General features: G+C 40.0%; 1 protein-coding gene across 6 annotated transcripts; it reads left to right on the forward strand.

The window, feature by feature from the left end:
• Window positions 1–3393: 3393 nt before the first annotated feature.
• On the forward strand, window positions 3394–48399 carry ablim3 (actin binding LIM protein family, member 3). 6 transcript variants are annotated; one of them, XM_044127983.1, is made up of 23 exons: window positions 3395–3751; window positions 13587–13721; window positions 22911–23094; window positions 28492–28607; window positions 31730–31856; window positions 31999–32092; window positions 36641–36728; window positions 36826–36884; window positions 36979–37050; window positions 38231–38392; window positions 39344–39373; window positions 39512–39638; window positions 40303–40398; window positions 40687–40737; window positions 43181–43315; window positions 43459–43529; window positions 43723–43891; window positions 45932–45961; window positions 46274–46329; window positions 46466–46532; window positions 46630–46640; window positions 46743–46823; window positions 47735–48399. In XM_044127983.1, the coding sequence occupies exons 1-23, from the start codon at window positions 3739–3741 to the stop codon at window positions 47846–47848; spliced, it is 2088 nt and encodes a 695-aa protein (XP_043983918.1). In that variant the 5' UTR covers window positions 3395–3738; the 3' UTR covers window positions 47849–48399. The 6 variants fall into 6 exon arrangements, with proteins under 6 accessions (XP_043983922.1, XP_043983923.1, XP_043983918.1 ...); XM_044127984.1 differs by having other exon boundaries at window positions 43199–43315; XM_044127987.1 differs by lacking the exon at window positions 38231–38392 and having other exon boundaries at window positions 3394–3751.
• The last annotated feature ends 2150 nt before the right edge of the window (window positions 48400–50549 follow it).

Here is a 50549-nt window from a genome sequence, read left to right on the forward strand (position 1 = left end):
ATGAACAAAGCTTAGGGATTGTGAGACTTGATGAAGAATGTTGCTGATCAGGCCCACTGATAGTGGACACATGGCCTCGGTGTGACTCAAAAACAAAAAGAACATTACCTCCAAAAGAAAAACAGCGGGCGAGTGACTGGGTTAAAACAATGGAGCAATAGAATAGGAAGAGTGCCACAGAAACATGATCGTAGCTCTGTCATGTGATCGGTAGCGCCGTTTCTGCTGATTGCGCCTATTTTATATCACTTGGCAAACTCGTGGACTAGCAGTAAGACAGCATCCCAAAATGTTTTTTTTTTTTTTTGTCAGCTATGGACAACTGGTGCCTTTGCAGACAGTGACAACGTTGTGTTGACAAGATGGCCTCTTGCCCTTCTGCCTCCCGTGAACAGGAAGGCTAGCTTCCTGTTTTGCTGCCGCATCAGTTTGGTGGACAAAAGCACAATGAGGGACTGACACAGGAGCACAATTACAAACTAACTATTTAAGGGACTGCCAAACAATGAATATCACTCATGCACACATTCAGCTAAACCTCATTTGGGTTATTCATTTCCAATAACAAGCATTACAAGCCCTGACCAATGCCAAACCAGCAAACAATCAAGGTTACCTTTAAAAACAAGTATGAGAGCAAGGATGTGCAACATTACACTCGAGAAACTAGTCAACAACTTTGCATTAGAATTTTTTTTAAAAAAGGACTTATGAAACTTCTGAGTCCAGATCCTGAAAAAGTAAGACTGCAGCTGAGGGAGAACGCTGCGCCTCTCATGTCCCGCCATTGTCCATCTTCCGAAAAGCCTCGGAACGAGGGCTTCTTCAGGACATGGAGAGAGAGCAACTTGGCTGTTTCATAAAAAACAACACTGGCTTAATTTAGATTAGGTAAAACGGAAAAAAAAATCTGGAATAAGTTTGTCATTTAGCACGTGTTCATCTTTTTACATGTGCCAGACGGATATAAAGGTGAATTACAGCTGAGGGTATAATAATGCAGTCAACATCAACGCTACTACAAGGGAAGATGTTAAACACTTCGTTGACTAATATCAATGAGTTGATTTGATGCAGACCACTAAGGATGTCCAATGAAGTTCAATGAACAGAGGGGTGACGTTTGCTCTTTTAGGCATATTGAAAAACAAAGGCAGTGCCTCATTCTTAACAATCTGCAAAGGTTTCATAGCACAGGCTGGGATATCAGGTAAGATGGCATTGTGACAATCGATTTGCCAAAATAGTTATGTCACAAACTGTCAGTTGCAATTGTTTTTAATCTTTGACCTGGTCTCTCACAAAAAAGGAAAACACTTGGTTATTAACCATTAAATTGTAACTGAGGTTCACGATTGACATCCTTCTGGAAGGTGAACTTCTGATTTTGCTTCCTCTAACTGGTTCTCTTCAAACATTGCCCTGTAATTCCAGTCATCCTTCAACAAACTCTGACTATTTATCGCTGCTGAACCAACATATTACACGGCATGATGCTACCACTTCCATACGTCAGTAGGAACGATGTGTTCAGGTTGATGTTTAGCGTTAGTTGCATGCAGGCCACAAATTTATAATTTTTGTTGCATAATATGACATTATTCCAATTGTTTCCTACGTGCCCTAAATGGTCTGATATAAACTTTTCTTTGTGACTTTCCAAGTGCAATTTTTATAAGATTTGTTAAATGTCTGATTAATGGTTTATTTATTGACAGATTTCCACATGGTAACTTTGAAACTACATAATATCTTTCTTCTCTTCTATTATTCACTACTTAGTGCTTGTCTGTCACATTTAATCCTGATTAAAACAGTGTATTATTACCAACATGTTTGTGGTAGTAAAGAGACTAGATCTGAAGACTTTTAAATATAATAAATACTTCTGACAGGCACTGTTCTTTACATATATTAAAAAAAGAAGAATTAGCTGTTAACTTCATGTTTAGTCGTCTGCATTTCCCTTCGTCAATCGACCTCAGGGCTGTTTAATTTCTCAGAGTTGATGATGCATTAAACTGGTTTCCAGTTTGAAGGCTGAGGTACCAACAGCGGATGGGTGTTGCACTGTTAGATGAAGATCTTTACGCATCAATACCCATGAACCCATTTAAGTAAATGGCAGGCAACTCTACAAGTGCATAACATTTCTGCTCTTAGTCATCAAATGATATAGATTAAAAAAAGGAATAGGACACTTCAAGAGCAGATTCTCTCCAGAGTTTTGCTTTAGCTTTCAAATGCCAGTAAAATGCTAATTATTATCTTTCAAAAAGGTCTTTTCAAAAATTTAATATATATATAACAGGTTTAAGTCAGACTTACTGTATATTGTTGTGATGTGTGCCGTAACTTCAGAGAACGGTTTCAGCCATCTAACCTTTCTTCAGCAGGACTTCATCTGTAAACAATCCAATTAACCAATTTGCTTACGTCTGTTTTCCAGAAGAGGGCGGTGTCACAACAGTTTTTAACAGGAAACTCTTCCGAACACAATGGGAACATGAAGGCGTTTATAGAAAAAAAATATATCACTTCCTTTATCCGTTTGTTATTTTCCTCACAAATCAATGTCTTAATTTTGATCTTTGAAAAGTGATCTGTATTACACTGAATAACTGAATAGGCCTGACATGATGATAACTCTGCCATCATCAGTCCAAGTAAGACGAGTGATAATCTAACACTTCCTATCGTGACTTTTTGGACAATATTTTCGTTTCCCTTTTTAAAAGCAAAAAGTGGCGTCGCTATGAGCGAGGGTGAAAGTGGGAATAGCAAATCCAACGTCAGAGCCGGAGTAAAAACCGCGAAGAGTGTGGTTCTTTTCACAATAAAATCACTGTTTACTTTATTTTAATTTTTTGTTACTGAATTGTGAACGAATAAGAAAAGCTTCACCACTTAGGTAAGTAGATAGATAGATAGATAGATAGATAGATAGATAGATAGATAGATAGATAGATAGATAGATAGATAGATAGATAGATAGATAGATAGATAGATAGATAGATAGATAGATAGATAGATAGATAGATAGATAGATAGATATTTCATCTGTCTAGCTGTAGTTGACGCTCTCTTTCACCCCTCCCGTCTATCTCTTTCTCTCTGACTCTCTTTCTATTTCTCTCTCTCTCTGTGTCTTTTTCTGCCTGTCTGTCAATCACACCCAATCTTAAGCGAATGCTCCCTTATTTTGAAAGGTCAGTGCGCACCCAGTATCCGGACCCGGTATTGACGGCGCTTGAGAGGCGCACGCACGAGGACACGCCGGAGGAGCGCCGCGGAGCTGGAGGAGGAGGAGGGAGGGGGCTGTATCGGGCGAGAGTAAAAATGTGAAGGTGGAATCCAAGTGAGCAGTGTCGTTTTTTGGTCTGTACAATTTGTCTGACTGGAGGGAAAATAATAATAATTATATTAAAAAAAACAACAACACACACACACAGGAGACCTTGGCACAGCAGGAGCGGGAGCTTTATTTGGATCCTACAGCTGATTACGGGAATAATCCTCGCTAAGAATTCTTTGTTTATATTTGTGTGTCCCTCTTTCTGCCAGTGTCTACACCTCCACATGTAATTGACTGGAAGGAGCGGTGCCGAGAGTGAGGATCACAACCCGCGATTGGAGGATATTGTTTTATTAACTACACGATGTGAATATCTCCTCGTGCTTTATGGGATTATTTTTGGCCGAAGCAGCTTTGTTTTGGATAAGGACGCATCGGGCATCATGAGTTCCAGTGGTAAGTCCATTCTTGCGCGCCTTATCTCTCTGCTTGGAGTGCAAGGACAATGTAAACAATGATAAAACAAAATATCCTATAGGAACCACATTATTGTGTCGTTAGTGGGTGATATAGATAATTCGCATGTTTGTTTTATTTTTTTGTATTCACCACAAAATTTAGCATTTCTATTATTTACAGACTATATAAAATAGTTTCTTTTACAAAAATTTACACAGAAAAAAAAGAAAGGTTTGACTATGCATCTTTAAAGCAAACTCATAAAAGGTTAAAGATGGGACTTTAAATACAGGGGTCAGAGTTCACCCAGAAGCATTTCTCCCATTCTTCATTCACATAACAGAAGCTTGGACACGCTCAGTGTCTGCCACCTCTCTTTCACCTCCTTCTGGGAGGCTTTCAGCTCTTTCACACTGTCCCTGCAGGAGCAGCACACCTTGTAACTTGTGAGGGGGTCCGCTGACCCGACCTCCCTGTATGTCTATGTGTACGACAGCATGTGACAAATAACCCTTACAACCTCGGGGGCCACTGACATCCTTACCCTAGAATGGCCCCAGGGACAGCTCTGATGCTGAGCTGACCTTGGATTAGCTGACTCTGACCCTGATCCTCTGTCCGCTGAATCAGGGCTTTCCCTGTATAGCGTGTGGTGAGCGCGTGCACACGTTTTCTGCATGCTTCCATTTTTGGTCCGTACACAATTCACTGTCAGTCGATGCACAGGTCAGGTGGGCGAGTGTTTCATTGTGCGGGCTGGGAGAGGTGAACGTGCCCCAGGTGCTCAGAGATTTGATGGTGTCAGGAGCTTCCTGTCCAGCCCCTGGTCTCACTGCAGCATTCATAATCTACCTTGTCATTCTGTGGCACTACATTATTTATCTGGCGCTCTAAACTCAGCTGAGCCTTGCCTGACTTGCAGGGAATGTTGCCTTGATTCCCAGGAAGGGTGTTGCTTCTTCTCACTCTCTTGAGAAAATGAGAATAAATCTTTTAAGAGCTCTGAGTGTTTTGTTTTTTTCTTTCTCTTCCTCACGTGACACATGGAGGGGGAGCAGCACCTCCAGGCAACATGTGGGGAGCTGTCACACGAGTCCTTGTGTTTTGCACACAAGATTGCCCAGCATGCATTGTCACAGCTGGCAGAGAGTTGGTGGAACATGTGTCTGTTCCCTGGCTTAGAGCTTCTGACCTGTAGAAAGAATTTTGTATTTTTTTATTTCACTGTTCCCCTCTTGGTTTTTAGTCAAACATATGTCCCTGTCTGCCTCCAGTTCTTTTAAGGTTTGGACATGACAGGGCCTGTTGGGATGCGCTGGGTGCACTGTTTTCTGTTCCACTGGGTGTGATCAGCCAATGGCCATCAATGCACTCGGAGCAATTCCACATCACCACAACCTAGTTTGCTGAATTTGGGTGTATTTACGTCACTCTGCAGGATCTACACATGGTTAGGTGTGGAAAGTAAAGTATTAATCTGTGCAACAGATTAAGACCTTTCTTTTGGCACACTCAGTTTCTACACTAGGGAGTGATAAAGCACAAGTAGATCAATATACAGATCATTGAGTTCAGGGAGCCAGGGGCTTTTTGCGGCACCATTCATCACAGGCAGCACTGACACGTCTCTCCCTCCCTCAGTTTGACGTTCAGGGCAAAATTTTTCAATGTAAGACAAAACATATTTAGAAGCAATTGAGATTTTTAGTGTATTATGTTGAGACTTCTGCACATTACCACGCTCTGTCACCGCAAAATGACACATCATGCCACTTTGCCGTCACAAACGATTGCCGTAATACATAAAAAAAAGATGCATAAGAAAAAAATCATCCCTTGATCTTTTGTAACCATGGAGAGGATGTCAAACACACCAAATGCACCAGCTTACAGGATGGTGTCTTACAAAACTCAGCTTTTATGGGTTTTGTAAAAGGTAAATGTTTTGGTGAACTTCGTTTTGATGTCTAGATAGTCTCCTCATTCCTTATGTTTTGTTCTTAATATACGTCTACTCAAAATTCTGCCTATGTTGCCAAAAAAAAAAAAAAAGTAATCCATCAAAACAATAAATGAATTCTCAGCCCTTAGAAGAAGAAACTGATATTCACCTGGATTGATGCGTCTCTAGTTTGACACCTGTGGCAGTAAAATAAATCAAAAATTCACAAGAATCTTGAAAACAAAATGGAAAAAGCAAAACCTCAAATGACAAACGGAAATTTGTATTAGATCATATAAAATTTAATGTTTTAATATAACTGTATAATTATAGGGCAAAATATAACAATACAGAAGCCAAGAAGCTGAGAAGGCTATCATGGCAAAGTAATTGTAACTGTAACAATACATGCAAGTTATTTCAAGATGACTGGAACATTTTGGTTTTATACCATGCACATCTGCTGCAGTTAGACAGAGGACTCAGAAGTTATAAAAACTTACATGTGTTGTGTTGATGTCCAGCTGTTGTTGGACATCAGGTTCTCTGTAATTAGGTATATTTGAATCAAGTGCAGTACAACAAAATACAATAAGAGTTTAGAAGGTGTTGCATGCTGGCAGTGTTTATAATATGTGAAATAGCCACAAGGAAGAGTAGACCAGGCTGATGTGCTAGCATAATTAACTAATCATACTGAATTACATGCTGTTACATGTCACTTTTGTTTTCTATGCAGGTGCAATATTTAAGCAAGGCAGTAATGGACCAATCACTTTTCTTGTAGCCTGTATGAGTGTTAAATTTAGTTGCATTTCTTTTGGTCTGCAATATCAGGCCACAGGGAAGTTACAGCATATGTTAGGGCGGGTGTGGAGAAGCATCCAGTGGCTGCCAAAGCCTGACAATAGAACAGTAGCTGCACAACCAGAACAGCCAAAGGAAACATTTCATCATGTTCTTTTCTGGTTTGGGGAGGTGAGTTGCTTCAGTTGCAGCTTGCATTAGTCATGGCAGAAATGCTTTACAGGCATTTGCTTTTTGCTGTAGAGGGATTTTTTGCATAATAACTAAATCTAACCAACTAACCATTTGAAGGATCATTCATGTTTGATTTTGAGGAAATTTGTTCATTGGTAAATACCATGTCTACTTACTCACCACCAGTTTAAAAAAAAAAAAACATTAGATATTGTAATGCTGGGTGCTTTGTGTGGTGCTCAGTATGACTTAATCATCTAATCATCCACAAACTAGACCTTCCAATATTAATAGTCCTCAAAACTAACTTTTTAAAGGGCGCGACAGTTTTGTACATCTGGAAAATTCTCATGTGACTCAAGTAGAACTTATCTGAATGTTTCACATTTCTCTCATGCCAAATGACAAATGAATCTTCTCCAAGTTGCAGGAGAGGGGCAAGACGGTACTGTTACTTATAACACTAATGGGTCTTCACAATGTGATGCCGAGTCGAGAACAACAAATAACTTCAAGATTATGTTTTAGGCATTATAATTTCAAAAACACTTTTGTGTTTTCATGCGTTCATATCAATAAAACCAATGAGTCAGCGCTACAAAACAAAAGTAATTCCAAAAGCATTTAGGACAGGCAACTCTGCATGCACAGACTAAGGGCAACTTACAGAGACAAATGAAACCAACACATATGTTTCTGAACCCAGTACCCAGAGAGAACTCACCCATGCACAAGGAGAACGTTCCAACCTCCGGCCGATGCTACTGTGTATACATTACTGTAAGTGTAGTGCATACGATGTGGGCCAAGCACATCTGAGTAGCATATTTGTCGATCAAGGACGTACATAAATAGCACACTGACAGACGGAGTGTACAAATGTAAACCTACATAAGACCTGCAATATTAAATGATGGATTGTTTCTGAGCGGTGGGGAATCATCTGGAAACTGGGGTAGATGGAAACGAGAGCTATACCATTTATGATTGCTGAGCTGCTTCCTCATCTGGTGCACAGTCCAAACCAGAGCCAAATACCATTCATCACTGCACGATTCCAGGTGCCTTAGTTCAATAACACAGAGAACAAAGGCGGGAGCTTCGACTGCACAGATGCAAACCGCAGATGCTGGGAGGCAACCGCTGAATATTCATTTACAGTTGCACACAACCGATGCAAAATCTGGCGGATGGTGTTGTGGATTATGAACAGCTACTGTCAAACGGGTTTGACTTTTGTGCACAAATAAAAGTCACCAAGAAAAGGAAAAATGTCAGAAATAGACAAAAGGGTTCAGCGTAATCAATTCGTTCTTAAGGTTCTAGAGGTTCTAGAGGTTGAAGTAATAGAACAGATTTGATGGCGCACTAAATTCAGTTCAATGTTCAACCACAGCTGTGTCCTGCTTCCTCTGACCTTGGCTTCTTTTAGGACCAAGAAATCATTAAGACTGTGGGTAGCAGTCCGACCTTTATTCCTTTGCTCTGTGGAGTATTGGCATGTTTGTGTTACCCCTGGTCACCAGCGTTGCTTTGATGGCTGCCTCAACACAAGGTCCTGATGAAGACAGATAAGGAGAGGGAAGGGCTGCAGAGGGAGACAGAGCGGCCCTGATCAATGACTACATTAAATTACTGACAGGGAAGATGGATGGGCGTACTGCTCGGATGTATTATGAAGAGTGGCAGCGATTCCTGAGGAAATCATTGCTCCATTGACAGAAAAATAAGTATTCTGTTTGTCAGACATCGATCGTTGTTATTTTTAACTAGTATTTTATGGATTTTTTTTTAGTAAATTTATGTGACAAAACGAGAGCTTTTTAAGTCTTTTATATACAAATCTAAAACACATAAAAGCAGTGAAGTTTTTTAGTGCTTTAAAACACTAAAGCCTTTTGCTGTTCTGCTTTTGATAAAGTAAAAAAAAAAAAAAAAAGCACATATCACTTTGAGAATTAGTTGGGCTTTTTGCTTAAAAGACCAGCCTGCCATCATGCTACTCACAGCTGGCTGGCTTTCATTTCAATACAGTGTTAAGAGCAATAGTAGGACAGCCTTCCAATTCCTCACAGTAACAACATGTTTTCAAGTAGAAATGCATCAATGGATTCTTTTTGTAACAGAAATAGAATAAAATAAACCTACTTTTAGCCAGCAGTGCAGTGGGTACAGGGATTATAGATTGAGAGAGTTGATATATAAATCGGAACAAAGATGCCAATTACTCATTTATTTTATTTTATTTTGGCTGAAGTGGCTCTCCATAATAGGGTGTTTTATGCTAGCCACACTACAATCCCAATTTTCTCAAACTTGTAGAGGAATTATATATTTTTTACAGAACAGTTTTAAAGTTATTTCTTTGGCCTTGAGTTGAACAACTCTGACTAATTATATATGTGGACACTGAGCTGTCATTTCCCCATTTCTTTCTATGCACTTTTTAGTAGCATTTTTTAGGCATTGACATCCATCCCAAGCATCTGAAGCCGTTCTGGACTTAAATCAAAGTGGCAATGCGCCTACACTTCATTAGACCAAACCATAATGCTACAAGTCAAACCAAGCAACAAAAATCTAAACAGGGAAACAGGAATAAGATTGTTAATCTAATTTACAAACTCATCTGCATAACTTAATGGGTTTCAAAATAAATCATGTACTACAGGGCAAAACAAAAGCCTACTATAGAGATAAACAAACAATACAATGAAAAAAAAGAAAACCCTCCACTTAGTAGAACTCAGTGATGCAATCAATGACATCATCATTTAAGCAGGAAATGCGGGGCTCGGTCCCTCCCGTACACCTGCTCAGGCTGTTGAATCTAAAAGGAACAAGAAATGGTGAGTAAAAAAAAAGAAAAAAAATCAAATAATTTACCACAAATATACCTTGAAAGGAAAGAAACATATTCCTCAAATGGTCCAGAAGTGTTAGCTTTGAATAAAACATATATATATATATATATATATATATATATATATATATATATATATATATTAAATTAAAGCATTATGACCAGCGCTAGAAAGATTAAATGACTCAGAAATAAGAATAGGGGACAAGTGGCAAACAGCAAACACAAACTGAACCACAGACCTCTATTACTTTTACTGGAGTTAAACGGTCTTAAAAGTGCAAGTTATAAATGACATATCTATACAGTGGCTGACTGCTTACAAAATGTAATGTTTGATCCTTGTTTTATTGGGTTACCACGAATAGCATTTTGAACTCTCGTTAATGAAAAATAAGCTTGAAAGATAAGCTATGATAGCTCAACCAATCAAGATAAGTTAATGCTCTGAGTAAATTTAGCATTTGTGTAATGTATAATTTTAGCCAACACCTACGTATTTAAATTAAAAAAGAAAACATCAAGAACAGTCGCTTTATTAGGTACACCTTGTTAATATGTTCAAAAATAATTAAGTAGGCTTTGACATTTAAACAATACTCGTGTTTTAAGAGGGCTGAAATTGTGCCCAGAAGACTAGTCAGAAACATTCGAACAAAGCCAGATGGAGGCATGTTTTAATATGGATCAGGCCAAATTGTAACCTTACCATCTGAATATCACATCTGAAATCAAGAATCAACACATGTAACCAGGCAACTTTTTCAATTACTTATTGTCCAGTTTTGGTGAAGGTCCTGTTTTTAGGGAGTTGACAGAAGCAGAACATTTTGATGTTAGTTGCCTTTTCATCATCTCAAACCAGTCCACACTTTCTCTTTTGAGCTCTGACATCAGTAAGGCATTTTTGTTCACACAAATGTCACTGTCCAGATATTTTCTCTTTTTTTGGACCATTCTTTGTCAACCTGTGAAGTGGTTGTGTGTGAAGTTCTATCTGAAGTTGGCTGGTATGGGAAGGATAGGATGATACTGTGTGCTAGGGGTTTGTTTTGGCCACGTTTCAGAGGGTCAGCAGGGTAATTAATTGCCATCGTGTTTTTCCAGGGGATGATATCAGGCCGGCTTGTACTTCCATTAGCCCACATTATCTCACATTCACACCTGATGAAATCACGGTTGCGCATTTGGTTTCACAAGACAACAGAAAACACTTCCTTGAAACTTTCCCTCGAACTGGCGGCTTGGCACTGATCAGGCCAGTTTGTTTTTCCCAGAGGTCCCGGCAGCATTGTGAGAGAAACAATGAACTTACAGAGAGTCAGCTGTGGGAGATGTGATATGGGCTGCAATTGTTGTTACTTATTTCTCGCAGTCACACTCTTCTCCTGGTAGGGAAAATAATCAACCATGGCTAATGTATCGATTTATACATTTATGCATAGTCTGTGAAAATATTTATTGCTTTTTGTTTTGTCAGTCTTACTGGTTCTATAAAACAACATAAATGCTTGTAAAAAAAAAATAAAAATCTGTTTTTATGTGTATTTTAATGTTTCAAGGCAAAGCCAGTTCTCTTTCTAATCGTCACCTGCTTGGTTTTGCTAAAAGCCTACACACCAAAATACCCATGGTGCTCACGTCCTTCCGCACACACAAAAAAAACGTGGAATTCAACAACTTTCGTGCCAAGTATGGAGTTGAGATTATTAAATGCAATATAAAGACACCAAATATGATAGCCTGCCTTTTTATGTGAGAAATTTGAAGCTGCACTTTTAGTCTTCTAAACAGTCAAGCTTACCCGGATATATCCAAAAGGAAGTCGAGGGACATTGTTACGTTTGCAACAATGCAAATCACCTGAAGGCCACCGTCAAAACAACACAAGCTTCCATTACACCTCAGCATTGCTGCACCGACACAGTAAATCATGCGAAAAAAGACCCAAAAAAGTACTGGGTGCTTACAAATCAACGTACATTTTGCATTCTGACATTAGTATTTAAAATATACTTTCACTTGACCTTATGTAATATTGAAAAAATGTTTGAGACATTGAATTATGTGTTTTTATTATCTGTAAACCATCATCAAAATTACAGGAAATTTAAATCCTTTACATAGCTCCAAAGTTACTATGAGAAGTTTATTTTTTATTGCTTTCTGGTGCCAAAGAAAAAAGTCAAACAAACTTTGCAAGTCTTTTATATATACTTACAAAGACTCAAATGTGGGAGATGTGGTATGTTTTGCAATTGATGTTGCTATAAACTGAGTTGAACAACACTGAGAAACAGCCTTTATCAAAACCACAGAATTTGGCAGTCAGGGTAGAAAACAAATTTAAGCACAGACACTTCTGTACAACTCAACCAATGCAAGTAGTGCATCAGCTTTGACCTTCTAAGTGGTGCAAACCCTTCGGGATTAAGTCTCGACAAGCAATCAGCTACTCTGTTGTGTCAGCCCACATCCTCGTCCCTCTCTAGTGGAAAAAGAAAAGTCCTTCGCCTAGATGACCATCCCAGCCTGTTACTCCGGCATCCCTCCTTTTCATTAATCTCAGTATAGAGGAACGATAAAGAAGAGGCAGGCGTTTTGACACGTTGTCAATATTGTAATCTTTTCTGATGCTGTGAATATGTTAATAGCTCAGATCCCCGGGACGACCTAATCTAATAACCAAGAAATGCCAAACATCATTATGAACATTTGTTGAGACTAATATAAAAGTGGTTCGATATTTGTACTATGAGGGAATTTTGCTTTGTGGAAATCTTTTTTTGTGTGTGTGGCTTAATATGAAGTAGCTATCAGGCTCAAAGGAGTCACACTGAAGCTGAAGCAGAACAAGGTGAGGAGATCGATGCGGTCAGTCAAGTGGTGGTGAAGCATGAGTGTGTGAAAAATAGAGGAAGGGAGAGAGAGCCTGGAAGTAGCCCAGTGTGTAGTTGTCAGACCTCACAGTTTTGGAACTAGTGTTGACAGGGCTGCAGACGAAGCTTATTGTGGAAGCGCCATAGACGGGACACAGCCAAGGAGGTCCCGATCCTAACATTTTCAAACTATTTGAACCTTTGTGTAGTTTGACCTATTGGAACTCCATATGTTAGGCCAACATAAAAAATAGCACCTGATTGAGATATGGAGGTGGAAGGATAACTGAGTTTGAAATGTTTTGAGAAAAACAAATCGCAGTATGTTAGAATACAATGTAGAACCGGATTCCCTTGCCATTCCAAACACACTAATGTGCTTTCATGTAAACTCTTGGAGTTCTGACATATGGTGCGTTCACACCAAACACGTTTTTGAGCATCAGGTACTTCTGGTTTACATTCAAAGTCTATTTGGAGGCATGTCGAGGACTGTTGCGGCACGTTTCGAGCATCTAGCGCGCGCGATTTGAAACGTTTGAAGCATTTTATGCGTCAGACGCACCATATAGACTTTGAATGTAAAACAAACGTGCCTGATGCTCAAAACACATTTGGTGTTAACGTAGCAAAATTGCACACCTTGAAGCGTCTCGCGTTTTTGACATGTGTAACGTGTTTGGTGTGAACGTCAAAGACGTTTATTTTCCATTAATTTTCCCAAAAACTGAGCAATTTCCATGTCCCAGCAGATGAAAATCATTCCCACACCATGAGTCTGTCACCACCATGTTTTAACTATAGGATGTTGTGTGCAGAGTTTGTTTACCTTTATTCATGAAGTTCTCATAAACTATAAGGTTTTCACAGAATAGCTGTTTACATATTAATTGTTTACTGTTGGATTCTATTCATTACATGATTTCTCAATGAATCTAATTTGCCGCACTATCTTGCACTCGACAGCTAGCGTAGGTTGCATGTAGTTGACCGATCACGCTTTTTCTAAGCTTGTGCTTTGCCACAAGATGACACTTCTTTGCAAGTTTAGGGTGCCATGAAATTGAATTGTGATTTAAAAAAATAAACAACTTTCAATGCAGTGTATCAAACAGCCTACATTTGATCTTTCAGATGGTACATTTAGGATGTTTTTATGTTCCGCAGCTCATCAGCAAGTCTCAACACGCAGCGAGCGGAGCTCTGAGCCGATCCGGTGTCAGCGGTGTCGAGAAGTATGCAAAGGGGAAGTGGTTCGCGTCCAAGACACTCACTTTCATGTCAAGTGTTTCACCTGCACCGGTAAGAAATTGGATTCCTTAAAGACAACAAAACCACACAGTGATTGCACAGTGAAAGCAGAAAAAAAATCTGTAGTGTTCATGGTAAGAAAATATGTCATAGCATACTCTTGTGTAGATGGTAATGGCCATAAGTATTGCCTTACCTTTTGTTAGAATGCCATTTTCTTTTTATGGTCAGAGATGACATGTTTTTCTTAGCCACATCAAATGCACTCATGATAAGCCCTCCATCTCCTGGTGCACATGCTGAGTGCTGCTATTAGCCCTCAGCAGGGACTGAAATGTATCAGAGGGATCTTGCAGCGCACATGGAATCCTGGTAAGGTAGCTTGTTATTGTCCTGGCAACAGAGCGAGGATTTACCTTTGCTTGTACAAAGGTAAATGCCAGTGGCTTAATGCCACTGATGTAATTGGCTTTTCAGTGCTGCTGTATAAGCAGGTGCAGGTGATCTAGTGTAGATACAGTAGTGACATAACCAAATATCCTGTTACAATAAGATGACTTCTGTCCACTGTAATATGAAACTTATTTAGTCGCCACTTCGCATCTGTATTTATAGTTTAGGAAAATCACTTGGGTGTAACTTTACTGTCTTCGGATATATTTGCTAGATAAGAATCCATATGAGATGCTAGTAGTATATTTAACGTTGAGAAAAATACCACAGTTTCATAGTTTTAAAAGGTTGAAAAAATTTAATGCTGTTTTCAAATCTTCGTGCATTATGCTGTCAGTGAGAATTTGAATTTGCTCAAATTATTATCAGGAGTGTTAAAGGCTTATGTGAACGGCTAAAACATTGTAACTATAAATGCTTTTGCAATTAATCAGCTGTGTAGCTGAAGAGAAATGCCTTTTATAGATTTTGTAACACATGAGTCAAAGTATGTATTGTATTTCAAAAAGGCTGTAATGTGAAACAAATCGGCAGCATATGACTAGATAGTCTTTCCTATGGTGAAATAAGCAAACTAAGCAATTTCACTGACATTTGTGGGTAGAAAAAATTAATTATCAATGCCTGGAGTTTCCCATTTTGTGTTTATCTCTTAGCATCTCTTAGTTTTTGTAAATAAATATTGATGAGGGACATTTCACAGTGGAGCATTTCCCCATCAGCCTTTTAAAGCATGAGAGTAAGAATGTTTATTTTGTCAGAGATACAGTAACAGCATTGTCTAGCCCTCACATGTTCTGAGGTTCATGAACTCACAAAGGGCTATTCACTCAAAGCTTGTCTGTTTCACAACTCTTACACACACACACACACGCACACGCACGCACACACACACACACACAAAGTTAAACTCCCAGTGCCATAAATGCTGGGATTGATGGCAGCATTGATGGCACTTACATACATTTGAACTCATGTATGTAAGTGTCCATGTTCATGTACATGTGGGCATTCTCTCTGTCGTTGTGAGAGGTTGCTGTGGTAACCATGTGAAGGGGCACCTGGCCCTGGTTGGTGGATATTCTCAGCATCTCTAAGGTGCTGTTAACCAATCGGGACAATTTGTGTCCCAGAAAAAAAGGGGGTACGGCAAAAGTGAACAGGAAAAAAGAGTTTTTGTTGTTTTTGTGGCTTAGACATTACGTTACCGGTGTACTACAATACTAAACTGAATCCGATATTTGGTTTTTAATTTTTATAGTAGTTGTACTGCCACTGAAAACTATGACTGGATATTTTGAGTCTACATATGGTCAGAGAGCTCCCTGCTCATGTTCCAGAGGCACAGATCGGGTGCTGCTGAGGAGCCAGAACGTCCCACATCCTGTTCCATAATTTGCCCTCTGGCATGGGCTTCTCCTCAGACTGCACATTTCTATAGCTTTCATTGTGAAGCGTGGGAAACCTGGTCACATGCAAACATGTTGCATGTTTCTTTGAACTTAGAAAACTCTGTCTCTTCCCTAACATGGCTTTGTTTACTTTTAATTGGTGCTTTCCAGGTTTTTAGGTGAATGAGTGGTGCTTTATTTTTTAATTTCTCTGTTGGTGTTTTTCAAAACTTTTTTTTTTTTTTTTTACTTTGCTGTTGCTAGAGATATGATTTTAAATGTATCATAATTATGTGGTAAATTATTGATCTGTGGTTTTGGCACAGCACTGACCTGCTGTTACCAATTATGTTCAGTTGTGATTTTCCTTTAAGAACTGCATAGAATATGAGATAGAAAAACAGTATTCACATTATTAATTTTCTAGGTATTCTGCCAGGGTGCTCATTAAATATTTCTGTTCAGAGGAGAGGGGATGTTACACTGTGTGTGTCTGAGAGAGAGCAGTCACTAAAAAAATAACAGGGTTTTACTATTATGTTAAAACAAAGACAAAATTGTTTTGTCCATCTTGAGCAAATCATTTAAAACATTTTAAACCAGATGTCATAAAATATAATGTCCCATTCTTTACACATTTCCGTTCTCATTTTTACCAGAATACAATTTCCACTGTGCCTTCCTGGAAAAAAAAAGAAAAGAAAAAAAAAAGAAGAAGCTTTTGCTATTATTAAACTGACAAATACTCTCTAAGGATGTTTTCAACCCACATTCTCAATATGTAAATGCACAAACAACCATGCCATTGATCACTTTATTCTGCCTCTATGAAGCTATTTTACTGTCTGTCCGCCACGTTATCATAATTCCTCTGTCATGCATTAGTCATTGCAGTAGCATCCCACCAATCATTTAACCTCTCATTCAAACTCATTATCCTGTAGCTTATTATAGTACAGGAAGGCGGTCAACAAGGCAATCAGCTCAGGAAAGTAAGTCTGGCAGGACAGAAGCCAATTCACAGACCGATGCATCAGCTCCAGACAAAGGGAAGGTGGTGGGGGTGTAGATGTGGATAATGTAGATCCCATAACTCTACTGAGTGTAGCAGCAGGCTCTGGAGTATGGATAGTGTGGTGTTGTATTACAAGTGTGTTGGCTGGCTCGTGCATAGTGCTCCAATGACATAGTGACCACATTTTACCCAGCCTTCAAAGCATAATTGGCACTTTTGGATTCCAGCAACCACAGCGGGTTTTGTTTTGGGCCATGAGCAGAAAGCTTAGTCACACATAAATCTCACTGCAAAGAGTAAAATAGGTGTGTATGTTTCCGCTGTGGTCTACTCGCTGAAAACACAAATGGAGAAAATAGAAGGAGGCAGAGATACGGAAGAAAACAAATTTGCACATAAACTAGGAAGCTGCTCCCTTTAGCTGTTTGTTGTTAAAGGCAAAATCAAAATAGATTTGTTTTATAAAACAGTAGTGCTGTAGAGAATTGTAAATTTACATACAGGTTGGATAATTCTCCATTTCTCGCAAGTATTCTCACAAGGGTGGGGATAAAACACATTTTTTAACTCTTTCTCTGCAGACTTTTGTTTAGTCAGTCATGTCTATTTGGATGCCTTGGCTTACACCTTTTGGTCTGTTTGTTTTGCTGACATTACCCTGCTATGATTGTGCTCTTGTGAAAAAAACAAAAAACACATAGGAATAACAAAACTACAAAACTAGAGTAGAAAAAAGCAAAAATGAAGGAGGAGAAACAGACATAGAGGCACAGGAGAGAAGAAAACATGGGGGGGTTACTGGGAAGGGGAGCTTCCTGTAGCTATGGCAACCGCTGGTACACTGGTCCAATCACCACACCAAAGTGTGGTTGCTAGGGAGAGATTCCGGCAGAGGGAAAAGGGAGCGCGACTGGAAGCAGCTCTTTTCCCTGGCGACTCCCATGGCTTCAGCTGAGATGACAGGGATTATTTCTCTGCTTGTGGCTCCCGAGCATCACCTTCCTTAAAGGCTTTTACATGCTGAAGTCCTACAAATTGCCTGGAAATGTGTCTGTGTGTACGCAGAGTTGAGCTGGAAGCCCTTAGGTGAGAACGATTCTGGCTCAGAGAGAGAGAGAGAGAGAGAGAAAGAATGATTTCTGAATAACAGAGGCAATTATAATGTGACAGTCCCCCGCTGTGTTAGACAAACAAATACAGTCCCTCTCGGAATCGCTTGTGTGCATCAAACCAAAACATTATCATTGCCTTTTTAAAAGAGCTGTAGCTCCACAGTGGTGATATCTCTGTACGGCTATGAACTCATTCTCACTTTTCCCCTCAGCTGACTCTCTTATCAGTCTTATGAAGGTTAGAAGCTGAAGGCCTCAACAGCAAGTGTGGTTTCCTCATATGAGGGGACTCTACTGGGCAACCATCTGTCTTTAGCATTCATAGCAGCCAAATACATGGGAGAACCTGTCTGTCATCCATATTTTTCGTTTGTGTTGCTAGCTACATTTCACTTCAAATCCCTGTATAGCAACCACGCTGTTTCTGTTATTGTGTAGTCATGGTAGCTGCTTGGGATGCCTGCCAGATTTATTTTCACTGTGTTCTTCTTTTAAAACATATATATATATATATATGTTTTAGATAACAAAGATAACAAATTGATTGAGATGCTTTACTTAATTCAAACCGCTTGAATATGTCCACATTTTGTAATGGTAAAACCACAAACTTTGATGTATTATGTTGAGAAAGAATTACGTAAAATATTGTGTTTAATATGCCAAGCCTCTATGTAAGCACAATCTTAAGGTTTAAGAGGATTGGTGTGGCTATAGTAATAGGAAAATTAAGAAAAGAGTGACGAAAATGTGTGCTATACAACATCACCACTGTAGCAACATATTCAGCAAAACATTCACAATTTAATGGGTTTTTTTTAATGTTGTGTAGCTCTATATTTTCCTTTGGATATTTATAAAATTCATAGAAGGTAAAATTGGCCAGGTTTAGTTTAACCTCATTAACATGCTAACCTCTTTAACCAAGTGGCGAACAAGTTCCAAAGATCGGAAAGTTTGCACAAATTTTGACCTCATTAAGCAACTTCAGTTGGGCTATAAACTTTTTTTCTCTCTCTCTTGTGACCACTTCTTCACCCTGCGACTTGGCAAAACTTGAGCAAACACACTATTTACTCTCAAATTGTTACCTCCCGTTACCAAGGCTAAGATCTGGGGCACAGAACGAGGCTGCGTGAGCACCCGGCCTTTGTAGCACAAATGAGAAGGTGAATAGGTGAGTGCTTTGCTCTGTGCAACTTGCCGATGCCCCCACTACATAGGCTACATAACCCTTTAATGAATTGTCTCAGGCTGTCTGTCATGCGCAGATAAAAAGCTTTGGAAATCAGCATGTTGCTGAGAGCTTTGCCTCAACGAGAACAGAGGGCAGGGTTCCTTTTATGAGCTGTACAAAGCATGTCCATTAAGTGTCGCACACACACAGAGTTGAGGATGTTTGAGGAAAGGAGGCTGCTTTGAGGTGCAGCCCTGCATTTGGTGCAAATGGGGAGATAAAGTAGAGACCTTGTACGGGGCCTCAAAGGTTTGGAAGCTGTCTTGAAACGGAAAAGACAGAAAGGGAAGAGGAGGAGTGACCGGAGGTGTCAGGACTATTTTAGGGTCCCGGCCTGAGCCGACGTGGAGAGGAGAATTTTAATTGCGTCTGTTGGCTGGAGATAAATACCCAATCAGGCAGACCCCCTGTGGATGCCTAATCAGAGCAGTCCTAATGACCACAGCAGTCTACGTGCTAACATCTAATCAGTAGATTTATGATCTCTAGATTATAACTTCCTGCACTGCCAAAAAAAGAGCAATTTAGATTAAATTAGCTCTTTGATGTAGTTCAATCCTGCAAAGCTGATTCTGCTACAAATCCGGAAGACACGATCTCACTCTCCTTAAGAATAAACATCTGTGGAGGACATCTACATTAGAAAGCTTTTGACAGCAGATATTCTTAAGTGGAGACATGGTAAATCATATTCATGGCACAATAAAACAGACCAGGCTGACTCTAATACGAGCTGCTATTTTTATGGGTAGTTGTCCACAGCGTGCGGTGCTGGTTGTGTGATTGTAGCGAACCTCTTTCTCTAAGGAGCAAAGCAAACTTGCAGCAGCAAAGAACATCCAACTTTGCCCCTGTTCCACCCACAGTGCTGGCAACCAACATGTGGCGGGATACATTTTAAAGCCTCTGCTTGATGGTCATGACTGAACTCGGAGTACTTCCAAAGAAAGCGCACTTCAAGGTGGGTGGCCCCCTCTAGAAGGTTTTTATGGAGGTTTGATACGTTTCAAAAGACGTAAAAGTTGCTTGTTCAACACGTGTGGCTCACACCAAATTTGCCTCGCGAACCTCAGCTAGAAGAAATTCTCTACTTTCACATATTTGTTTGTCTTTCAGCATGTAGTCTAGGTCTTATCTAAAAATAAAATTAATTAACTAAAAAAAAAAAAAAGATTAAACTTATTACCCATCTTTAGCTATTGTGTGAACTACTTTCCCCATCTGGGAGGCTAAGCTAAAATTTGTTCTCTTTAACTTTTAAAAATCAATTTCACAATAGTGTAGCTTACAATTACACCTCAGTTACTTCATAGCAAGAACGCAGAAAGTCAGAGTCCTCTGTGCTTTGAATCGCTCTTATTTAAGAGTCAAGCTTCCAGGTGCTCATGTAAAAACAGATGTGTTGTAGTTCTCCTAAAAAGAAACGATTGATACTTAAAAGATGGCATTGACTAGAGATAACTGTACTGAAAATTTAACAACATAAAACACTTGTGACTTCAGTGAAGATATAAAGGTAAGGTTGAACTCAAGACTTAATCTTGAATCAGTAATTACATGAAAATATGAACTAATACCTTTGAAAAATATTAGCCTAAGATCCAATGCTATAAAATATGATCAGGAATTTTTTTTTTGCTAAAGCAAGCTTGAGGTGTAAGATAATATTCCAATTTTTGAAGTTTATGAGATAAACTGTTTTTACAAGAACAAGCTTATGTAAGGTGAACAAATGAGCGCAAAATCATGTTATACTGAGTCAATAAATTAACATCGTTACTATGAAAATGACCTTTAGATTTTAAAAATATATTATACATATGTACATCCGCTTATTTTTGCATCTCCTTACAGCTGAAGACAAAACTTAGGCCTTCTATTCCACCCTAACCCCTTTAAATGTGCCTCCCACACTACCACCGCCACATCAGTCAGACTGGGACCCAGCTGTCTCTAGGGTAACCGTGGAAGGTTTACATCCTCCTGGCAACCGAGCAAAGGGGATGTCCCTTACAATACATCCAGCCAATCACCCAGTTAGAGGAAAACACGGTGATTAGACAACAGGTGAACCCTCTATGCAGCTCCTCCAATCCAGATTGAACAGATTGAGGCAGCCAGATGTGATTTGGCCTGGCGTCCATATGCTAATGTCGTCAATATATTATGCTAATTAACTGTATGCCACTCATTTCCAAGCCCGTTTGAGGAGAAACTGAATATCATATTGGTTTGAGAGGTGGAGGAGAGGGTAAGTAAAAAGAGAACAAGAAGGAAAAGAAAAAAAAAACAACAACACTGTTTGTGCAAACTGTTTTTCTAGGACACATCAGTTTTGTAAAGGGCTTTATAGATGTGGAAATATTTACCCACTCGTACCATTTCCAGGGAAGGGATTCAGAAGCCTGTGATTTTGGTTCTTGGTGAGGCCGTAAATGGGTCTGGCTGAAAATGCAGCACGAGCACTTTTTGAAGCTCTGTGCCATTGTTCGGCGGTTTCGGAAATGTGTTCTGTGCATGCACACGCTGATTTTTATGGAGTGATTCAGCTCTGTTCTTCCATTTGCCTCTCTCCAATCAAAGTTTTTAGCATTTCTGTATCTACTGTGCCTGAATCTATAGAAGAAGAAAAAAAAAGAAAATGAGCTGCTGTCGCTGCTCTGTAGCTTGTCCCTTTTCATCATCCCAACTCTGCATGTGAGCAGTGCCGTCTAATCACTGGGTGGATTTATGTGTTTCTGTTCTCTTGAGAGAGATGAGATTATTTTTGTTTTTAAGCAAGCCCCCCACTGATGTTTTATTACACCATTAAGTCAATATGATCCTCACGTGAACAGCTTAAGATTAAATGTAACATCTTTGGAGTATTTTATATGGAGGCGCGTGTGCGTGTGTGTGTGTGTGTGTGTGTATGAACTCCGCCTGCTCGCAACCACTAACAAACAGTCCACTCTTGCAGCCGATCCATCCTCTACAACATCTGGGTGCTATCAGTTAGGAGGAGAAATTTATGTTAGTCTATATGTACTTAAAGCTGAAGTATGTAACTTTTAGAAACAAAATGATTTTAATTTATTTTTAACTGTCACCAGTCTAACAGGAGTCGGATAATCTGACAAAATTGAGCGCCTGTTTGCATTTCTTTTTCTAACATTTTAATCCTGAATTGTACAAAACTGATGAGTTGTTGCACTATTTTGATTGGCATCTTTTTTGCCATTTCAAAACATCCCAAAATATCCAATTATTTGTTTCTTTTACTGAATGTATTTATTCCTCCATTAAGACAGAAGTAGTCTGTTGGCATGCAAGTTGAATGGTTGCCAGCAGAGCTCAAAGTTACATGATAATAGTAGCTGTGGGATAATTATAGATCTGCTGCAAGGTCAAACCTATAATTCCTAAGTACAAGGCAAAAATTCAAAAATCACTTACACAAAAATTATTATTTTTTTCTTATACAGATATATCCAACCGTATCCACATCAGTGCTGCTTATGGGTAGTAAACCACACGTGTGGTGAAAATGATACCAGCAATCACTAATCTGTGAATATGCCTCCAAGCTGTTCAGTGAGTCACACCCACTTGGAAGTCGCTCTCAGTTTCAAAGAAAAGGAATCGAACTCATATTGTTCCGCTCTGAATATACAGTGTAATTTACGTGTACAGGAGCTGAGCGTTCACCCTTTGTGTCCCCCGTGTTTTCTTTGTCTTTCTCAGCAGTATTTAGTGCAATTTTGGTCCATGTTTACTGTTTTGACTCCTTTCATTGTTATGAACCAAATTACTTTCCCACTGATTATATCATTATAATCCCATCAGAACAAATTGGCTCGCTGGTCTCTGGAATGGAATAACTTCCTTATCAGCCATGTGTAAAGACACGCAATATGCACAGGACAGAGGACAACAGACAACCAGTGAAATCCTAAAAATAGGATTGCTCAATTTACTTTTTTTTTTTTTTGTCCTTTATTTGCTTTGCAGATTTAAGTGTCTGACTGTCTGCCAATTCTTATCTTCCCTCAGTGTGTAACTGTGACCTGGCACGATCTGGCTTCTTCCAGAAGAAGGGCGAGTACATTTGCACGGCAGACTACCAGCGTCTATATGGCACACGCTGCGACCGCTGCGGCAACTTCATCACAGGAGAGGTGGTGTCCGCTCTGGGACGCGCGTACCACCCCAAGTGCTTCGTCTGCAGTATGTGCAGGTATGCAGTGACCGTTTCACTTCACAGCCATACCGGATGTGCTTCCCCATAAAGTACCAAATGTCTTGGCTCGTTAAGGGAAACTTTTTTTCTCAAATGCTGGAGCTATGCTTTGGAACTTGGCTGTGTTTTTGCTTAAATTTCCCCCTAAAGGTCTTTTTTTTTATGTATTGGGCTAACACTCAGTAAATTACTTAGGGTAGTAAAGACACATTCTCATATGCTGCTTTGCCTCTCAAATAAATGTTTACTCATCCATAACTGGGGCTTCTTTGACGAAACATTAGAACTTTTTTAAACCTTGCATAATTATTTCATTAATTTTAAGATTACTTGGGTTTAAAAAAAAAAAAGTGATGCCCAGAATTAACAAGCCAGAAACACCACATGTGCACCCAGTTCTAAATTATAATGATAACTTGGTCCCGGCAAATTTGAAACCATAAAAATATCTGAGACACAAAGTATGTTACTTACCATTTCAGAGACTTACTTTGGCACATTATTTAGCTCCATCCATCTTCCCATCAAACCTGTCCAGCTTCTCCGCTAAATAAAAATCAAACCCCCAGCATGATTCTGACACCACCTTGTTTCAAAATGGGGATGAGGTGTTTAGGGTCGAGTGTATGGAGATTTTCTACACTTCACAAAATATTTTGCATTAAGAAAAACAAATTTTAATTGTTTTTCTTCCATAAAGACCTGCTTTGCGAATTGCACAAATTTGTGAAAGTGCTCCAATTTTTGTTCAGAGATTTGGATTTTTTTTATTATTTGAACATGGAGGAAAAAATGCACCCCATAATTTTTTAGATTTATTAATTTATTTTTTTTGTAAAATACTGTCTTTCTTCTAAACAGTTGTCTTTGATGGTCTATCTATTAATTCTAGCTTGTGGGAATAGCTCTGTGCTCTTACTTTTAATTTTGGGGTTTTTTTGTAAACTTTTGCTATTTTTTAATTTTTTTTTTTTTCATATTGAGGCATTGCATGGTATTCCATTTGGCTCTGGATGCTGTGCAGCTGGAAGAAATTTTGCACTTACCTTTTTGCTTTCAGATACTTGGCAACAAGATGATGTTTTTACAACTTTTTACAACTTGGCATTTAAAACAGTTCAAATAATACCTGAACTCTGACTCCAAATCTCAAAGGAGGTTGGAAGGAGACCTCATGGATGAAGAGCAGGACACAAGAGCAGAGAGAGAAGATGGAAGTTCAAACCACCTTTTCATCAGTCATAACTGTCAAGGATTAGATCTATGTGAGAAAAACATTTGCCATGTTTTCATCATTTTCCTGCTTTAGTGTTCTGTGTCTGATCTGGAGGAATTCATCGGCTCCCTGAGACATAATAGAAGAACAGCGGATGTACTGTTGAGGCATTCAAAAGTAAATTTTCTTCTCTTTTGCCGTGGGTCAGGGGTTTGCATCTCATGACCAACCAGTCCTTCCTTTTGGAAATCAGGCAGTAGAAGGAGGGTGACTAATTTTAGAGGCTTTAATCATTAAAGCAAATTTCAAATACCAAATGACTTGAAAGCTTGAAATGTAGTTTGTTTTTTGTTTTTTTTTAGCTGTTACGTGATTCAGATTGAATCATTCGTGACGTGCAGTTAGATGAACCAAAAATAGGATGTTTCTTTCCTCTCCTAAACAAACAGTCGTCATCATGCTGGGGTTCTCGTGTCATACCACATAAAAGTATATTAAAACCTCAGCTTGCATTTCAGATTTGTAGCTCTCTGTCTTTCTCCCGACTCACATCAAACCACTCAAGTCTGTTTTGAGGCACGATAGGTTTCGTGTTAGGTGGTCTTCAGTTTCCTCCCTCCAGGCGACTGGTGTTTTCCTCTTGTCAGAGATCTGATAGACATTGCCCCTTGAGCCCGCCAGCTGTGGTCAAAGGAGCAACCACTGACAGTCAGTGGAGCAGCTCTGGTGGTGACAGGACGTGTTTGTGTCGCAAATGAGAACAGCGAACTGGAAGAGACAATGTCGAAGCCGCCGGGTCGACTTTTTTTTTTTCCCGCTGTTACTGTGCTCACCAACTCTACTCGCACCCTCCTCCGCTCCCTGTGATTATCCCCAGTATTCCTATCATTATGTTTTCACCTGCAACACTCCACTGCACCAAAAACTGCTTCTGTCCACCTTCACTATTGTGCTACTACTACTTTTCAGTGCTAACATTCTTCAGAAGCGCCAGTGATCAAAGCTACTTGGATCGTCTTAAAATACCAGAAATAACTTCCCTTTTTGTGGTCAAGGGAAAAACATGGGGGGAAAAAAAGTGCCCTCCATTAAATATGTAATAAGAGTAAATTTTTAAAGTGCTGAGAAAGGCTGACAAGGCAGGAGTGTCTTGAGGGAGCAAAAGTAACGCAGGTAAAGACAAGGTCATAGACGGACTTTTCTGCACCATCGCAGCAGAGTTAGTTCTTAAGCTTGAGTAGATACTGAGAAGTTTTCGGTGAAACGCTCAGACATGAGCCATGTCTGGACTGCGGTGATAGAGTAGATAAAAATAAAAGCCCAAGAAAGAGGCTGTAGGGATTAAAATCAGATGGTTGTAGTTTGACTTTAGCTTGTTGGTTTATGTCTGGAAGAATTGGACGTAGTTGTAATAACACAGACACGAATGTGGAACAAATTCATCCGGCTGGACTGATCTTAAACTAAATTTTAAAAAGATGAGCAAATATTATTTAAAGTTTTGTAACTGCTATAACCCTTGAGATACAAAGTTTGTGTACGGTCGTTTTGTTTGTTTTTTTGTTTTTTTTTCCTGTTTACCGAGGTCTTTGTTGAATAATTTGTGTTCTGGAATATCCCTGATGGTTCAGCTGCTCCCTTCGCTTGTTTGTTCCTTTCTGTTTAATGCATGAAAGTTTCCCATTTTAGAGTAGATGCAAAAAAGAACAGAAGGAGGAAGAAAAATGGAGGTGAATGCAAAGAAGTTCCAAAAAGAAAAACTCAACTATTGTGTACAATGGATGGTAGACTTTTGCCAGGCTTGCCTGTGAACATCTCCGCAAGCCCTGCAGGAGGCTTAAGCCTCCCTTTGGGGGCCTTGGCTTCGGCTCTTGGACTCGGCAGGGAAGTAAAACGATTACTGTCGTCTGTGTATTTTAAACAGCCTTCCTTAAGCCTTTTAGCTCCCCTTTCATTCTTTCATCCCATCCAGTCATAAAGAAATCAGAGAAACGTGTCTCCTTGTGCGGGAGAAGAAAGGGAGTTCAAACATGCAAGAGAAAAAGGATTTTATGGACCTTGTCTTGCTGTCATGTTGTTAGGCCCCGTACACATATACGTGTCTTTACGCTGATTTATTATGGCATAGCTTAGAGCAGACCTGGGCATTTTAAGGCCCGCGGGCCAGATATGGCCCGTTGGGCATGCCTGTCCGGCCCGCGTCCCCCCAGTCAAAACAAAACACCGTATTTTCGTGTGCATGCGACACAGCTGTCTTTTATTTTGAAAGGGCTTGACGCACCGTTTATGAATGCACGTACGTAAATGCTAACGCACAGCAACAGGTGATGCTAGCAGCCGAATACACGATCCCCACAAAATGTCATCTCACGGTAAAAAAAGAAAAGTTGATTCCGAATTCTGCATTTTTAACAAGGCATGGACAGCGAAATATTTCTTTATTGAAGTCAAAGGCAAGGCCGTGTGTTTAGTTTGTGGTGCGCAGGTGGCTGCGTTAAAGGAATATAATATCCACCGTCACTATGTGACCAAACAGAAGAGATACAAGAACTTTTCAGAGAAAGAGCACGTCACTGAGTCGTCTGTACTCGTAGCCAAGTTGCAAGCTCAACAAACACTTTTTACAAAACGCCTGGCATCTAGAGGAGCTGCAGTCAAGGCAAGTTTTGTCATATCCCACAAGATTGCTAGGAAGAGCAAACCTTTCTCTGACGGAGAGTATATTAAGCAGTGCTAATATTTCCTGAGAATAAAGACGCTTTTGAGAACATCTCCCTCTCCCGCCGCAAAGCGTAACGAGAAGGATTGAGGACATCGCGACGAACCTGGTGCTGCAACTGAAAGACAGCGTGAATGATTTTGAGTACCGGTATTTTCCCTGGCTTTGGATTAGAGCTGTGACATACGGGACACTGCCCAGCTGCTCATCTTCGCGCGGGATCAATGCAGAATTTAGCATCACGGAGGAGCTGGCAGGCATGCGGTCAATGAAAGGGACAACAACAGGGAGTGAGCTCTTAGTAGAGGTAAATGCGTGTCTGGAAAGCTTGGGTCTGAACTGGGACAAACTGGTGGGCGTGACAACAGATGGGTGTCCAAAACACACAGGAATAAAGTTGGTTTATTAAAGAGAATCCAGGACAAAGATACTTGAAGCTGTCTATTCCTTGTAGTATTTCAGTTTTGGTTCTTACAAGTTTTCAAGTCATTACAGTTTCATTTTGTAATTACATTTTGTAATAAGTTATTTTAATGTTACCTAAGTTTGTTCCTTTCTGTTTAATGCATGAAAGTTTCCCATTTTAGAGTAGATGCAAAAAGAACAGAAGGATGGAGGTGAATGCAAAGAAGTTCCAAAAAGAAAAACTCAACTATTGTGTGTACAATGGATGGTAGACTTTTGCCAGGCTTGTTGAATTTGCAGTTGATAATTATTAATTTGATAGTATTAATTCTCACTTCAGCCAAACCACAAATTAATTTTTATTAATATTTACTGAATATTCTTCTTAACAAAAGAATATGATTTAAATATTTTATTACAACAAGAGGTATGAGAAAATGAATAATGAGTCATCTGGTTGCCCTCCAACATATTTCAGATTTTTCATGCGGCCCCCTGAAGAAATTAATTGCCCACCCCTGGCTTAGAGCCATAAAGCAAACGGAGACGTAGTGGTAACAGATGTGTGGGGAGTGAGTAAAGCGGGGTAATCCAGACAGCTACTGTAGACTGTGCAAGGAACGGTTGTTTAGGATTAGCATGCGCTCCACGCAGTCCTCCCTAATAAGTTTTGTTCTCGGCGAGAGAACCAGCTTTCCTTTTTTTTTTTTTTTCCTGAAGCCCGTGGCAGCGTCACATTATCGCCTCTATAATCACAGAGAAGCCAGGTGCTCCCGTCACAATCAACCTCCTATTAACCCGTCGTCACAACTGTTTGCAAACGCATTTTCAGCTCCGCTAAAGACGCCAGGCTGTGTTCAGCATGGTGTCAGCTGCGTTATGGTCTTCCCGTCAGCGGCCGGCAATCATATGTGATCATGTCTGCTGTACTCAGTGATGTAAATGTTTAATACCTCTAAGCATATTATGCTTATTTAATCTATTTAATTTAATTATTTAATAAGCTGCTATTATATTTAACCTTAATCTTCACTTCTTCTCTCATTCCCCTCAGCAAACCCTTCCCGATCGGAGACAGGGTGACGTTCAGCGGAAAGGACTGCGTGTGCCAGCAGTGCTCCCACACACTTGTCAAGTCAAATGAGCCCATCAAGATCCACGGGCCGAGCCGTGAGTTGAGCGTCCGCCTTGCTCTGTCTGTTCCGTTTAGGCCCACCAGGCGCTGCAGTCTGCTCCATCCAAGCAACCCGGGTTTGAAAGATCCCCTTTTTTCTTTTTTTGTCTAATTTCGCTAATCGAGTTCCTGTCACATCACTCATCGGGCCTCTCCTGTTGATCTGGCAGCTTACAGTCATTCGACGAATGCAACATTTATTTAGTATTGCCGACGCTTGGCGAGCGGAGAAGCTTAGATCTTCGTTCCACACTCGTGCTCTGCAGCACTTGGACTGGCTCTTCCCTGTCCCTTCGAATTAGGAAAGGCTCGCAGTTTGCCTTGTTAGGCAAAAGGCAAGAAAGGGAATATTTAAGATCACACAATAGCGTGACAATCACTGATGATGAATTGTTTAAATGTGGCAGGCGGACGGCAGACTGCCTCTCACAGTTTGTGTAGTTTAAGCAGATGGTGAAGTAGGAATGGATACAGTGTCTTCCAGATTGCTCCACTTAGACAAACAAAAGGCAAACAGCTCCCCAGGTACAATGTTTATCACTCTGCGTTATGAGGGAACACTATGAGTGAGAAGTGCAAACAATAAAATGAACCACTTTGTTTTTTTTTTTTTAAATGGCTTGACTTTCATGAAAAAAGATAATATAACTTGCTTTGCACCAGGGTCGTTCAACTACACTTAAAAAATGCAAAGTGGTTGTTTTAGGAAGTGTTCCCTTTAAGAACTTCTTTTTTTTTTCCCCACCAGGGGGTCTTTTTGTGGGCTCTAGTGTCTCTTATATGACAGTAGGCTGACAGGAAAGGGGGAAGGAGAGGCGGGAAGACATGCAGCAAATGTCGTCGGGTCCGGGAATCGAACCCGCGATGGCTTAAGAGTTTCTGCCTGGATATGAGTTTTGATATACATGAAATTAGTCCTTGTTTCATCACAACATAAAACAAGATAGCAAAAATATGATTAAAAAAAAGTTTTTATGCAATTAGTATTGCAAATGTAGCTGATTTGGGAAACATATTCAATTAAAAAAAAGAGAGAATTTTTTTCAGAATAGCACCGTTTACAGTGAGGTTTAACAAACAAGTTTTTACCTGTAATACTGTATAAAGTCCCATATAGACCATTGTTTAATGACAAGTTGCGTAAAATTATCTATCGAAAGAATGAACAGAAGAAAACATTGCTCCATCAGGATGCGAAGTAGAAGTTTGTCCTGTAAATTGGATGTTAAATGTTTGTTCATTCATCACATCAAATAATTACACATGAACAGAATTAGCTTTATTAAGAGACAAAAAAGCGAACAGAAGACATTACAAACAGATTTCTCTTGTTGCTTTTCAGTCTTAATCTAGCATCGAGTTATTAACTTGATAGAAGTGAGAGTGGAGAGGCACACATCCTGTTTTTAAAAGTCATGTGGAAGTATATCTTCTATGAAAAGAAAAGAAAACATGGTAAGAACATAAAGAACTTAAAGTAATCACTTTAAGAACCTGGAGTCTCCCCTGCCAGATCAACAGGTGAGGCCCAATGAGTGATTTGACAGACACTCGATCAGTTAAATTAGGGAGAAAATTTTTTTTTAGCATCAATAGCTCAGTTAATTTCTTTTAGGATAGAGAATTACCAAGCCAGATGTACTTACTTTTCATTATTTTTCATTCCTAAGAACAGGTACATGAAGGTTCCTGTAGTTAGACCGAATCAAATCATGATATATATATATATACTTTATTTGTATAAAAGTTAAAAATACAGTTTATTTTTACTGCATGATGGTTTATGATACCCACATATTTAAAGTCCTTCATTGTCCCTGGCCTGTTGGGGAACTTTGTTTAATATCCTCCTCATTGTACACTCTGTATATTCTTTCCTGACCGTGCTATAAATTTAGCTTATTTTTATTTTTTTATTTATTTTTTTTATGGAGGTTTGCCTCCGAGTTAATTTAGCAACTGCAGTAAATCAGCAATAAATGCCAGGGCAGCCCTGTGCAGCATATGGGTATCCGTCCCAGCGTGATAATAGAAGAGTCGCCATGATTGACAGATGAGGTGTTGCTGTACTTATTTATGGAATGCTTCAGCTGTTGGCCAGAAAATGATTTGTTGCTGTTTTTACCTGTGCAGTTTGTAAGTCGTATAGTGAAACTGCTTTGTTTTCTGCATTGTGCTTCAATCAGAAAGAAAGTGTGCATGTGCAAAAATGTCTGTAGAAATGAACACTTTGAACCGTACAACTCTGTTTGTTGTTTCATTGAGTGTTTTTCCTCTAAATTTATATCTTTTAGAGCAGAAAATGTTGCTGTCAACACGGTCACTGGTCAGGGCCAATCAGGCTGAAAATCATCAGAATTCCTTGATTCAGCCATCCATAATTGTTGCAGGATTTAATTTACTTGGTAATGCAGAAGGTGTATAGTTGCTAAATGTAAAATGTTGTGTCCGCACTTCCAGAAAGACATCGAATTAACTCTGTACACTTTACAGCATGTGCTGTACACCGCAACAATTTTTGCCAATATAAAAGCCCGAGTGAGTAAAATTCAAAGTTTGGCTGATTGTTTGTAGGCTAAAAAGGCAGAGTCATGCAGTTCTTGGCGATGCGAGGACTTCTCTTCGAGGCAGTAGGCTGGGTCAGAAAAGGTTAAGCCGAGCAAAGTGTCTTCCAAATGGAAACAAATGGGAAGCACTGACCTCATTTCATTTTTGTAGCTGCGCAGCCATGCATCATTTGCAAGCTCTGAGCTGTCCCGTCTGTTTTCCTTACCCAGTCTGCAGTGGTCACACCTGCTGGGACAAACGCCTCGGGGCAATTAAATGACCAATATGCTTTAATGTGGGAGAATGTTGAAATGAAAAACAGGACACAAGAAGTGTTGAAAGAAAGTTGTTTTCACAGCTAAAGCTCGCTCACCTCCTCGTTGGGTTTGCGTACTTCTTCCTGATTGTAGATTCTATGTTGCATTGTGTTTTTGTGTCTGATATGATGTAAAACACTTTGAAATGCCTTGCTGCTGAAATGTGCTGTGCAAATAAAATTCGATTGATTGATTGATTCCTCAATGTTTTTGTCCCTGTTCATCTGTTTTGTCTCGTCTTCCTCTTTTTCCAGACTGTGCTGGGTGTGGAGCAGAAATCAAACAGGGTCAGTCTCTCCTGGCACTGGAGAAACAGTGGCACGTCAGCTGCTTCAGATGTCGGACGTGCAACATGGTTCTCACGGGGGAATACATCAGCAAGTGAGTGCGTAGAGACGGGGTGACGCGGCATTTTCAGCCGCTTCCTTCATATCCAGTTTCCCCTCTTAGGGCCAGAGCAGGACGGATTGTGCATTTCGGCCCAGAAAATGAAGAAGAGCCTTTTATGTTTTCTGTGTTGCAGGGATGGAGCGCCGTACTGTGAAGCGGATTACCACGCCCAGTACGGGGTGAAATGTGAAACGTGTTACAGATACATCAGCGGACGGGTTCTGGAGGTGAGATTGGAGCATAAAACTGATGCAAAAAAAGAAAGAAAGAATTGAAATCCAAACAGAGAGACTAAAGGTATTAACTTGGTGCAATCAGCACAGAGTTAAACAGCAGCATTTCATTCTCAGCTAGGACCAAGTTCCGCTGAGCTTTAGCGAGCGGGCGGTTAAAGATCAAGGGATGATAAATAGCTTAAAATAAATCAAATTCATTTCATCTGTCAGTATTTCTACACCCACCATTTTTGGAGGAGATAACAGGTCTACCTGCATAAACAGGAGGGACTAAAATGTTGCACTGAATTCTGCAAGAAGTGAAGAGGAAAATTGGAAGCTATAAAAAGATTTGAGGGGGAAAAAGGGAGGGGAAAACATGGCTGAAGGAGAGACAGACGTTGAGAGCAATTTCTGCTGTGATAAAAATCCCCATTTGTGCTTTTATGCCAAAGTAGGCAGCATTTGAAAGGAGGGCTGCAGTGGGAAATGAGCTCAGGGTGAATGGTAACAAATGGGCTTTGGAAAAAAATAACGAAAATAAGGTAAGAGAGAAACTATTACAATAGTGGAGGCAAAAATGATTAAAGTCATTATGTACGGGTGCTAATTAAATGTTTTGGAGGATTATTTTTTAACTTTCATGAAAACGTGTGGTTAGAACGAATTGTCAGACAAAAGGAAAACATACAAACACAAACACCTCGTCGTCCCTGTGGTCCCTTTCTTGTCAGAACTGCTGGTGTGAAGTGCTTTGTTCCTGACTGCCAGCCTCTCTGGGCTATTTATAGACATGAGGACATGTCTGCTTTTATCCGCAAGTCTCTCTCTTTTTTTTTTTCCCCTCCAATGCTCTGCAAAAGTACAGACACCTCTCGACCTTTTCATCATATTATTTTGGTCACTTTACACAAAATCTGTAATTGTGATTTTTGTGTGATAAACAGACACAATGTTGGTTGTCTGAGGTAGATGAGATACAACTTTCTAGCAAAACATTTTTGCAAATAAAATCTGGCAAGGCTGGTGTTTCACTTTTTTTTATTGTGATACCCATTTTAAAAAAAAGTATATGCAATCCTGTTTTGTTTCACCACTACAAATCTGTAAAGTTTGGCGTTCCCTCTTATTGATGAACTTAAATAAAAGAACTCAGCGAATTTGAATTAAATTTAGCATAAATGCTGCTGTCCTCTGTATCTCAGGGGCTTGTTAGCATTCAGATACAAACACGGTAACTGTGGAGGAGCTGCAGGGAGAATGTGTCAAAAAGACGGCTGGTCATAATTCGCTCCACAAAAGTGCTCTTTAAATAGGTGGAAGGAAGTCTCTTTTTGGCAGCTTGACACAATTCATCTGGGGCATGGGGAGGAAAGTGTTCAGGGTCAGAGTAGAACAGAATTGAACTTTTGGGCTACATTCAAAATATTGCTTTTGAAGGAAAACTAGCACCGCTGTTCACCCTGAACACTGCATGCATATGGTGAAAAGTTGTGGCAGCTGCATCGTGCTGTTTTTTTTTTTTTTTTTAGAATTGATGTAGAAGCTGTCAGAGTTGATGGGACGTGTTAGAAACCGTAAAGCACTTCGGACTAGAAATGTAATCTTTCCCTTTCACTTCATTGTGACTTTATCATTTAAAATCCCAATAAAATCAAGTAATGTAACAAAAAGGGGAGAAAACAGTGTTAAAGGTTATGAGAGCTTCTGCAAAGCATTGCAGGTTTTTGCCCCCTTTCCTTTGAAGCTGCATGTTAAACCTGGAGAACCTGGAGGAATTGCTCCTGGTCGATTGTATTTTTGCAGTAATAAATTTGTGAAAAATGAAACCAGAATAACCATACAAAAGACGATTGAGTCTAAAAGTTAAAGCTACATCGGTAAGTCTGATAAATTTATTCTAATGTTCTCGAATTTTCTTGACCCCTGTAATTAAGCATTTGTCTTCTTCCCTTCTGCACGCCGTAGACCCAGACTAATTGGTGTGTGTTAATGATTGTGCTTCGTCGGCAAAATATTGACCTGATATTGAGATCAACTTTTCAAAACCAGATGCCATGTATTTAAGGAGCAGTGTTTTTTTTTTATTTTAGTGGCGGCTTAGAGAGGGGGAGAGAGTAAGAAGCAGACAGGGGATTATTACATCGTTGCCTCTCAATAAATTCAGGAGGCTATAAATGCCCCTACTGAGAATAGGTGCATCATTAGAAACTGGTTGAACTGACACAGTTTCGCCGATGACGGCAAACACTCTGAAAACAGGACGTGGAAGTAATACACGTGTTCCCCTAGCCTTTCCTTTCATAGCAACCCAAGTGCCTAAAAAGCTTCAGCCCTGGTATTGAGACGCAACTTGTAGACAATTGGGAATCCAGCTTTACTCTGTTCCTGCAGATCACATAAAGCTATCTCCTCTAAAGAAACAGAAAAAAAAAATCTGTGTGGTATAAAATTACATAAAAGCTATACTCCCAGCACACACATGCGCACAGTTGTGTTATTGTGTCTTGTGGGAACTTTACATTGACATCCATTCATTTTCTGCAGCCTTACCCTAAAGATTTTCCGGCCCCCCTATGGATTACAATAACCCCCACCCAAAAAAAAAGAAGAAAAAATCAACTGGTGTTCAACCAGACATAAACCTACCTATACTCATATTTTGTTTTCAAATGCCATTGAAGTTTATTTCTCACTTCAGGTTGCAACAAAACACATTACAAACCATCTTTACAGTGAAACACTTTTGTGCAACAGTTTTTGTTGTTGTTTTTATTTCATCTATACCGCTTCCTGCACCCCAACTGCCCCAACCCTACCCCTAACCCTTAGATACCTAACCCCTAACACAAAAACAACAAGTCCCCTCAGGGGGACCAGGATTTGTCCCCACAACCCTACAATGTAGACAGAAATAGGTCCCCACAAGGATGTGAAAACTAGGTTCACACACTCGCCAACACACACACTAGCAGGTATAAATAGCATACTGGTACAGTGTGTGAGAGAAGACTGAGGTGAGAAGACGTGGCCACGCCTCAGTCATTGGCACTGCAGAAGCACATCTGGTCCATGAAGTCACCTTCACCTCCTACATGTGTATGTATATCGGTCCCCTTATCAAGGGGACCAATATTAAGGACCCTTGAGTCCTTAATCAAGGACTCAAGAGTCACATTATTGAGTCCTTGATTAAATCAGATGCTGTGTCCTGCAAAAATATTCATCACAAGCTTGAACTTTCTTTATTTTATTTATTTTTTTATCACAGATCAACACAAAGTAATTCATAAGTTTTTCACAATTATAAATCAAACTGTAGTGGTCTTATTTTATTCACTGCTTTTTAAGTATGAATAAAATAGGATGGATCTGACTTTGATAAAGTCAGATCCATCCAACTGACCTAACGAGTCAAACTGCTTGAGTCTAACTTAGATTCAATATAAATGCAGCTTTTTTCTGTAATTACCTCAAAAGTTTCTTGGAGAACATTAGTCAAAGCAAAGCTTTGAGAGGACCAGATAATATAAGTAGACAGGTTGGGTTATACAACCCAAGGTTTGGGCATCTCACAGAGGACTGTTCAATTCTTCAACCTAAAATGGAAAAACATGCACATGGTCTTAAGTGCATGTGTACTAAGACATGGCAGCCATCTAAACTGTGGGTTTGGGCAAGGTAAGCTGTGATCTAATGTAAACAGCCAAGAGGTCCATCATAACTTTGGAAAGATTGCAGATATCCTTAGATTAGCTTTGACTCCACAAGTTTACCCTTCATGGAAGAGTGGCTGAAGGGAAGCTATTGTTAAAAAAAAAATATTTATTTTATTTTGCACAGTGGGGCAGTTGCCTTGCAGCAAGAAGGTCCTGGGTTCGATTCCTGGCCCGAGGTCTTTCTGCATGGAGTTTGCATGTTCTCCCTGTGCATGGTGGGTTCTCTCCGGGTTCTCCGACTTCCTCTCACAGTCCAAAAACATGACTGTCAGGTTAATTGGTCTCTCTAAATTCTCCCTAGGTGTGAGTGTGTGTGTGAATGGTTGTGTGTCCTGTATGTCTCTGTGTTGCCCTGCAGCAGACTGGCGACCTGTCCAGGGTGAACCCCGCCTCTCGCCCGGGACGCAGCTGGAGATAGAAACCAGCAACCCTCCTGACCTCATTAGGAACAAGGGTGAACAGAAAATGGATGGATATGGATGGATGGATATTTGTATATACAACTCATTTACAGTTTTAAAAAATGCAACTTTAACTGCAGGGAAATGTTGTTTTATGAAATACTACTTGTCCATGGGAATTAAATTTGCTCCTTGGGTGTGACTGCAGCATGAAACAGCAAAAGGCTTTCCAGTAATTTGCTCCTTGGGTGTGACTGCAGCATGAAACAGCAAAAGGCTTTCCAGTAATGTCTCAGCACAATGAGGTCGCTGGAGGTCAGGTGACACACTTTGGGAAAACATATGGATACAATGTCCTGTTCCAGACGGTTCAACATCTTGTAGATTAACCCCTTAGTCTGTGAGGGTAATTTATGCTCAGTCACTCCTCTTTCTCTCAGGCAGGAGGGAAGCATTACCATCCGACATGTGCTCGATGTGCCCGCTGCAACACCATGTTCAAAGAAGGGGAAGAGATGTACCTGACAGGTGAGTCTCCAACTGCATCGGCACAAGAAGCCGGCATGCCCACTCAGAAATAACCAGTGTGGATGAACGCGCGGCCTGCTTTCCTCCTTGTCGTCAGGTTGTGAGGTGTGGCACCCGCTATGCAAGCAGGCTGCAAGGGCAGAGCGAAGACTCAGGGTGAGCTGGGGCTTTCACCGAAAAGCTTCGGATAGATAAAAATGTGACTTGACTTTGCGTCTTCATCTTTCTTTGATTGGTGTTTTCCTCACAGCACAGACGCCTGTCGGAGACCTCCATCTCACCGCCGGGATCCTCCATAGGTTCTCCCAGCAGAGTTATATGCGTAAGTTACCAATGAATCTACAGCTTCCAGTCACTATTCCACATACAAGCCATATTTAAGTTCATTTGCTACCCCAGAAACTGCATTCAACTATGAAAGTTGGATTTTTGAGCACTGAAGCACAAGGCCCCTTACTCCCTTGGCCTGTTCACCTGTCTGTGTCTTCCCTCATCTGATTATGGTTTAAGTGTCTTGTGAAGCTGCTTGTTGTTACAGTGGGAAACACAACACTTTTGATCACTTTGCTTGTTTTCTCATGTTTCTCTTGTTTTTTTTGTTGTTTTTTTTTGTTCTGCCATTTCACAATTATGTGCTACTTTCTGTTGGTGTATCACATTAAACCCTCATACAATGAGCTGGAATTTCAGGTTGTAATATAAGCAAATGACTCAAAGGGGTGTAGAAACTTTGGAAAGGCAATTTAAAACTCCCCTGAGTGTATAGATAAACGATCGCTAGTGTGAAGTTAAGTGGGGTTAACAAGTGAAATAGTAAGAACTTCCCCAGTCAATGAAGATGTATATTTAGTCATCTATGTAACATAGTGTGAAAGCAATTTATGATGTTTAATATGAGCTGAGTGCCTATGCAGAGGTGCAGAAAACAATAAATGTAACAGTTGTCACTGTGCAGAGCTCAGAGTTGGATCAGGTCCATGGTTTTAACAGCCATCAGCCAGCTACTTGGCACTCTGCTGAGTGTTGCTCTATATGACAGCTACATTTGCATGTCAGCGCTCGTCTGCATGCGTGCAGGGCTCGCTGCTCCCTGCCCTTCCTTACTCTGCTCCTCTCACATAATCAATGACCTTTCTGTTTAAGGTGATGGATGATGGAGAATCGCAGTGTAAGCAAGCGTGTCGTGCGTACTGTCTCCTCTCCCTCTCCCCTCCTCCCTCCTGCTTGTGACTGTCTGTGCTTCTCCGTTCTTATTTCCGACAAAAGCCCAGTTCCCTGTGGTCAACAGCTCGCAGCTCTGCCAAGCTCTGCTGTGTGCATGTGCTGTTTTTTCTTTTTTTTTTTTTTTTTGGCTTGTGCATGCTTGATCAGCTTTCGTTGCTCCTCGCTGCCACTGGAGCTCGCATCTTAACGTGTGACCATTCGTTGTCCATGTGGTTGACCGTCTTGTCTTGTTGCTGTTGTCTCTGTCTGTGGTCGGTGGGTGTGTGTCCTCTCTCCAGGCCAGAGTGGAGAATGAGATCTTTGATTATAAGGACCTTGCTGCCCTGCCAAAGGTCAAGGCCATATATGAGGTCCAGCAGCCAGATCTCATATCCTCCTCATACCAGCCATACCACAGATACACCTCTGATGAAAGGCTAGACACTTTCACCTATGGGGAGGTACTGCTGCCACACACTTGTTCTCTAATGAACCATTGTGTTGTTCCCATCTATTCTTCTGTTTAAAATGTTTAAAGATTTCTGCAAGTGGTTTAGATTAGTTTGTTTTTTTTTTGGCAAAAGATGACATTTTAATATTGCGACTATATTTATTGGGAAATGAATGACCACAAAATCAATTTATATGACTTCCTTCAATGCCAAATTCAGGTCAGGTAAGTTTAGCCATTGGAATGTACTGATACCATATCCCAGACTGATACTTTGTTAAAAACTGGGCAACTTTAAGGTGCAGAAAGAAATAGGGATTTTATTTCATCAGCGTTACATTGTCTACATTAGCAGTGTGATGGTGTCGAACCTGGTTCACTCATCAGTGATGTTCCAAATGCTGCAGGTTTTTTTTTTTTTTCCTGACAGTCACTGATTTTTTATGACCCAAAGTAAATCTTGTTTCAGATTAAAGCTAATCTGAAACAAGATTTGAAGCATTTTCAGAAGCATTTTCTTTCAATAAAAAGATCCTGGCCTGGCTGAAATGTGCTAAAGGTTTTTGGGAGAATTGTCTTACAATCTGGGAAAATTACATTTCACTTTCAAAAACTTTCCACAAATAACTTCTTCACTGCTCATCTGATTATGTTTTCATCTGAAGCAGAGGCCGAGAGGTTAGGCTAACAGCAGCATGTTTATAATGTGTTTTGATAAGACTTGTTGATAATTCATCTTGTAATATCTCTTTCTTTTTTATGAGATAGTATTTTAACCAAACTTTTTCTCGGTTTTGTGATCTTTGGTTTGCAGCAGCAAACACTTGGGTTTATAAGAAAACTGTTGAATTTTATTTAATACCTGTGTCTCAGGTATTAATACATGAGACACGCAGCATAATGTTCATTGAATTTACATTTGAGTCTAAAATGTTACTGTCTGTCTCCATTGGTTCCGCAGTCCCTTGGAAATCTCTCTCCGTATTCTCAGGTAAGCGTTTTTGGTTTGAATCCAAGTGGAAGAGCCGGTTCCAATAAGTAAACTGTTGTCAGAGTTTCTGTGGTTTGTTCTTCTTTACCCTTACGCCCCTATGAGCTGATACATAACTTAATTTATTTGTCACTGTAGGATTATGACCATCCGGATGCAAAGCAGCTCCAATGCCCCATTCCAGGTTATATTGACTCCCCGACTTACAGTCGTCAAGGCATGTCACCCATCATGCCTCGCTCTCCGCAGCACTTTGGCTACCCCGGTAAGAAAAGTAGTGTGTAACTCAAACTGTTTTCTTGTTTTTTTTACAATAAATATAATTAAAAATTTGGAGACTTACAGATGCTCCTCATTCAGCCTGACTGAGCTTGGGCAAAGAAAAACGGTCAAATTAGTCAGTCATGTTGGCCTGTCACATAAAATCCCTATAAATGCAGTGACGTTTATGGTTGGAAATTGATGAAACAAAAACAGCTCAAGGGTATGAATGTTTTATAGGAACTGTGTAGTTGCTAATACTGTGGAATTACGGAAAATGCCCATGTACTCCCTGTTGTCATAATTTTACCATCAACATGCCTTTTCAGTAGTTACAAAATCCCTAAATAATGCTAATGGCGACAGTATAGCTTACCTCCTGATAACAGAATGTTGCTATACTTGTTTGGCTGCTTCATTTGCTGGATTTGCTTCTTTGCTGACATTTCATGTTACTCTTACACTTGTGCAGTGGCACCGTTGATCCTGCAATTGGAAAGCTGTTCTGTAAACAAGCTCAATAGTACTTTACATTACACAAGTGGAAAAGTTATTCTTGCTCATTTGCAAATGTTAACAAATATCTGAGTACATTTCATTCGCATGTGTCAACACCCTTTCCTCATGCTCATGTCTCCTTTACTCTGACTGGCTGTGGCTGGCTACAGGCTCTGAGAGTGGCAGGAGTTCACCCTATTATGGCCAAGAGGGGCGATCGAGCACACCCACCACAAACCAGCCCCCTAAACATTTTCATGTTCCAGGTAGGCCTTCACATCTCCCCCCACTGCAGCCTCCACCACTCTCAACTTTTCTTTTCCTTTCTTTTCAGTGGATGCCATCAGTTGCAGTTTGCTAATGCCAAAGCATTCTGACTATTGTTGTCACTTGGGTGGCAAAATATGACCAAGTTGTGTCTCTTTGCAACAAATTCTTGTTCTTTAACTTCCCTCCCTTCTATCTTCCACCCCACAAACCCAATAGAAATTCACAGCCTCTCCCTTTGACGCTCCTCCACGTTTCACCTCTCCGTCTCCTGTTTCTCTCCTCAGCCACAGGGGATCCCAACATCTACAGGAAGCCGCCCATCTATAAGAGAACGGGTACAGTTTAGTTCAGTCCCGCCTCGGCCTACCCTCCCGTCCTGTCAGTTTAGTTGTGCCGTGGTCATGGTCTTCAGCTTCCCCCGGTGCTCCTCCTCGCCATCGTCGTAGCGATAACCTCGCTTTGCAGCAAGAATTCAGAAACGTACTTGCTGAGTTTGTTCTCAGAGCCAGGGGGAAAGGATCTGTGATGTCATCTGCATTTGTGGCAGTAGCTAAATGTGGAAGAGCTGTGTTTCATGTGCATGCCAGACACATTGTGATCCTACTTCTGCACACAGTCCATGACAAGTTCTCAATAGGAAAGTAAAGTGGAGAGGGAGATGAATGAAGGAAGGGTTTTGCTCAGGCGTGACAACCAGTTAGTCCTCCGAGAACAGAATGGAGCCAAACAGAAAACGGTGTAAAACCGAATTCGAAAAGCAACTTCTTTTGGCTCACGAGTCCGTTTGCTGTATTTCCCGGCCGACAGACATGTTGGCGATCCTAGCTGTGTGTCGTTTATCCAACTGGCACACTGGCGTAGTTAACACAAGATGCTTTTTAGCCATTTTTCACAAGTCATTAAACTCAAATGCTATTCCGCCGTCTGCTTAGCATGCTTCAGTGCATAATTAAAAGATTTGCTGTCCTCTCGTCACACTGCACTCCAAAAGGCTTCTTCAGCTGAGAGTCACAGGATCTGCAGACTGACGATGGTTTATCTCCACCCTTGTCCTGCATGCTTTTCTGTGCTGTGGGTTAGTGAGCGTGTCGGCCAGTGAATAGATGTCGTCTACCCCCTATGTTTCTCAGCTTGAAAGATTATTTCATCACTGGTCAAAATGTTGTCCTTGGAAGTAAGAATTTTTCGGAAATTTTTAACCCTTTACCTCGTGTCATGAATCCTAAGTGTCCTTTATGCCTGCTTAAGTGACGTTCATTATTTAATTCTTTAAATTATTTACACCTTAAATCTGATTTTTCTATTTTTTGGGAGGGTTTTTTGCATCAAGGCCAGTAATGAATGAATCATTTATCCAGCTTGCAACACACGATGAAAAAAAGCCGCGTGGAAAGCCTTCCCGGCTTTGTTCTCATCCGAGCAAAGCTGTCACATTCTCTCACCTCCCTCAGGGATGCTCCAATAATGTTTCCCTTTTCTTTTTGCCTTCTTTTTTTTTTATTGCATCCAATCACTTTTATTCACTTCCCTCCACCCTCTGCTCCACTTTGCGGTGCGGTGACCTTGCCTATGTAAGTATCCCCCTCCTCTGCTGTTTAACTCAAGTCTCAGTGGATGGATGATTTGTATGTGTGTGTGCCTGCGTGTCCGTTGGCGTTCAGTTGAGCCAAAAGTATTGAATGTGTCGTGAAGACGAGCGTGGCATCGTTTGTCATGCTCACAGGTATTCAGTGGGTCATAGATCGGGGGCTGGTGTGGCGAATGGCTGGCAGAATGAAGAGTGATCTATGTGGCATTACAGTGCACGTGTTATCGCCCATTTACATCCATCGACTTCGCTCGAGTGCAGAGTGTCATGGCATTGTGATGCTTGTAAAACGACCGTGTGCTTCGGGCTAAGCTGTAACTGAACCCACTTTAATCCGAATTCTTGTCCTGCCATTGGCTAAAAATATTGATCTCCGCTGACAGTGAAAACGCCACATATGACAACTGGGAAAATGTAGTGTAAAATTACGCTAGCTGTCTGCTTTTTGTTTATTTTTATTTTTGCCAGTAAAGCCATCTGTTTGAAAGTGATTTATGCTCAAATGCTGGAAAAGCTTTCCAGACTGAGAACAAGTTGAATAAAGCAATTTTTTTTTCTTTTATTCATTCATTCATAATTCAGTATAATCTCAGAGTGCATGAGCAAACTCACGTTTTTATTTGCAAAATGCCCAGAGCCACACATTTTAGCGTGTCTAAAAGTTGCTATGGAATAAAACAGTAATTTTTCTGTTTATATATAATTTTAATGTCCAAAACTTTTATTCAGTAATATGTGACCGTCTCTCTCGAACACCGTACTATTCTGGACAAGAAAAGCCTTTTCTGTTGGCCAACACAAGTGTAATGTGCAGAGTTTGACAAACGCTATTAGCACGTCAACTAGACTAAGATTTAGTCTTTCTGTTTCAAATTTCAAACACTCCCTTTGCATGTGGCACGAAACAAAGGCTGAATACGGAAGAGGACCTCATATCAATTGTTAACTACAGCAGAGCATCTCTTACCCTGTGGGCTTGTTTTCCTTGTACTGATTCAATTTACTTGAATGACAAGTTAGATTTTTCTCTAAATTGCAGTAAGACATTGTTTTAAAGTGATTTAGAGGTTTGTCATCATAATCTGACAAAGTATTAAGACTCATGCTGTTAAATGGTATTTAATGTTAGGTGATAGTTACATATATGAATGACTTTTAACTGTATGTATTTTTTTTTCTCTTTGTTCCAGACAATCATGTGGAATCAGCCACTAAAAGCAGAACAAGTGAGGATATCCTCCGATCCTCCAGCCTGTCCACCTACTCTCCAGAGCCATACACACAGTCGGAGTCGGACTACTACCCGTACACCAGCTCTCCGAGAGGTACCGAACTGTCAAGCTGCTTCTTATTCGTTATTTTATTTCATTATTTTCTTCACTCTCTCACTTTGTTGTTGCTGTTTTCTTTACTCTGAGCCACGTTTTCGTACACGGGAAATCTCTTTCATGTCATATCTCTCTCTCAGTCTACCGGGCGCCACGGCGACGCTTCTCGACGGGAGGAGATGAAGAGAGTTGGAGTCAGGGTCTTCAAAGAGTGAGAGCTCCACTATTTTCTCTCTCCCTTTCTTCAGAAAGTTATTAAAGTGACAGTTCTCCTCTGCAAAGAAGCAAAACAAAAAAAATTATGCCAAAAGTCACTTCTTGTATTTAAGGAGTTAAAAATCTTCCTTGTCTTCTCATTTTCTCCTGCCCCCGTTTTCTCCTCCTCTGCTCCCTTTCCTTTAAAGATTGGGAGTGGCATCGGACGGATGATCCTCAAGGAGGAGATGAAAGCGAGATCTGGTTCCTATGACAACGACCCCTGGGGCAGCGCGAGGAATTCTCGTTGCGGGAGCAAGGAAACGCTGAACACGACAGGCTACGGCACAACGGCGTACAACAACACCGTCAATGGCTGTGAGGACAACCCCGCCCTTCTCCCCCTGCACTCTGGCTCCTCTTCCGCTTTCTGCCTTAAAGTTCATGGTCTCTGGCCGCGCTTCTGTTCCCGCCTCGCCCCGGCCCATGCACAAAAACATTTCAACAACAGCGTTTTATGAGCTTGAAGCTAAATCTGTTTCCAGTGGGCTGTAGGTGGAGGGCAGCAAGGTTGTGACACAGAGTCATCGCTGGTGTAGGCGTTGAGGGGGGAGATAGAAGAGTAGCAAAGTAAGAATAGCTTGATTGTCTGAGCACAGCGTATGTTAAAATGCATGTACTATTATAGTACTAAATAAAAGCCTGCCTTCCAATTAGTTTTAAAAAAGCAGAAAAAACCCCCACTTAAAACAGGTGTGTCACACCTACTAAAATTTTAATTATTTTTCTTGACAAAAAGCACGCCAATATGTTAATTTGTGTGGCCACGCTACAAAGATCATCAGTGCAGGAAATCAATCCACAAACACAGTTATGGATTGCTTGTCGCCCACCACAGCCTCTGCTGTGAACACCTTTCGGCTCGGTATTATGAAACAACTGGAGTCTTGGATTCTCTGGAAGGTAACAAACATAAACCTGAGGGAACTTGGACACAACGGAGTCCATCCCTCTGGTTTCTAGATTCCTTCAGCAGGAATAAACAGCCAGACCACTGAGGTTGCTGGGTGGCCTTTAACTTCCTTTCTAATTTCTGTGTTGTGTTTTTAGCTTGAAATGTCTTAAAAGACATTTTGGGGGGGGACAGACTACAGACGATGTTGAGGAACTCAAGTTTAAAGACTGTAGAGGAGCTGTGCCAAGTAAAATTTAGTCTGTTCAAGTGGAGTAAAGTGAGAGCTTCATAATCACTGCAGTGCTTGCTTGAGTTCTAGTGAAAGTTGTTGAAAGGAATCAAAGTGCTCATGACCCCTGAGCATGAGCGTAACTATAGGGGTCACAACTAGAAGAGATTAGCAACATCTATCTGAATGGTACCAAAACTCGAGTGTTTTAATCCACACTTTTTTGTCACAAGTGTACTTTTCCTGTCATGGCGAATTCTAAGCAGGCTGCGCTCACCATGGAGGCCTTTTAAATCCTTCCACAGAGTACTGGTTTGTCGGGTCTCTCAGCCGCTCCACTCATCTAGCATTTCTACTGACTTCCTCTTCATTACTGCACAAATTACACAAAATAATATTCACTTTGAATACTGAAATTCAATCTGCAAACTTTGCCGTCACTACTTTCATCTTTGTAAGTGTTTCATTCCCTTCACTGTGTTTTGCATCAGCGCTTGTGTTTTGTTTTTGATGTACAAAATAATCACAAAATGGCAACTTCTGGCTGTGTTCTTGCTTTCCCCTGCCTCATATATATATATATATATATATATATATATATATATATATATATATATATATATATATATATATATATATATATATATATATATATATATATATATATATATATATATATATATATATATATATATATATATATATATATATATATATATATATATATATATATATATATATATATATATATATCAGGCCAGGAGCCGCCAGTAATATTGTACCACTTTCTGATACCAGTTTGCCTTTTGTACGACTGAAATGCTTTCTTCCCCCTTTTACACCATTTCACATAAACAAGTGTGCTCTCCATGGACTACTTTTTTAAAATCTCCATCTTTGTATTTATCACACTGTCTTGTATTCACAGCTGCCAGCCCCATGTCCTGTTTTATTTATGGGCACTAAGATCTCTCATTAAAGCTGTTTTCCACATGGGAGGGAAAACCACTGAACAGAGCATGGTGGAAAGAAGCAAAACTCCCCCAAAAATATTCAGCAATGTATCTATTTGTGTGTGCGTGTGAGTGTGTGTGTGTGTTGTTTCTATTACTCACTGAGCCTCTAAAGAGCTACATTTCATGGTCTTTTCTGAGCCTCTGACTAAACAGATACTTTTCCTTTCTGTCTTGCAATAGCTAAGATAGAATATAATTGTGTGATCTTTGTCCCACAGCACCAAGATCTCAGTACAGCGCTGATAGTGGTGAGTTTGTCTTCATTGTGTCAAAATGTGTTCAGTCTCTGCCAAACACTGTGACATACTTTAAGACGATAGCTTTCTCTTTATTGTTGTTGATACTTTGTTTGTTTCATAGCTGTTCAGCTCATGTTGGTTCATAAATAATTTCTACTCAATCAACCAAGCTTCAATTCCCACATCTGGAATTTGATCTTTTTTTCATTTTTTTTTTTTCATTATTATTGGTGGTGATCACCATCTCCTGGCCAAATCCAGCATTTAATTTATGTAAAATGCTTGAATTTATTAATTGTGTGTTTTTTGAACATTCTTTAGATTTTGGTTGCAAGTCAGCATCGCTGCCAGGATATAGGCGCAATGGTATTCAGCGGGTGAGATAAGCTTGCACTCCAAAGCTAATGTTAATCATCTATTTTCACCTATTTATACATTAATGAGGTGTTTTTCATGGGAATTCCCAAAAGCAATTATTTTTGTTAATCGCAATTTCCTTCCTTGCACCTGCAGCCTCAGAGCGCAGATTGCTACCAGTATCAGTATGACGACGGCAGCGAGGTCAACTGGGGAAGCAGAGGTAATTTTTATTGGACTTTATAACACCAAGCCTTTGTCAGATTGAAGCAATTAGCCCAAATCTTTAATCTCTTTAATCTGTTTCTCTTTACTTGCAGCTGAGTATAAGGTACAGTCAGAAAATTGTTTCCATTTTCTTTCATAAACATAATGGAAAAAGTTATTTGGCCGCATTTTCCTGAAATGATTAAATGAATTTCCTTCTCGGCAGGTTTATCCATATGAGTCACTCATTGTCACCACCAGAGGGCGGAATAAGCTGCCTAAAGACGTCGACAGAGCGAGACTGGAAGTAAGTAATTCTGGGAACGTAAAATTGAACTGGCCTGCAAAATTAAAAGTATAGTCTAATATTTTAAAGGGTGCAGTGAAATTAACAGATTAATGCATTATTATTATTTTTTTTTTCTTATTTGATTTTATCATTTGTATTCTAAATTAGTAAAAGTACGCCCCTCTTGCACATAAACGGAAAAGTAAAGCACAAAGTGGTCACACATTTCAACTTTGTCTCATTCATCCACGCCAAATTTTGGGGATTTTATAGGATTGAAAACCCAAAGTAATCCACGGTTGTGCTTCAAAAGTTTTTTTAGTTTTTCAAAGTTTTTTTTTTTTTTGTAGAACAGCTTGGCCATCTGGAAATGCAGACATGCAGCTGCAGCTTTTGGTGCATCCATCTATCAGCTTTCAGCATTGATTATAATGTTTTTATGAGCATAGGGTCATTTGGATGGATGAGTATCTTTGACTACCTCACAGACTGAACTTTTACTGGGTCATTGTAACACTTAGATATGCTTTGCTGTGAACAACTTAAATACATTTTTTGAGGGCTTCTCAGAATACTTGTGTATTTACTGCAATTAAATTCCAGAAATATGGACTCTATTTACTAATCGGGTGGCTTCAGAAGGCAATTTTGCCCAAGATTTTACTTTAGGGATATCAGATTAACTGAATACATATGCACAGCATCCTTCTCAGACTTTTATTGATAAAACTTTTCTATACTAACATACCATTTTGCTTCCACATCAAAATAGGCTCCATTTTGTGTTGGTCTAAAAATCTCAAAAAGTTCAAAGAAGTGTGATTACTTGTTGAATGCACATAGCTATAAGTAGTAGCAGAGTGAATATGCAGGAATTCCAGGTGTAAAAAGGATAAAATAACAATTTTTTTGTGTCTCTGTCGTCTTAGCGCCACCTGTCCCCAGAAGAGTTTGTCCAGGTGTTCGGCATGACCGTGGAGGATTTTGACCGGTTGGCTCTGTGGAAACGGAATGAGCTGAAGAAGCAGGCTCGGCTGTTCTAGTCACACCCGGGTGTGTGTTAAATACTGCCACACGTTGAGTCGCCCGGGACCATGAGACGGAGACGCTTCTTCTCTGTCCCACTGCCACGTCTGAAGAACTTCTTCAAGATCTCCTCACATGACAAACAAAAGCCAGAGTGGACGTCTGGTGACGGTGGTGGAAGGTCGCCGCGCAGAGACGGACTGGAACATGTTTGCCAGTGCAGCCATAGCTGTGTACTAGAGTGAAATGTAAGCAATAGAGACGTTCATGCTGTAGTGCTGTGTGTGTGTGTGTGTGTGTGTGTGTGTGTGTTTTTTTTTGTTTGTTTGTTTTTCCAAGTTGAGACTGTGCTCCCTTACACAGGACCGCGTCTGTGACCAGAGCTTCAGGATCAAAACACGATGTGGAGAAATTTGGCTTTGCCTTACTTGTTACGCTCTTTTAGTTACGACTGTGCAGCACCAGCAATCTGAAGGGGTAGAATGTAGATACGGTATATCATTTCTGACACTTTATAAGTGTGAATGATAGTAAAGGATGAGCGAGTGAGAGAGTACGTGTGAGCATACGCCTTTGGTTCAGAGTGCATTTTGTTGACATGTTACCAACTTTTTGTTGTCTCACACGAAACGGAGCATCTTCAGTTGACAGAGAACATCTGCAGTGGGCCAAACTTTTTTTCTTTTTTTTTTAATCTCTTTTTGTGACCTGCTTTAATTAGCGTGAGAATGAAAATCTGCAGCTTAGAAGATGCTGGCTGAATAATTAGAGGTTACCAGTAGTGCAGCTGTACTGGAACCGAAGAATGTGCACTTCAGTAGGAACAATGCAAAACTTCATTTCCAGAAAAGTGTGCAGTTTTCACACTTATAATAGAAATAGAAATCTTTTCACTGTTCTTTCAAACTACAATTTGAGACACAAGTACAAAGAGAATGTTTCTTGATATCTTCATCTTTGAGGGCCACAATTAAGCTTTTTTCCCCCTTTTTTTCAGATAAATATTAAGTGATGCAGTTATTTAAATAAAAATGCGAAAGATGTATTCAATAGTATGAAGAATGGATCAGTGTCATAGGCGTAAATAAATGTGGCACCTCATCAAAGCCTGTCCTCTCTTCTAAAATGTACACTAAATGTACAGTAAAACTGTCAGGCCAGGAGCCGCCAGTAGGGGAGGCTATTGTCCACCACGGTGGACAAAAGCTTCTTGATGGCACCACTGTTCACATTTTCTCAAATTTATCAGTAAAAGAGGTACTACAGATAGTTAACTTTGCACTTGTGCCAAATTAATGTCTCAAACAAAACATACCGGTTTTTGTTTTTGTTTTGTTTTTATGTTTTATAAAATAACGTTTTCTGGATTTGATGTTTGAGTTTACAAGTTATAAGAATGCTGTCCTCCTGTTCTTTCCTCTTTGCAATAGAATGATGATAGTTTAGGTTCTGCATTGTTTATAAACCTACATTCACTACTATTTATATTCTTTTAGAACGATAATAAAATAATTTTGTAGCTCCAGAAATTATATCCCCATGCCAGGAAAAACTCAGAAAGGTATTTTCCCACACAAAAAAACCCAGGGTTGTTAAAGACTTCTTTTGAATACTGTTATTGTTTTTTTATTATTATTTTGACACTAAAATTAAACTGCAACGCAAAACAAGTCTCCTCTCTTTCATTATTAGCAGATGCCGTTTTGTGGTGCCTTCTATGATACTTTGAGGAAGATGAAGGAAAATTCTGTTTTTATTTTGTAATTTTAGAACTTTTTACAACTTTTTTAAAGTAAATGGTTCATAGTTAAGTAAGGGACTTGAAAGATATTAAATATGGTGGAAACTAGAGGATTTTTCGACAGAAAAGTGGATCTGACTGGTGGTTTCACTGGAGGCCGAGCGTCTCTGTTTCTGTAGAGATCTCAGTTGAAGTTGGATGTGATCTGCACAGCTCTGGATTCTGACCAGTAAATAAAGTTTATCTAGTTCAGAAACATCAAAACGACAAGACGTTTATGATTTACATTAAATTAAATCCATGCTGAACATTTAATTAAGTTCTGTTGACTTATATATACAAATAAATAAAAAATGCATTACAAAACTTTATTGTACATTTTTAAATAAGCAATTTATGAATAAACTTATATTATTTAAAGGCAGATCAAAAGACACAGACCTGTGGACAGTGACGAGTTTTAATAAATTAATGGCACACTTAATTATTACATAAGTTATTGTCATTTGACACTTTTCACTCTCCATAAGAGTCTCTCACTCTCACTGTTTGGTGTTAAGCTCTGAAAATATAAAAACAAATGTATCCCTCATCTGTGCTATGGTAGGAAAATCTGACGAGGTAGCACATATAGTCAGAACATTTTTCCTATGCGACAGCAGCAGCTGATCGTTGTGACAGAAATGTAAACAATGGAGTGAGGAGAGAGATGCGCATTTTGTTGCTGGAATAACCGGAACTATTTTGAGTTTCTGCCTCCAAATCCGATTATTATAAGCAGTTTTGGGCTTGTTCTTTCTAAAGTCACTTGGAAATTGAATAAGTCGCGGGGGGCTGCGCTTTTTTGGGGCTTGTTTTTGAATGTGAAGCTGCTAATTTGGGTTTTGAAATAAGCAGACACATAATCGGCCCCAGACTTTGTCTGACACCCGGTTAGTTTTAGTCGGACTTTCTCCGTCCATAATTTCCCGGATGAT

Source organism: Gambusia affinis, linkage group LG09, assembly GCF_019740435.1.
Source record: "Gambusia affinis linkage group LG09, SWU_Gaff_1.0, whole genome shotgun sequence".
Lineage (NCBI taxonomy): Eukaryota > Metazoa > Chordata > Actinopteri > Cyprinodontiformes > Poeciliidae > Gambusia > Gambusia affinis.

Coding starts and splice junctions, on each gene's coding strand:
- ablim3 (XM_044127983.1), top strand. Junction 39,639..40,302: donor GCAGCACTTTGGCTACCCCG/GTAAGAAAAGTA, acceptor GGCTGGCTACAG/GCTCTGAGAGTGGCAGGAGT. Junction 46,824..47,734: donor TCGACAGAGCGAGACTGGAA/GTAAGTAATTCT, acceptor CTGTCGTCTTAG/CGCCACCTGTCCCCAGAAGA.